General features: G+C 38.0%; 4 protein-coding genes and 1 pseudogene across 7 annotated transcripts in view; 1 reads left to right on the top strand and 4 right to left on the bottom strand.

Moving 5' to 3' along the window:
* The window catches only part of LOC144716340 (cysteine proteinase inhibitor 4-like), a 288-nt gene extending 258 nt beyond the window's left edge, over positions 1-30 (bottom strand). The window contains exon 1 of the mRNA XM_078591463.1: positions 1-30. This exon is cut by the window's left edge and continues 258 nt beyond it. Coding sequence (XP_078447589.1) covers positions 1-30 — 30 coding nt within the window.
* Positions 31-3,690: 3,660 nt separating this feature from the next.
* Positions 3,691-14,452, bottom strand: SEC (Tetratricopeptide repeat (TPR)-like superfamily protein). 2 transcript variants are annotated; one of them, XM_078591428.1, is made up of 28 exons: positions 14,039-14,452; positions 13,453-13,598; positions 13,278-13,376; positions 13,156-13,206; positions 12,484-12,600; positions 12,351-12,407; positions 11,271-11,390; positions 11,047-11,109; positions 10,874-10,952; positions 10,274-10,383; positions 10,138-10,191; positions 9,987-10,054; positions 9,813-9,915; positions 9,525-9,727; positions 9,336-9,432; positions 8,766-8,837; positions 8,588-8,664; positions 8,399-8,512; positions 8,242-8,314; positions 8,000-8,167; positions 7,807-7,917; positions 7,644-7,730; positions 7,452-7,579; positions 7,278-7,360; positions 6,728-6,833; positions 6,005-6,151; positions 5,277-5,397; positions 3,691-4,025 (listed from the first exon to the last, which is right to left on the bottom strand). In XM_078591428.1, exons 1-28 carry the CDS (start codon positions 14,229-14,231, stop codon positions 3,912-3,914), a joined length of 2,961 nt encoding a protein of 986 aa, XP_078447554.1. In that variant the 5' UTR covers positions 14,232-14,452; the 3' UTR covers positions 3,691-3,911. The 2 variants fall into 2 exon arrangements, with proteins under 2 accessions (XP_078447554.1, XP_078447553.1); XM_078591427.1 differs by having other exon boundaries at positions 8,242-8,326; positions 14,039-14,451.
* Positions 14,453-37,037: 22,585 nt separating this feature from the next.
* Positions 37,038-42,015, bottom strand: LOC144716341 (uncharacterized; annotated as a pseudogene).
* A 10,362-nt stretch (positions 42,016-52,377) lies between these two features.
* Positions 52,378-55,927, bottom strand: LOC144716114 (uncharacterized). Of its 3 annotated transcripts, XM_078591164.1 has the most exons (5): positions 55,814-55,927; positions 54,802-55,054; positions 53,811-54,056; positions 52,615-52,812; positions 52,378-52,541 (listed from the first exon to the last, which is right to left on the bottom strand). In XM_078591164.1, the coding sequence occupies exons 2-5, from the start codon at positions 54,805-54,807 to the stop codon at positions 52,482-52,484; spliced, it is 510 nt and encodes a 169-aa protein (XP_078447290.1). In that variant the 5' UTR covers positions 54,808-55,054; positions 55,814-55,927; the 3' UTR covers positions 52,378-52,481. The 3 variants fall into 3 exon arrangements, with proteins under 3 accessions (XP_078447290.1, XP_078447289.1, XP_078447291.1); XM_078591163.1 differs by lacking the exons at positions 54,802-55,054; positions 55,814-55,927 and adding an exon at positions 54,558-54,779; XM_078591165.1 differs by lacking the exons at positions 54,802-55,054; positions 55,814-55,927 and adding an exon at positions 54,399-54,515.
* A 13,212-nt stretch (positions 55,928-69,139) lies between these two features.
* LOC144716076 (phenylalanyl-tRNA synthetase class IIc family protein) overlaps positions 69,140-72,089 on the top strand; it is a 7,727-nt gene continuing 4,777 nt past the window's right edge. The window contains exons 1-6 of the mRNA XM_078591106.1: positions 69,140-69,475; positions 69,548-69,741; positions 69,862-70,068; positions 70,443-70,560; positions 70,674-70,750; positions 72,012-72,089. The exon at positions 72,012-72,089 is cut by the window's right edge and continues 102 nt beyond it. Coding sequence (XP_078447232.1) covers positions 69,250-69,475; positions 69,548-69,741; positions 69,862-70,068; positions 70,443-70,560; positions 70,674-70,750; positions 72,012-72,089 — 900 coding nt within the window. The 5' untranslated portion in view covers positions 69,140-69,249. The remainder of the gene's footprint in view (positions 69,476-69,547; positions 69,742-69,861; positions 70,069-70,442; positions 70,561-70,673; positions 70,751-72,011) is intronic.

Consider the following 72,089-nt stretch of genomic DNA (forward strand, 5'->3'; position numbering starts at 1 on the left):
CACCTCCTCCTTCTCCTCCACGTCCTTCATCTCCGTTCTTCCTCCCACCTTCCTCCCTGCCCATGGCTGCCCCACCACCGAAGAGAGAGAAAGCCATGCCAGGCAGAAAATTATCATCCCCTGCCCTCCTCCCATTCTAGAGAGAGAAAGATAGGAGATGGGTTCCCCTCTAGAGAGAGAAAAAGAGGGATATGGGGTTGCTGCTCTAGAAAGAGAAAGAGAGGAGATGTGTTGCAGCTCAAGAGAGAGGAAGAGAGGAGATGGCTTGCAGCTCAAAAGAGAAAAAGAGAGGAGATGTGGTTGCAGCTCATGAGAGAAAAAGAGAGGAGATGTGGTTGAAGCTCAAGAGAGAGAAAAAGAGGGGATAGGGTTGCAGATCAAGAGAGAGAAAGAGAGGATATGGGTTACACTTCTGGAGAGAGAAAAGAGGGAGAGAGGGAGTGAGAGGAGATAGGTTGCAGCTCTACAGAGAGGAAATGAGGAAGATGGGGTTGCTGTTCTAGAGAGGGAAGCGAAAGAGATGGCGTTGCTGCTCAAGAGAGAGAAAGATAAGAGATGGATTGCTGCTCTGGAGAAAGGAGAGGAGACTGTATTTGAAAGCTCACAGCCGCATGGGCTGGGGAGGCACGCGGCTTCTTCTCGGAAGCTGTGGCTGCATGAGATGTCTCCAACTTCCCACAACTTTCTCTCTCTAAATCTCTAAAAAAATTTTCTAAATAATTTTTTTCTATCCAACTTTTTTATAAGCATGGCAACACTTGCCTACATGCTTCTCTCTCTAAAAACGTGGCATCGACCCGTGTCAGATTCATGACTTAATTCTAGAGAGGGAGGGCGACGACGGGTTGCCGCAAGCGGGATATGATTTTAAGGCAGCTGGCAGACTTTTTGTCGAGCGCTGCAGGCTCTCTCTCTTTCTATCTATCTCTCTCCTTCTTTCTATCTCTCTCTCTCTCTTTCGATTTATCAGTCTCTTTCTTTCTATCTATCAGTCTCTCTTTCTATCTATCTCTCTCCTTCTTTCTATCTATCAGTCTCTCTTTCTATCTATCTCTCTCCTTCTTTCTATCTATCAGTCTCTCTTTCTATCTATCTCTCTCCTTCTTTCTATCTATCAGTCTCTCTTTCTATCTATCTCTCTCCTTCTTTCTATCTATCTCTCTCTTTCGATCTATCAGTCTCTCTCTTTCTATCTATCTATCTCCTTTTCTCTATCTCTGTCTCTCTCTTTGGATCTATCAGTCTCTCTTTCCTTCTATCTCTCTCTCTTTCTTTCTATCTCTATCTTTCTTTCTATCTCTCTCTCTTTCGATCTATCAGTCTCTCTCTTTCTATCTATCTCCCTCTTTCTATCAGTCTCTTTCTTTCTATGCGCCTCTCTCTTTCGTTCTATCAGTCTCTCTCTTTCTTCAGTCTCTATCTTTCTAGCTCTCTCTTTCTTGTTATCTTTATCTTTCTTTCTATCCCTTTCTCTCTTTCCATCCATCTCTTTCTTTCTTTCTATCTCTCTCTCTTTCAATCTATCAGTCTCTCTCTTTCTATCTATCAGTCCCTCTTTTTCTCTCTATCTCTCTCTTTCTTCAGCCTCTCTCTTTCTATCTCTCTTTCTTTCGATCTATCAGTCTCTCTTTCTCTCTCTTTTTCTTTCTATCTCTCTCTCTTTCTTTCTATCTCTATCTTTCTTTCTATCTCTCTCTTTCTTTCTATCTCTCTCTTTCTTTCTATCTCTCTCTTTCTTTCTATCTCTATCTTTCTTTCTATCTCTCTCTTTCTTTCTATCTCTCTCTTTCTTTCTATCTCTCTCTTTCTTTCTATCTCTATCTTTCTTTCTATCTCTCTCTTTCTTTCTATCTCTCTCTTTCTTTCTATGTCTATCTTTCTTTCTATCTCTCTCTTTCTTTCTATCTCTCTCTTTCTTTCTATCTCTCTCTTTCTTTCTATCTCTCTCTTTCTTTCTATCTCTATCTTTCTTTCTATCTCTCTCTTTCTTTCTATCTCTATCTTTCTTTCTATCTCTCTCTTTCTTTCTATCTCTATCTTTCTTTCTATCTCTATCTTTCTTTCTATCTCTCTCTCTTTCTTTCTATCTCTTTCTCTCTTTCGGCCAATCTCTCTCCATCTATCCCTCTCGCTTTCTCTCTTTCTGTCTACCTCGCTCACTTTCAATCAATTCTCTTTCTATCTATCTCTCTGGCTTTCAATCTCTATCTCGTTCGATCTATCTGTTTCTCTTTCTATCTATCTCCCTTGCTCTCTATTTCTCTTTCGATCTATCACGTGCTTTCTCTCTCACTCTTTCGATCTATCGATCTCTCTCTCTTTCGATCTACCATCTCTCTCTCTCTCGATCTATCAGTCTCTCTTTTTCTATCTATCTCTCTGGCTTTCAATCTCTATCTCGTTCGATCTATCTGGTTCTCTTTCTATCTATCTCCCTTGCTCTCTATTTCTCTTTCGATCTATCACGTGCTTTCTCTCTCACTCTTTCGATCTACCATCTCTCTCTCTCTCTCTCTCTCGATCTATCAGTCTCTCTTACTTTAGTCTCTTTTCCATCTATCTCCCGCTTTCTGTCTCTCTTTTTCGATCTACCAACCTCTCTCTCCCTCTTTCTATCTCTCCATCTTTCTATCTATTAATTATTCCCGTTTACTCTATCCATCTTCCTTTCTATTTATCTCTCTCGTTTTCTCTCTCCACCTTTCTTTCTATCTATCTCTCTCGTTTTCTATCATTCCAACTTTCTATCTATCTCTCTCGTTTTCTATCATTCCAACTTTCTATCCATCTCTCTCGTTTTCTATCATTCCAACTTCTATCTATCTATCTCTCGTTTTCTACCTCTCCAACTTTCTATATATATATATACATATATATATATATATATATCTTTTAGATATATCACTCTCTCCAAATATTTCTATCGATATATCTCTCTATTTATATCTTTCTATCTCTCTATCTATAAACCGATCTAATATTTTAGGCACATTCCTCTGTAATCTCTGATGTTTCTCACTCTCTGCCAAGTCATGCAGAAACTTATATCTTCATCTATATATCAGTCTAAGTTTATATAGTATTTACCTAAAATTTCAGCCTCTATATCTCCTTCTCTCTACCCTTGCATCATTTCCACCACCTACTACTCAAATATCTTTCACTCTCACATTTCCATCTCTAAAAATCTGCATGAGTTAATATCTCTTAATCTATCTTCCTATGGAATCCTTCTCTCTACACCTTTTCCATCTCTCTCTAGAATTCCACAGGAACCTATGCAACTAAAACTCTCAAAAAATACATATATATATTCACATACCTGAGATATCAACCTGCATCTCTTACTGCCAGCCACTACTATTTTATAAACCATCCCACATATGCCTTGATATCTCTCTGGAAACCTATCCATCTCTCCCCAGATTTGTATAACTCTAATACCCCAACACAGCAACACACCATGCCCTTCTCTCTACTTCCATTCGCATAATCATCTCACATCTGTTACATATCTCTCTCTAAAACCCCACAAGAACCTATAACTTTACATTCTCTTTAGATTGTACATATAAATCATATACCTCAGACTGCATCTCTCTTCCTACCGAATCCGCCTCTATACCCTAAGCTCAGTGCCAACACTACCATTTTACAAACCCATCCTGCATCTGCTTCTATCTCTCTCTCTAAAATTCTCTCACTAGATGTATCCATAAATTAAACTCAGCCTACACGTCTATCAACTGGATCCTCCTCCCAGCTCTCTAATCAGAGCTTCCCCCCTTCCATTCACATACTCATCCCAGATCTATTTTCATCTCTCTCTCTAAAACTCCACAGGATCCCATATCCCTATGGACAACCCCGGACCATCAGTAAGCATAAACCAAACCTGGCCTCAGTCGTCGTCATCGGTCCCAGGGGAACTCGGCGTCGTCTTCCGCCACCTTGAATGCTTGCGGCGAAGCCCCTCTGCAGTGGACCCTCCACATTCTCATATAAGCTCTCTCCAAGTTCCGCACCTGGCCATCGCCATTTTCATGATAGATATATATATATATAGACGTGTATGATGATGATGACGACAGATGGATGATCATGTAGTAGATAGATATGATGGTAGATGGATGGACATGAGTGGTCCATATGATGATGATGTTAATGATAGGTAAATATAGTTCCGGATCGTCCCGGATGTGGATGATGGACGGGACAGGACGAATTTTGTCCCGTCCGACGTCCAAAGTTCAGGGACGGACGGGACGGTTTTTCGTCCAACGATAAAAAAACCGTCCCATCCAGTCATGCCAGGCGTCCCGTCCTGTCCTCCCGGGACAAATTTTTATTCCGAAATTTGTCCCGGACGAAAAAAACTCATTTTATATTTTTAATATATTAATATGGATTTTTTCAAGTTTTTTAGGGATTTACTGAGGAGATAGAACACAAAGGGATATAGGTACAATTATTTCTGAGTGGCGTCTATTTTTACACACATAAAATACAGGGACTTCGATGCAAATTGTCATTGCGAGGCCACGTGGCAACATCTCAACCGTTGGATGTGAATCCGGCGGTTTTCCGTCCAGATTCGTCTGTCTATCGTTCAAGACCTCGGCACGGACGGTTTTTTCGTCCCACGGGACAAAACCGTCCCGTCCGGTGGTCCCCGGGACGAATTTCCGTCCCAAGATTCGTCCGCATCCTTGGACGAGACGATTTTTTCGTCCTGGGACGAAAAAATCGTCCCATCCGCGTCCATGCACTATATAGGAAAAAGGGCTTGTCGATGGAGTACATTATATGATGGTAGATGGACGAATAGATAAAATGTTGGAGATGGGTAGAAAGATATGATGATCCAAAGGATATGTTGCAATAAAGATGGGTACGATAATTGAGTTAGATGTCATGGCCGGTGGTGGACAGATAGATGGATATGATGAGTAGAAGGATGGGTTTCATATTATAAAGAAAATGATGGCAGACAAATGACACGGATATGAAAATGCAGATGCACAGATATAAGGCCGTAGAAAGAGAATGAAAATAGAGGGACAAATATGATCATCTAGATGGATGAAGGAATACAGCTGTACATAGATAGCTGGATGGATGGAAAGACAAGAAACATAGATACCTAGGTCTGATGGTAGAGCAGATAAATACATGATTGTTATCATGATTGTAGAGATTGATATGAATGGTTATCATGATGTAGTGAAATAGATAGATAAGTAGATATAGATTGAAGGAGAAAAAGTAAATCGTACCCATCGAGCAGTATCAAAAAGCGGGCAGCTCAGGCGGGCGGCCTCGAGCCGTCGCCGCAGTGACCGCAGCCTGCTGGGGTTCTCTGCCAGCACCACCGCTCTTTCCTCGTACTCTTTCATGCTTCAACCCCCACCAAGCAAATAAAATTAGTAGAGAGAGAAAGAGACAAAGATAGAGAGAGAGAGAGAGAAATAAAGAAAGAAAGAAGGATAAGAACAAAAACGATAATCGTCCAGCATCACCACCACTCTTTCCTCTTTCATCTTCAACTCTCACCAAGTTCAGAAAACCAGAAGAGAGAGAAAGAGAGACAGAGAGAGAGAGAGAGAAGAAGAAGAAGAAGAAGAAGAAGAAGAAGAATTCCCTGGCAGCGGCACCCATTCTTCATACATTCTTCACCCCCTTTCCCAAAACTAAGTTCAGAAAACCAGAAGCAAATGAAAAGAAGGAGAGCGAGAGGGAGAAAGAGAGAGAACGGAAAGAAGAAAAAGAACAACATAACTTTTCCAAAAATAAAAAAAACCACTCTTTTATGCTTAAGCTCCCACCAAACTCAGAAATCTAGAAGATAGAAAGAGAAAAAAAGAGAGGAGAAGAAATCCCCACTGGCACTACTGCTCTCTCAAACTCCAACCCCAACCAAGCTCAGAAAACCAGAAGAGAGATAAAAAAACGTAGAAAAAAGAGAGGGGAGGAGGGGAAAGGGAGAGAGAGGGAAGAATTGTACCTATGGACTATCATTTCATCGCCAAGACCGGTGGCAAGGCAGAGGGAACCGGCGACGCGGGTGGCCATTTTCTCGAGGGGAAGCGTCACCATTGGCAGCCCCGCCCAGAGCACATCTGTGCCTGTAGTGTGGCCGTTGCACAGCGGCCTGGACGTAGAGAAGATGATCACAAATACAAGGTTTGAGACGTCGAGGAGGAAAACTGAGAAGAAAATTGGGAGAATATCAAAAGAGGATGGAGGGGAAATGAGGTTTTAAAGAGAAGATTTCGGTGAGAGGAACAAACTGAGATTTGAGAAGAAGATTTGCGCAACAAATGGAGAAAAGATGATGAGGAAGTAGAGTTCAGCGTCAAGAATGACGAGCGGAAGATCATCAAGAAAATTCTTAATAGGAATTGTTATCCATCGTTTTATGACATTGTTATCATTCATCCAAACATAGGGATAAAGATAGAGTGTAAAATAGGGATAAGAACATTATTAAAAAATAGATGGAGAGGAGAACGAATAAAGCAAGGTTTGAGAATAAATTTGAAGAGAATGATAAGATAGATGACTAAGACAAAGAAGTTTGTGGATAAGATTCAACAAAAGGTAGATAGAAGATGATGAAGCCAGAAAGGTTTGAGAAGAGATTGAGAGGAAGATGGTGAAAAAGAACAGGATGACAGAGATACTCAGAGATGGAGATCAGGTGGAAGATGGAGAGGGAAGTACTGACGTGTCCAGAAAGAGATCTGCGAGGGCACTGCGCCGAATGTGTTCGTTCTTCATGGCGACATCAGTGAAGATAATTCGATCAGGCCTCAATCCCTGTGCTGCTGCGTCTGAGGCAAAAGATGATCAATCAATGGTTAGTATCAGATCAAGTTGCTCGTAGGGCTAGATCTAATTCATCACTCTGTTCTCCATCCAAGGATCAGTAAATTATTCTGAAACCTAAAACAGATAACGCATTTGATCATCCCCAATTTAACAAAAGAGTATCGATCAATCCAGTGTTCTACACTGGATCAAGTTTTTTTTTTGAAGGATCTATGCTGGATCAAGTTTTGTTTGAAGGATCTATGCTGGATCAAGTTGCTTGTCAACTGAAGACTTGATCAAGCTCACTCGTCAGTCCATCTGACGAACAATAAATACACCCTAACCCACGTTACCATCTCTGATCATCCTGAATCTATTTAAATTCAAAGGCTCAACATCTGATCTCTCAACCCCCCCCCCCCAAAAATTCAATCTGAGGACTGAATCTCAAAAGCTTTACTTACAGGCACGCAATCGCATCTCCCCAGCAGCTGGAAACCTAAGAAGCCAAAGAGCACTGTTCGGAATGCGCTTGAGGATGTTACACCTGTAAGATCCAAAGAAGACCCAGTAAAAACAAGAAAAATGTCAGCATACAAAAAAGTTTAATATCTGACAGAAAGAAGGAAGACACCAACCAAGTGTCGAAGATCTCTGGATCCATCTTGTAGAGCTGGTTGAAACATGCAAATATGAACTTATTCTCCGGCAAACCATAGTCTGATCGCTTATGAGGGCACGCAGAATCCAGAACCTCTAAGCTTTTCTGAGATTGAAAGAAGAAAAAGTTATTTCTTTCCTAGATTTGAGGGTCAGACATAAACCAATACCTGTCTATAATCATTGACAAAGTAGCAGTGCGGGAGATGCACCAATTTCTCTGAGTACATGTGGGCATATTGCAGAGGAGATACAAACTGCAGATCATTTAACCCATTGTTTGCTGTCTTTTTTTGAAAAAGGAGTTGACTCGGAAAGGGAAAAAGAGCCTACCTCGTCAGTCACCACATAGTCAATATACAGCGCGCCAGTGGTCCCTGGGAAGCCCATGTAAGAGACCTGGATAGGCGCTGGCTGCATGGCGAAGATCTCGTTCCTGGCGCCCTTTAATACCCAAAGAATGAAAAAGAGGTTATCTTACTTTGGTCCAACTTGGAAGTCAGATAGAGCTGCCATCACTCGTCACCTTTGTGTAGCCATTGAGATTGATGAGGATCTGTATCTTGTCCTCGTTGATGATCTTTGCAATGGCATCGGATGTCATCGGGCTCACGTCAATGAAGTGTTCAGCCTCAGACTGTATCCGCAGCCTCCATTCAGTGCCATCATTAGGACTCAAAGCATAGCAGAACACCTGCAAGAGAAAGAGATAAAAGATAGACATTCAAAAGAGAGATAAAGATAAATTTATAAATCGATCTGCAACACCTCAATGTTCTCTCTATTGTGCATGCCGAACACAGAGCCCATGAGATGTGAAAGAGGGTGGTTTCCAAAGTCGCTGCTAACATACCTGCAAGCGTTTAAAAATCAGGGACATCGAAGAGAGAGAGAGAGTGAGAGAGAGAGAGAGATTAGGGCTAACCCCACTCTGAGACGACTGCTTCCTCCACTCTTCACAGGAATGCGAGGAGGGTGAGCGAATGGAGGAAGGGCAAAGCGAGAGGCAATTAAACACGCATGTGCAGCGTATTTTCGGCTACAATGCCAAAGAAGGTGACTTTAGACGGGAGAAAACAGTCAAGGAGAGCCAGATGGAAAAAGAAACACCCACCTGATATCCAAAGCCAGCACTGGATCAATAGGATAGGCGATGGCGTGGAATGGTTGCACACTTGGAAGCATTGACATCTGCATCAAATTCCACGAACAATAAAAGAATGGAGAGAGAAAGAGAGAGGTTGTGGGTGAGATAAGTGACGTTCAAAGAGTCTTTTGACTCCTTCAGGCACCTTTATCTGCCTTTTGATGATCCCCTCGACTTCACGGAACATTGCATCTCGGTTATCCCAGTCACAAACACACTGCATGATTTGATACAAATTATATTTTTCTTTATGATGCATTCAATCTCAATTTAAAACATTTTGAAATCCACTGCAACCAACATTTTTCAGCCCATGTGAGATCTACAATCATCTGCAACTAGTGGTGCGCATCCTCAATGACGATGAGGAGAAGATGACAACAAATTGGCATTGATCCATGCCATGATGACAATTATATAGATCATTTGCGGATACGACGCTGGCACAACGATGACAATGATGATGGAGGGATAAAATCCACTCCACCCTGTCACTGTGAGCTTTTCGTCTTTCGTTCGAGATGACAAGTTGATGAGATGACAATGTCCAATCGTCATCATCTTTGTCAACTTCAATAATAGAACAGTCATCATCATCATTAGTTTGTGACGAGGATGACGATGAAAAAAATCACAAGTCTTTGTCACATGCAGTAGTGACGATGATGATTTCTGGACAACAATGAAGAGTATGTCCTGTGATGGCAAACAATACCTGCAATGTGTGGAGAAGATTGCAGGTGGCTTCAGGAAAGTCAGAGCGTAATAGCAGTGCCTGCTTGTAGCTCTTAATTGCAGCCTCCACATGTCCGCTGCAAAAAGTAAGAAAAAATATCCTCAATAAGTACGAAAAACCGAGAAAAAAATCAATATTTAGGACATCAAGGTACAGAGAGCACGGTACCTATCCTTGTACGCTGAAGCCAGATTGGCATGGGCCTCAGCCATATTGGGTCGAAGGGCTACTGCTCTGATGTAATCGTGAATAGCCTCACTGACTCTTCCCATTTCTTTCAAAGTATTGCCTCTATTTACCAGCCCATCAGCAGAAAGAGGATCTACACGAAGGACCTCATTGTAGCAACCTATAGCTTCAGCATAATTCCCCTGTCCCGTGATACTTCAACTGATTAAGAAGATTGACAAGGATTTAAAACGAATCAGAATGAAGAAGATCAATGGCAACTATAACCTGTTGCTTATAAATAGTAGCTAGGTTATTAAAGGGAGCAGATAATCCTGTTGTCACACTTAAAGTCGCCTTGTAGCAAGAAAATGCAGAGCTCATCATGTTCCTGTAGACCTTAATAAGTCAATATAGATGACACGTTAATGAGCCCAAACTTTTCATGTGATGAGAGGATACCATTCCATGTAAACATTTCCGAGGTTAGTGAGCGCTTGTGGATGGGTTGGTTGTAGAGCCAGACATGACTTCATGAAACAAATGAACTAATCAAGAACAAGAAAGAACACAAATGAAAGTATTACAACCATGGTCATAAATTTGGACCTACCCTGTAACAGCTGAGCGCTTCTTCAACTCGGCCTGAATCCTTCAGTGCATTTCCCTGGGTATTTTCAGGAGAATAGCTTTTTCAATACATACACGTGAGCTATACATTACAACAGTGATCAGGAAACCGCACCAACCAGGTTATTATAAGCCTCAACAAAGCCTGAATCGCAAGCTATGGCTTCCTTGTAGTGATGGATGGCCAGATCTATTTGACCTTGTTCATAGAATATACTGGCTAGGTTTCCTGAAAAAGCACTTACTTTTAAAATGATTGGCAAATATCTAGAATTGAAAACTATATTATTCCTCTCCTATCCTGATACCAGGGTTTGGCGTCCCAGGATGATATTGGCATCATCATGATCATCCAGAAAAGTCGTCATCGTCACAAGCATGTGCGACAATGATGATTTTCAAATGAAAACAACATGAAAAGTTTGGATGAAGAGTGGACAAAAAATTGATAGAAAGAGAGATAGAAAGATGGGAGAGAACCGAGACTCATAGAAGAGGGAGGTATAGAGAGAGACAGAGATGCCACTCTTGCAAAAGAGCCTAGACAGAAATGAGGAAGATAGAGAGAGATATAAAGTGGAGTCTACAGTACGATGATAGTATGACAACTAGTCATCATCATCCTGGCAGGGATAAATGGCGAGGGTGATGAAAACCCATAATCACCATCTCATTATTGAGTTACAGTGAACCTCAAAACCATCACCAGAAAGACTCACCATAGGCAATCGAGTAGTCAGGGCGACCCTGGAGAGAACGCTGATAGCACATAATAGCCTCTGGAACCATCCCCATTGCCTGGAAATGGCAAAAGAAAGATCTGTATCGCAAACCCCAGAAACCGGTTCTGGCAGTTGATGTCACCTCATTGCCCCAGATCATGAAGGCTTACCTTGTAAACATTTCCGAGATTAAGGTACGCGTCAGGAAAATTTGGTTTGTATTTCAAAGCTTCCTGTAAATTAAGAAATATAATTATAAATCTATAAAAGGTCAAACTAAATTGAGTATGTAAGAAAGAATATTTACACCATTTTAAGTTCAAACTCAAGGTAGATTAATACAGCATAAGAAAAAACAAAAAACTTTGGCAAATTAAAGAATTTATCGCTTTACCCTGTAATACAAAACTGCTCTGCTGAGATCTCCGGCCTCCATAAATAGCCCAGCAAGATTGGACCAAGCAATCGCAAAAGTAGGCTGCAGGCGCAGTGCCTCAACATAGCAATTGTAAGCCTGTATTAATTCAAAGACATCACTAAATTAAACGTAGAAACCACGAAACTTAATCCCCTCTGTCAGATAATACAGCAGTGAGCACCGCGCAAATATTATCAAACAGAAATAAATAGAGGACGGGGACCGATGCGATGCTGAAGGATTCTTGCCCAATGACATAACACAACCTATATAGCAAAATGTATAAATTCCTATGATGAATTTCTTCAAAAAATATAGATTCCTATTGAGGAAAGAAGAGCCACCGATAGTTACTTTCCAGAGACAAAGCAACTACTAATGTATAAACTTGAAGCCTGGGAAAAAGCTATCTGATGTAACAAATTCAGAGGGACCATGAGGATAGTATAATACTGTCAGCGTCTCACAGAGGAAAATAAAGGAAAGGCCAATAAGGCATCTAGCAGGTCCACTCAGCTCTCAGAATGCGAAATATCTATTTTCCTTTCATGCATTTCTTGATTTCGAATGAAACGGTTCTGTACTTCAGCCTAAGCATCCATGCATGTACAAAGTCTCACAATAGACTCAGAAGGGAAAGCCCAATAGGGCATCTAGAAGGTCCATTTATCTCTCACAGTGGGAAATATTTATTTCCCTTTCTCGATTTCATATGAAACAGTTCATTACCTCTGACTAACCCTTCATGCATGTACAAATGTTGTTTTTGGATCCGAGGGCTGTATCTAGCATGACAGGAAGTCAGACTTTCTGTCTTCTGCAAATTCTTGATCATCTTCTTCCTCCTCTTCTTCACTCTATACCCTACCTTCCTCTACAATACCTTGACCCTGTATAGATTCTCTCTCCAGATTCTATCAAAAACTTTTGGCCCGAATGACTCAGAGGGATAATTTTATTCGGACTCATGAAATCCCAGTTTCCAACTTCTTGGGAGGGATTCTGAATAAAAATTTAAAAAACGCCATTGAATCAGGAAACCACGGATGAACTTACTTCATGCGGTAAACCCCGAGCCTTCATCAGATTCCCAAGGTTGCTATGAGCATCGACCTGGAGTAAAAAAGCAAAATAATTATTAGTCCCACATATTATTTTTTGAACAGAAGAAGGAGACAGATGTGCTCACCAGTCTGGGATTCAATGCAAGAGCTTGACGGCAACATTCAGCTGCCTCATTCAGCCTTCCCTTACGCATGTATGCACTTCCCAAATTAGACCATGCATCACAAAAACTAGGTCTAATCTGCAATATGAGAGAGAAATAGAAAAATTCAGTGGATTTTCGTAGACAACAGGTTCAGAATGGTCATTAAGTGTTCTAGAAGGGTGTTCATAGCAAAATTGCAAGATCCTATCAGCTTATTCGAGGGAGGTAGAGTGGAACGGAAGAGTGTGATTATGAGTCCACAAGACAGATATCGAATTGTACTACAGAAATTGTCAGAGGGGGGTAGGAGAATAGTCATTCAGTGTTTCAGATGACATTGTACTGTCTTAACTGCCTATTAAATGTTAGAGTGGAATAATAGTAAGGAAAAACGAGTCCAGAAGAGGTAGAAGAATTATACAAAAAATATTGTCAGACAACCGGGGAGAATAGTCATTCATGTTATAGTAGGGTTTTTCGCGCAACATTATAGAACAAAAGTGTTCCATTGCGAGTCCAAAATTGTGTTCTAGCGCTGCCTCCCCCCTTCCTTCTCTTCTATATTCCCCTTCTCTCTCAGAGTTGAGATATATATTAAAAAGAAAATAAGTTCTTGGAACAGTCGAAGAAAATAACAAGAAAAATACGCACCTGAACGGCGATCAGGTAGAAGTGGATTGCCAGATCAACATCGCCCTTCTCCTGAAAAATAAAAAATAAAAATAACGCTAAGAATCACATTGGTGGCCGAGGAAGAAATTTCATGAAGTTACCTTCCATGCATTGGCCATATTTCCATAGCACTCGGCAAATTTTGGGTCGACGGCAATTGCTTCTTTGTTTTTCGCAATGCACATATCGAAATCATGCAACTTTCAAAAAAGCATAAAATTTCTCAGAATACATGATAATTTGACTAATAAACGTTTAAATGGCAATCGAAAGCACCTGAAAGTACACGGCGCCAAGAAGGAGAAGATTATCAGTACGACGCGGATTTTTCTCATAAATAGCATTGCAGTGTTGCAAAGCTGTCTGATAATCTCCAGCCTTGTAACTACGATGTGCAAGCGCCAAATGGGTGTCATCATCAACTGTAATACGACGAGAAAGATTAATGCATGAAGAATTATTCAAGGCAATGCGTAAAAAATCCCTAAAACCTCGCAACAAAAACCTAAACGAAAAAGATTAACACATGGAGCTTAATTCAAGCCGATTCCTCAAAAAAAAACCCAAAAACGTAAAGAAATATGACTCAAATGGTTAGCAAAAACATGCTAGAATAAGATTACAGAACACCATTAGACCTTCTGGTGATTTGGCCGAGTCTTAAAAGAAAAAATCCCCAAAACGTAGAAAAAAAATGATTCAAACGGTTGGAAAATCATGCCAGAATAAGATTACAGAACACCATTAGACCTTCTGGTTGTTTGGCCAATTCATAAAAGAAAAAATCCCCAAAACGTAAAAACAAAATGATTCAAATCGTTAGAAAAACATGCTAGAATAAGATTAAAGAACACCATTAGACCTTCAGGTGGTTTGGCCGCGGGAACGGGCTTGAAATCCAAGTGCACAAAATCGATCGGCGACTGCACAAGTTGCGGAGGCTTCAGCTGCTGGACGAGGAACAAAGCCGGATCCTCGACTTCGAATCCCCCCCGCGCAAACACCGGCGCAACTCCCAAAGGCTCCTTGCCCTCATTCTTCACAGCCAGCAACATCCCGACCGTCTTCTTCCCCTACTCACCGCCGGAGAAAATCTGTAATTGGCGCCACGAATCGAACATCCCCGCGATCATCGTTCTGCCGTTGGCTTGCCGATCGATCAATTGACTGATTGATTCACGGATTGATGGAGATTAGCGAGCGAATCGGACCAAACCCTAGAGGATGAAGAAGAAGATGAACTGATGATATGATGATGAACTGATGATTGAACTGTTTCACGGCGGGGTATTTAATGTGACAGTTGGACTAAGCGTTATTTCTTTTTCGATGTAAGATCTGGGCCCGTATTTATTTTTTTCTTCCTCGATTTTTTTAGTTTTTAGTTTTAAATGCTATTTTTATTCCTATTCTTCTTTCTCATTCTTTTCTTTATTTTTATGCTATTTATATTTTACCTTTTATTATTAATACTCTTACTTTATTCTTATTTTTAGTGTTGCATTCTCTCTCCCTCTCCGAAATGATCTGGACCGTCCCTCATGTGGGATCTGCGGTCACATGAGACTCTCCTTGCTGGGTTTTAACTAAGATCTCGCCCAAGAACCATTATTATTTTTTTGCCTTTTTTTAGCTTTCAATTTAGTTCTATTTTCATGTTTATTTCTAATCTTCTTTCTCATTTTTTCTCTTTACTTCTTTGCTATTTATATTTTACCTTTTATTATTAATACTCTTACTTTCATTCTTTTTTTTATTGTTGCATTCTCTCTCCGTCTCCGAAATGATCTGGACCGTCCCTGTTGTGGGATCTGCGGTCAGATGAGACTCTCCTTGCTGGGTTATAACCAAAGATCTCATCCGAGAACCATTGTTATTTTGTTGATTTTTTTAGCTTTTAATTTAGTTTTATTTTGAAGTTTATTCCTAATCTTGTTTCTCATTTTTTTCTTTACTTTTATGCTATTTATATTTTACCTTTTATTATTAATAGTTTTACTTTCATTCTTATTTTTATTCCTGCTTTCTCTTTCCATTTCAGAAATGATCTGGACCATCCCTCTTGTGGGATCTGCAGTTAGACGAGACTCTACTTGCTGGGTTTTAACTAAGATCTCGTCCCAGAATTATTATTATTATTATTTTGACTTTTTTAGCTTTTAGTTTTATGTTTTATTTTTATTTTTAGACTCAGTCTTATTTTTTCTGGTTTTCGTACTTAACTTTTATGCTATTTTTTTTTATTTTATTCTTATTTTATTTTACCTTTCCTCTTATTTATATGTTTACTTTATTCTTACTTTCATCCTTATTTGTATTCTTACTTTCTCTCTTATTTTTAGTCTCACTTTATCTTCATTCTAATTACTTCATTCATATTGTAAATCATACTTTAATTCTTATTTCTTATTTTACTTTTATTACATTTATTCTCAGTTTTGTTTGAATTTTTTACTTTATTCTTTATCGTATTCTTAATTTTATTTTTATTCTTAATTTGATAGTTATTTTTATTCCACACTTACTTTTATTCTTATTCTTACTCTTATTCTTCATCCTTTGCTTTTATTTTTATATATGTATATTTATTTGAATTTTTTACTCTTTAATTTTTTTCCTCTTCAGTTATATTTTTATTTATTATATAATGTTATTTATTATCTAATATTTTTATAATTTTATTTATCTTTTAAAATTATTATTTTTATTTTTATTATTTAATTTTACTTTGTTTAAATTTTATTCTATGATATTTATTTTATTTTTATTTTATTTCTTATATTTATTTTATATTAAGTATATTATTTATTTTTATTATATTTATTGTATTTGTTTCATTTATTTTATTGTTTTTATTTATTATATTTATAATAATTTTATTTATTAATTTCTATTGTATTTAGTACCTTTTCTCTTTACTTTTTCTTTCTATCTTTTATCTTAATTTTTAGTTTTGTCTCATATAAGATTAGATAAAAATGGAAATGAATTAGATAAAGTTTCAAATGAAGTTTATGAGAATTCTAGTATATGAAAATCCAAAATTAACATTTTCCATGATAACAAAATGAGAATATTTTTTTGTTAAAAATCAGAAACTTTTGCTTTTTAACTCGACTTCAAGTGTTTATTGGAAAATTATTATCTAGATGAGATGGGGCTTTTATTTTATCTCATGTGTTTTTTAATATGGTGATGTTTTATTACTAACCCAATAATTTAAAGATTCAAAGTAAATTTACGAAGTATGAAACATGTGAAAGCTTAACCCCTTCATCGACCCATCCTGATCCATAGAATAATAATTTAATGAACAAAATGCTTCTGATTTTATTGTGTTCGCTTATGTCTTAATCTTTCTCAGAATTCAACTTTTTAGTTAAAGAAAATCACTAGGAGGCTAAGGAATAATAAAAACATGAGAAGGTACATGAAAAGAAGAACTACGTCTTTGCTTTGTTATTACTATTTTATTTTTGAGCTTAATCATTTTTTATACATTAAGGTCCATATTAGGGTGAAGTTAGTCTACGGATTTTCATAATTTTTATAACTTCATGCACCAATTTATGTTGGGAGCTAAAAAAAGTTCATGAACCTCAATAATACTATAACTCCAAGTTTGGAAAGTTCATTAAAATTTTAACATAAGAGCATATGTTTAGTAGTTTGTCTCCTAGAGAAGATCACAAGCATGTTTTAAATGGTAAAAATTGTGATTTTAGACAATGTGTTGATGATTTCCAAGTAGCGAGGGGTATCTAGTATTCTAATGGAACAAACATGAAAATCAAATGGTTGAAGTACTATATAGTCAAAGATGTATTGATAATGAATTGTGTGAACCCCACTTCTGATGGAAATATATGTGGTCGGCAAGCCAATCACACATTCCATATCTTGTTCGATGTTCATTAATAGAACATATTTATTATACTTCATCTTTGATTCTTATAATGAAGTCCACGAATATATGATTGAACCTGGTGAATTATGATGAGATTGTAATATAGAGATCACTAGTCTTTACGATTGTGTTCGAAATATTCCGATTTGACGGATACTCAAGAAGGACATCGAAGTATCTAGATAGAATAACACTATTTAGCGTCACTCATATGATGAGCATGGCCGGTCCCATAACCATAAGTGTGGGGACACTAAGGATAGATTGGGGGTATTATTTAGTGGAAATAGTTAACTAGATTGTTCTGCACAAATTTATGAATGGTACTATACCAAATTGTCAGTCAAGTTGATTTACGTCACGGTTGTGTAAGTGGTCTTTAGACCTGAATATGAGATAGATTGAGTGGTCTAAAGTTGTACTTTGAATATGAGATATGAGTCCCTAATCATAGGATTCTGAATGGTATTAGTTCAAGTGCATGAAGAAGTTCACGAAGATGATTGAGTGTTCAAGATGGGCTTGTCCTGCCTTCGTATGAGAGGAGATATGTACATACTTTTTTATTTATACAGACATAAAGTAACTCGCATCTTCTATTTTGTTGTACACTTATTTTTATACTTATTAAATTTATAGAGAATTAAATGCATAATTCACTATGATAACTAAAATATGCATGCACTGGCGAGAACCATTATGGGATCGATTCCTATCTATCTAAGAGGTCGGCAAAGTGTAATCAATACGAAAAAACACATCGAAATATCTTATGTGCCATACCTAATTATAACAATAAATCATATACTTTTGAGTGAATAAGACAATAACTATGGGTGCCCATATGAATATCTGGATTCATAATTTACATCATCTGGTACCATCTAATTTTGATCTTATTATGCATTTACAAGTAAACAAGATATACGCCATGTTACTAAATATCTCAAAATTGACCGTCCATATCAGACCACAACAAGTACTCCTCCTAATTTAAGATAAAGAGAGTTATGAGGGATGGAACAGTCGATGCTTAAAATTTCTATTCTCCTCTCTCTCTCTTGATGGAAATATATATAGCCGACAAGCCAATCACACATTTCATATCTCATTTCACGTTCATTAATAAAAAATATTCATTATAGTGCACGTGTGTTGCTTATAATGAATATATATATATTACTAGTATTGAAGTATGTGTTATAAATATTATTATTTGAAGGATACTTGAGAAGGACATTAAAGTATCCGGATATAATAACACAATCTAGCCTCACTCATATGTTGAGTATGGATGGTCAAGTAACCATTAGTATGGAGACTCTAAGGATAGGTAATGGGTGCTCTTTAGTGAAAAGAGTACACTAAGTTCTAAATATTCTTATTTGATGGATACTCAAGAAGGACATCGAAGTATCCAGATATGATGACATGGTTTCCCATTACCAGTAGTGTAGGGATACCAAGGATAGATTGTGGGTGATGTTTAGTGGAAATATCTCACTAATTGATCTATACCACTCTTTGAATATTCAATAACATCAAGAAGTTCACGAAGATAATTGAGTGGTCAATATGGGATCATCCACCATCAGTATATGAAGAGAAAGCTCAAGGATGATGATGCAATGAAGTTCTTGGCCAAGGCAGTGAAATACAGAGAAGAGTTCTCCGATTATTTCTGAATGCATTTGTACTAACTCGGATGACCAATTAGAGTTTGACAATTGACCATACCCTAAGTTGTCGTATGAGTGTCAAGTGGATGATGGACTTAACAAACACGACAACTGATGGCAAACATGTTCCATAAGTTAGTCGATTGATAAATCCAAAATTAGGGCTGAAAGTACGTCTTTGATAAATAGAGTTTAATCAACTAAATTTATAAGCATATACTCGTAAATAATTTAGTTAGCTACTAAAGAGTAAGTGTCATATGCTCAGGGAATGGATCTTAGGGAAAGCACACTCTTAATTGGGTGAAGTATCAAATATGAGAAGGGTTATGTATAGCATATATGGTAATGAAATGTTGAGTAAGACAAGAGGATGAAGGTCGATGTAGGTGATAGTGTGAAATGAGGTTGTGAGACGAGATGGGAGTGAGTGGTAAGATGAGAAATTACTAATTAAGGTTTTATTAATTAGGTTTTAAGATAAAGAAAGATGAAGAAACAAGACAAGGTGGTGATGGAGACATGACAGCGGTGTGGTAAGTAGTGAATACGATGATGAAGGTGGTGGTAGTGAGATAGGATGGTGAGTAAAGTAAAGAGGTAGTAATGTATGTTGACTTAAATGGGAAAGATAGAGGTAGGGGACGAGATCTTCATGGTGTTAGAGAAGACGTGAAACCGATGAGAATGGATGATAATGGATGACGACAGAGGTGGATGAATGATGGTGATGGATGAAGATGATGGGTGAAGGTTATGGATGGAGAAGATAATTAAACTGACTAAATGTTTTGGAGAAAACTCAATGTATGGCAAGAGGCTAACCTTAGATCCCTTCTCTATTGAACCTAACCCTTCTCATTTTGAAGTAACACTAGAGGCATGGGTGTCATGCGAGAGAAACAGGCAGGCGTTGTGCGGCGCGTGCACCGGTGAGATGTGGGGATGGCGCGTGCACGATGTGCACACTACGTGTGCGGGGCGCGGGGCCTTGGCCGGGAGACTTCCCATCAGGAGACTAAGGCAGTGGTGCACAAAGAACACCGAGGTGGCTGCGGGCGCTCAATGGCCCCATGGATAGTGTTGGGCATGCAACATCCAGTTTGCGGCGTCGAGCACGGGGACGCCTATATAAACCGTGTGCGATGGTATCAGCGCGGGTGTTGGAGGTGTTAGGAAAAGGATTTTGATGATTTAATATAATAGATATTAAATGAAATTAATGAAGTAGTCGAATATAATAGTAATATATAGAAATTTATATATTAAATAGATAAATATGTGATGGAGTATATTAATGGTAACAATTTTATAATTAAGGTAGAAACCCAAAAAGACAAGGGAAATTGGGCCCAACAAGGGTTGAAGGCTATAAGTAGCCATTTGTATTGTTTTTTTAAGGACTTTTTGAGCGCCTACTCTCTCTCTCTTTGAAAAATCTGTGATCTCTCTCCTCAACTGATTAGTTCTTGAAAGTTGTGGCTGGTTGTGAAGAAATTCAAGGCTGGTGAATCTCATCATCTGCATGTTTGGAAATTCTGATTCTTCAAGAAATTCCTGGTTAGATTGTTCCATATTTTATTGATTCAACAAATCATTGATAAATTTTCGGGCACCTATTTCTTGAATTTTTGAAATTGATTTGAAGGTTCTTGAAATTCATTGATTTTCAGAAGTTAGAATCTCATATCAAAATTTAATCATTCATAATTTGAAAAATCGATTTTGATCTTGGATTTTTTGGAAATCTTGATAACAAATTAATTTCGGTTTCTTGATTGTGTGAAATCAAATCTAAAATCTAATTAAAATCTTGATTGATATAGATTAAAGATTAAATCACTTTTACTACCAATTTAATTGATATAAAATTCAATTTGATTTTGAAGTTTGCTATTATTTAAAATCATATAACAAACTTTCTTTGACTTCTTGATTTTTGAAATTGATTTGAAGGTTCTTGAAATTCATTGATTTTCCGAAGTTAGAATCTCAAATCGAAATTTGATCATTCTTAATTTGAACAATCGATTTTGATCTTGGATTTCTTGAAATCTAAATAACAAATTAATTTCGGTTTCTTGATTGTGTGAAATCAAATCTAAAATATGATTGAAATCTTGATTGACATAGATTAAAGATTAAATCACTTTTACTACCAAATTATTTCATATAAAATTCAGTTCGATTTTGAAGTTTGCTATTATTTGAAATCATATAACAAACTTTTTTTGACTTCTTGATTTTTGAATCTATTGACAGCTTTAAATCGATTTGAATTCATTGATTAATTCAAATCAGTTTTGAATTGGATTTCAAAATATTGGAATAATTTCAGGCGCCCTAATTCTGATTGGTTTTAAATAAATTTCTTGAAAATCAGTGTTCTTCAGATATAACAAATTCAATTCTAAATTTATCCATTCATCTTTTACATTTGAATTTGAATTTGAATTTTGTATTGTATGAAATCTCAATAACTATCCAAATCGATCTCTTGAATATATTAATTTAGATCTTCAAATACAATTGATATATCTTTATTACATTTGATCAGATTTGATACAAGTGTTTGATTTAAATTGATATCATCTAATTACATTGGATCAGAATTGATATAACTGTTTGATTTGAATTGATATCTCTTAAATCACATTCGATCAGATTACTTTAATTGCTTTATTTGAATTGATGTTTGTTAATCACATTTGATTTGAGTTAAGACAATTGATCTTTTAATTTTGATTGATCTAATTGTCTACTTTGAATATTTCTGATATTAGTAAACATCGATTGATCTCATCCGACTATCTTATCACAATTGAGCAGATTTATAACCAGTTGATATTATTTTATATTTTGACTGCATTTGATTATATCTATTGGTAGTTGACATTGATTGACATTTGATACACTGTTTGTGACTTGAAAGTGGGAAAATAGAATTCAGAAGAAAACTAGGGTTAGGAGAAAAGTTGACCTAAGGTCAACAAAGATATTGTCATTATATTACCTTTCAGGGAAGTGCACTAAAGGGAGGAAGATCACATCCACTTGAACACAGGAAGGAGGCCAGAGATGTGAGGACTTCGTCAGCATAGAGTGGACTGAGGGGGAGGCTCAGAACACATCTTGAAGCTGAGAAGGCATTCGATTGAGGTCGAGGGAGACGTCGGCACCGAGCAAGTGTTTTAGTGTGTGATTACTTGAGATCAGTGCGAGCGATTGTACATCGTGAACAATTTTTCTCACTTTGCATTTTCCAAAGTGATTAGTGGAGTCAGGGCGACTCCTCGGGCGAGGCACGGCTGCAATAAGGGCACATTAATGCCCCGAAGCCGGGTAAAAAAATTACTGTCCTCTAAGTGAAGTACGAGAGAGTTAAACAAGGAATTCATATAAATAAAAAGGAAGTGGAACTAATTCACCCCCTCTTAGTTCTATAGGAGGCACAAGGAGGGTCAAGGCTGGGGTTGGACTAGCAGGTGTGTCGAGTGCCAAGGCCCACGACCGCACAGCGCCCAGCCCGAGGGCACGCTGTAGTTGGGGTACCGGTTGATGCGCACGTGGAGCTGCAGCCCTCAAGGTGCAGGAAGGACACTACCCATACGCACAATGCCTCGTCTCATTAGTTCGGTATCATCCCTAGTCTTTCCCCATGTAATGGCTACGATTACTATGTAATATGTTCTGAGATATAATGCAATGACCCAATTCATGTACGAGGTTGTTTCCCCACCCTCTCTGCTTAACCTCCAAGCATTCTAAAACTATTGACTTAAATTGTCAGAATCAAGGTGTCTTCTTGATTTAGACCAACCTCCCCACTTTTCTGTTGAACCTCTCAAAGCACTAGAGACAACAAGAACAATTGATGGACCTTCAAAACTTATCTTACTTTCAATATGCCTCTTTAGGAGGAAGTTGTTTTTAAAAAGATAAGAGGCTTAATTTATAGGTCCAACTATATGGATGGATAGCAGATAAAAAGACAAAGCTGTCCTTAAAATTTCAGCTCAATCCAAGTTTTGGATTGTTGGATAACAAGCCTAAAAGTTGGATGATTCCTAGCCATTGATTTATTTCAAATATTTCTATCTCCTTGTTGAAGATTTTAGATTATGTGTTTTTATGAATTTCAAAATAAACTGAGAAGAGATAACAAAATGTATGTTTTTATTTTGTTATGATGAAAGTTACAAGGACATTTTGGTAAAATGAAAAATGCCTTTGAACGTGAGCATAGAAAAGAGGTAAAATAAAAAGGGAGAAGAGGGGATGAAAGAGGCATCGGGTTGGAAAGAAAATTGAAGGCTGAACGCAAGAAAGAAGAGTCCAGAAATAGAGAAAGTCTGTTGGTGAAGAAAAAGGTTTACAAGAAATCGACAAAGAAGATAGATCAATCTCCAGTACAGCTCCAAAGATCAGATTTCTCAAGCTGATAATCAGGCTCATTTTTCTTTTCTTTCTTCTGTTATCCAATTGAACTATCCATCTCAAAATTAATGAAATATCCAAAAGACACTAGTGAGGATGTTTGTTTTCTAGGTTTGGTAGAAGATGACAATTTTTATTTTGATCCGTGCTCTTATGATTTGTTTTCTTGTGAATCTAATGAGTATTTGAATGAAAAATCATCTATGCCAGCAAATATTTCATTGCATTCTAAAATTGAGCTTAAACCTTTACCTTCGTCATTGAAGTATGCTTATTTAGGACCATGTTATCCTTTTCCCGTAATTATATCATCATTGTTATCCTCTGAAAAATAATTAGAGCTATTAGATACTTCATCTACTTACAAATTTGCTATAGGATGGACAATAGATGATATTAAGGGCATTAGTTCAAACATTTGTGAGCATAGAATTTTCTTAGAAGATAATTCTAAAGCAACAAGACAACCTCAACGGCGACTCAACCCACACATGTTAGAGGTTGTTAAGAAAGAAATCATGAAATGGCTAAAAGCTGATTTCATATATGCCATTTCAGATAGCCCATGGGTAAGTCCTATACATGTAGTACCTAAGAAAACATGAATAACAGTGACGAAGGATGAAAATGGAAATGATGTTCAAACCAGAGTGGCTTCTAGTTTGAGATTATGCATAGATTACAGGAAGCTTAACTCGATAACAAAGAAAGATCATTATCCATTACCATTCATTGATCAGATTCTTGAAAGACTTTCAAGCCAAAACTATTATTGTTTTCTAGATTGATATTCAGGGTATAATCAAATTGAAATTAACAAAAGTGATCAGGAAAAAACAATGTTTACATGTCCAGTAGGTACTTTTGCATTTAAAAGGATGTCTTTTGGGTTATGCAATGCACCAGCTACGTTTCAAAGATGTATGACTGCTATGTTTTCTGATTTAGTAGGGGATTGCCTAGAAATTTTTATGGATGATTTTTCAGTCTTTGGTTCATCATTTGATAGTTGTTTATCTAATTTAACCAAGGTGTTGCAGATATGTGTACAAAACAATTTGGTGTAAGTTGGGAGAAGTCCAATTTCATGGTGGAGGAGGGAATTGTCCTAGGGCATCATATCAGCAAGGATGGACTAAGGGTGGACAAGGCTAAGGTCGAGGTCATCAAGAACCTCCCCCTGCCCACAACCCTAAAAAAACTTGGGGATTTCTAGGGCATGCTGGCTTCTAAACCTTTAACTAATTTACTTTCTAAAGATACATTGTTTGTTTTTAATGAAAATGCTAAAGCATCATTCTTACAGATTAAAGAGGCTTTAATTCAAGCACCAATCTTACAAGCTCTAGATTGGAGTAAACCTTTTGAAATCATGTGTGATTCCTCTGACATTGCAGTGGGAACTATTTTAGGACAAAGAATTGACAAGAAGCCAGTTGTCATCTACTACGCAAGCAAAACTTTAGGAGGCGCACAGGTAAACTACTCAACAACTGAAAAAGAATTGTTTGCTTTAGAAAAATTTTGTTCTTATCTGTTAGGTAATAAAATAATTATTTTCTAAGCTTTAAAGTTTTTATTAAATAAAAAAGAAACCAAGCCTAGATTAATACGTTGGATTTTACTTTTATAAGCATTTGATTTAGAAATCAAGGATAAACGGGGAATAGACAATACAATAGCATATCATCTTTCTAGATTACCTACAGAGTTATCCATGCCTATCCATGATGAATTTCCTGATGAATATATTTTAGAAATTCAAGGTAAAAAGCTTCCATGGTATGCTCATATTGTAAATTTTCTTGTAACGGGGTTATTACCTAATGATAGAAAAAAAAATTATAAAGATATTAATTACTATTAGTATGATGAACCTGAACTATTTAAATTAGGTGTTGACCATGTGTTTAGAAGATGTGTACCCAAGGAAGAACAATGTAGTATACTAGATGCTTGTCATTCTTCTTTATGTGGCGGACATTATGCCCCAAAAATAACTGCATTTAAAGTTCTAAATTGTGAATTTTTTTGGCCAAGCTTATTCTCTGGTGCTTTTATGTTCTGCTCTAGTTGTTTAAAGTGTCAAGCAGTGGTAAATATCAAAAAGAAAGATAGAATGCCACTACATACCATAATTAAAGTGGAAATCTTTGACCTATGGGGGATTGACTTTATTGGACCATTCCCAAATTCAGATGGACATGAGTACATCTTGATGGGAGTAGATTATCTCTCCAGATGGGTTGAAGCAATCCCCACTAGGTCAAATGATCATAAAGTAGTCCTTAAATTCATTCAACAACATAAATTTTGAAGGTTTGGTTGTCCTAGAGCAATTATTAGTGATGGAGAAAGTCATTTCAATAATTCCCAATTCAGGACCATGTTAAAGAAATATGGGGTTCAACATAAAATCACTACCCCATATCATCCACAAGCCAATGGTCAAATTGAGAATTCAAATAGACAGATTAAGAAAATTATTAAAAAGATTATTCGGCCTGATGGGAAAGATTGGTCAAGTAGGTTATATGATGCTCTTTGGGCATATAGAACTGCTTATAAAACACCCTTAGGGATGTCTCCTTATAGGGTTATTTTCGGTTAGGCGTGTCATCTTCCGGTGGAAATAGAACATAGAGCTTATTGGGCATTAAAAAACTTAATCTCTCTTTAGATATAGTAGGAAAACAATGTTTATTGCAGATGCACGAACTCCAGGAGTTGAGGAATGAATCTTATGAAAACTCAAGAATTTATAAAGCCAGGATGAAGCATTTTCATGACAAGAACATTAACCGCAAGCATTTTCAGAAACATCACAAGGTATGGCTTTATAATTCCAAGTTGAAGCTTTTTCCAGGGAAGTTAAAATGAAGATGGGATGGACTGTTTATAATTACTGACATATATGATAATGGAGCCGTCTTGATTTTTGATCCTAAGACATGGAAGGAGTTCACAGTAAATGGCATGCAATTAAAATCGTATTTGGAAGCAGAAAAGATACCACCACCTACAACAACAATGTTGGAAAACCTGATTGCACCCACTTAGGATTTGGATTCTAGATTTTTCTTTGTTTGTACCAACATGTAATTCAAATTAATGGATGAAGAAGATCTCCTAAAGGTGGATTGAAATTTATAAATGGAATTTATGACATGATGATCAAATAAAGGTTTTGATGGAGGACCATCGAGTCGATCACGCCCCGATCCATCGCCAACCAAGTCGTGAAGCCCGCGCCAACATGAAGAATCTACAGTTCCACTACCAAGGTTGAGAAGCAACATCGTCTTATCGGTTCGCGTCATGTATCTTTACGTTCTTTCTTTCTTTTGTCATCTTTGGATTATGGGGAGGCCCTTCCTGCGTGAGTACCGTCTTCCCTCATACGTGTTTTATTTTAATTATATTTAAGTGTCATATTTAGGGGGAGGAAATCCATGTTGGGCTTCTTCTCCCCCTAAAGATCATTTTTAAGGGGAAAACCCAATAGGCATTCTCCTTAAAAGGGGGCCCAATTGGGCCTCCATAACTGCCACGTCCCCTCTATAAAGAAGTGGGAGGAGTGGAGGTGGAGGCCAGGTCGTTGTGAACAATTCCAGATCATGTTTTTTGGTTGTTAATACAATTTAAAAAAGTAAATTATTTAAAGACAAAATAAATTGATGAAAGTGATGTGGAAAAACCAAAACTTAGATGGACGAAATGTGGGTTCCCTTAAGTTAGTAGACCAATGAGATTGAAGAATGGAGTTGAATGTATGAGATAGTCAACTTACATTCTCACACTCACAGATTCATACAGCATACATTTATCCTTGGTATTTGATTTGTTCAATAAAATTATATTTAATTGTACTTACTTACTATCTCCACAGGGGAATGATGATTGTGATTTAATTATCTCACTATAGGATCACGATGATTGATGTGCCAAGCTAGCTCTCTCTCTCTCGTTCTCTTCTTCACACCCAAGACACCAGGAGGTTGAAGTTAGACCAATCCTAGACCTTGATTTTTCTTCATCATTCTACCTTGTTGCTGAAGAAGTCAAGTGCTTGAGATGCTGTATGGTATTCTGGACGGCACTTTTTTCCAGCATAAAATAAATGATTTTGACTTAATTTTTGATTTTATTATTAAAGATGGAATGACTCATTTTTCACATGATTATTATTATTTCTAATTTTATCATTTTCACATGGAATTTTACTCATTAATTATTTTAAATATTTTTTCCAATTTTTTTTTCTTTTTTACATTATTTTGGTAAGTGTTTTCTGCTAATTTCTATTTTTTTCATATGCAAAAACTAATAATAAAAATCAAAATGTTGCCAACCGCTACATTAATGCACGCTGCAACCTTATTGCTTGCTTTTAGACGTGGTCGTTAAGCGCGTGCATTTAATGCACGCGCTAACCGAGACACGTGGTTCAATTCGCATGCAGCATCGATTCGCCGTGTGCATTCAATGTACGTGGCAATTGACGCACACGTGGGTTGAAAGAGTCCAAAATTACGTCTATTTTTTTCTTCTTCTGCGTGCTTTAAAAAAATATATATATATAAAATAAAAGAGGGCGATGTGGCTTCTTTTTTACCATTTAAAAAAAGTTTCAAATACCCAATGATTGTACACTCTACAGGCGTGGGTATCGACGAGGAAAAAGTCAAAAATTGCGGTTGCTGTTGTTTGTTTTGTTTTTTTTATTTTACAAGACGATGTGGCTTCTTTATAGCCATTCAAAGAGGCCAATCATTTTCTAATGATTATGGCCGTTTGAAGTGCGCAACCACGTATCGACAGGCGATCCAAGGGCGGCGAAAACAACAAAGAAGAGGCTCAGCCAAACAGAAAAATCAGTTTTTTTAGATAATAAAACAATCCAACGGCCTAGAATTATCCTCACTAAAACCTTGATATCTTGAGATCTAGACGTCCAATTCGGCTGAAATTTTGAGGGTAGGTTCGTCTTTTCCCCCTCTATAATCCAGAAGTTGGATCTTTAAATGAAGGTCTGGAAATGGGCAAAAATCACTTTTGGAGGCTCTCCCCAAGCATTTGGCCAGGAAGGACACAGGAGGGATTCTTGAAGTCAACAGATCTTCCTTTTGCACTCAAATTTGTAAGTTTCTGATTTGTATTTCAATCATCTTCTTGAACGATTCTAAAACGCCAAGGCATGGGCGAAATATACATGCCCTATAACTTTGTTTTGAATGAAATTAGCACTTCATTTTGATTCTGATTCAAGATCTGATTTTTTATCCTCAATTCTACATCAATTTAGAACATTTCTGCTTCATTAGATTTTTAATTTAGGGTTGGATTTCATCATTTCCCCAAATTCTTTACTTTCTCTCTAGGTTAATTTGTCTAGTTTCTCTCTCTAGATTTTGATTTTTATTGTTTAGGAATTTAATTTAATATATAAAAAACCTAAAAATAAAATTTGATTCGAAAGTTCATCCATCTTGAAGTTCAATTTAAAAATCCCTTTCTTGATTAATTAATTCCCAATTTTAATTAATAAAAATTGTCTTAAAATTTCATAAAAATTGGGAAATTAATAATCCGAATTAATATGATCTTAAAATTGAAATATTCCTATCTTGAGATTTCTGAATGAAATATTTAAAATCAAAATTAAGTTTTACTTGATTTTTGATTAGTTATACATTATTAAGTATAACTAAAATCTATTAATTGATAAATTAATTCATCTTTGAATTAATTCATTGAAATTAGATAAAAATTCTTATTTGTTGCCTCCTTGTGGTTCGACCCCTTGCTTGCTCTATATTCTATATTTAGTGATTAAGGGAAATTATAAATTTTATTGTATAAGTCGAAACGTCAAATCAATGACAAAATTACGTGCGTTTTTAGGCTTATCACACGTCTACCTAAAAAAGGGCAAATAAAAACAAAAGAAAAAGCTTTAAAAAACTCTTTCTCAAGGCTAACGTGGTGGCACTTCAGCATGCCATGTCACCCTGTTTCTTATTTCTTCTCTTTTTTTCTTTTGTTTTAAATCAATGGACATGAGTGTGCCACATCACCCTGCGCCAAAAAAATATAAAAAAACATGTTAGTCATTAGTGCAATCATTGCTTCGTGAATTACAAAGCGATGATTGTCTGGTTAATGATTGGTTGACGCCAATCATTAACTTAGCTAATGATTGGATGGCACCAATCATCATCTGGCACGTGGCGGTGAATCAAACGACGACACTTGGCGGTGCGAATAAAAAAGCCAAAAATAGATAAAAAATTTTATTAAATAAAACAAAATCCCAAAAAATACATATAAATATATATTTCGACATAGAAAAATCATATCTCGCCAAATTTAGTGTCAAAAAATTCCAAAAATTTATATTCTTTTAGAAAAACTGTCTCAAAAGTTATATACTTTTAGAATCTATTGTCAGAAAATTCCTAAAAAATACACAAAAATGTACAAAATTCAGAAATTCATTCTAAAAATAGATTTAATCATTGTAAGCATAATAACATGCAAATATGAGTGATCTAGTACAAATAGACATCTAAATATGATCATATTAACATACTCAATAGGCATGTTATCACATATCAAATCCCTCTCTTTAAAATATGAGCCATAACGCAAAAGTGACAAACTTAAGCGTAGTCCTCCTTTTTAGTCTTAGGATTTAAGTCCCTTTTAAGCTGGGTTGGTGGAGTCAACTCTAGACCTACTTCTTCGGGAGGAGGAACTAGGAGCTAGCGTGTAACACAAGGTTGAGACTAGGGTTCGCCCATTCCGATGTCCGGAAAAAAATGGGACAGTTCTGATAACATGCAAATTAATATACTTAATTACTGAATTATACATTCTATTTATGTGTTTTAATGGTCATATTTGCATGTTATCATAATAAAATACATTGAAATCAGTTAACATTACGTTTTTCTATTATTTCATATTTTTTATCATTTTTTACATAGAATTTGACATTGTTTCAGTGAAGAAATATTTTTACATTATTTATTTGCTTGGTTTAAGGTCAGTAAATCATCTCCTGATTTTTATGAATTTTTCCCATATTTTTATGAATTTTTCTGAATTTTTCTGACCATTATTTAGGCAAGAAATGATTTTCATTTAATTAAATAATATATTGATTATTTATTTTGCATTTTAAATGCATTTAAAATGAATATCCACGTCATTCGCCCAAAATTCGGGCGAATGAAGGGATATATTAATTAAATAAGAAAGGAGAGAAGAGAGGAGAGAGATAGGAAAAGTCAAATAGAGTGATTAAAAGAGAGAGAGAGAAAAGCGGAAATCGACGCCGATCATTGGCGTTTATTTAAAACAATGATTTTTTTTCTTTTTCTCTCTCTCTCTCTCTTCTAACCAAGCGAAAAAAAGCACTATTTTGTCCTTTTCTGTTTTCTTAAAAAGCAGCGAAAAAGTGCGGCCGACACGGACAACGAGGGTGCACGTGTCCCGAAACACTGAGCGAGAAAATCAAGCCCAGCTAATAGGAAATTCCGATTTTTTAGAGAAAATAAAAGAGATCCAACGGCCCACATTTGATCTCACTAAAACTGCGATATCTTGAGATCTACAACTCCGATTGGGCTGAAATTTTGAGGGCAGGTTCGTCTTTTCCTCCTCTACAAACTGGACGGTTGGATCTTTAAATAGAGGTCACAAAAAGCGAAATTCACTTTGAGGCTCTCCCCAAGCAATTGGCCAGGAAGGATACAGGAGGCATTCTGGAAGTCGTCAGATCTGGATCTCTTTATCAAATTTGTAAGTTTCTGAATTGTATTTGATCATCTTCTAGAGCGATTCAAACGCTTGTAGCATGGGCGAAATGTACATGCCCTAGATTCATGTTTTGAATGCATCAGCACTTCTTTTGATTTGGATTCAGATCTGACTTTTGATAATTAATTCTTAATCATTTTAGGACATTTCTGCTTCATTACATTTTTAATTTAGGGTGAAATTGGGGCTTTCCCCAATTTCTTCACTTTCTCTCTAGGTTAATTTGATTTGTTTCTCTCTCTAGATTTCGGTTTTTATTTTTAGGAATTTAATTTAATATATAAATAACTCAAAATAAAATTTGAACGAAAATTCATCCATTTGAACTCCAATTCAAAAATCACTTTCTTGATTATTAATTTCCCAATTTTAATTCTGAAAATTATTATAAATTTTATTAAATTGGAAATTAATAATTATATTTTATGAGCTTAAAATAATAATAATATTCTTATCTGGAATTATCTGACAGAAATCAAAATTAAGTTTTACTTAATTTTGATTATTTAAATATTATTTAATATTAATTGAATTAAATATTGCAAAATTCAAAATTACTTGACTTGATTCATAAAAATTGTTTGAAAATTCTGAATTGTTGCCTCCTTGCGGATCGACCCCTTGCTTGCTCTATATTCTTATTTAGTAATTAAGGGAATTATAAATTTATTGCATAAGTCTAAAAAGCTCAACGACCACGTAATTTTATGTGATTTTTCGGCTTATCAAGTTCCGGATATCGGATATCGGATATCGGGCGATATCTGTCTATCAGTGGTTAGACGGATATCGGTACCGGATATCGGAGGGGGAGGGACGAGGCAGATATCGGATGCCGGATATCGGTTTTCGATATCCAGTTATCGAAAACCGATATCCGGCAATTTTTTTTCAGTCGTCTGCAATCCCATATGGACAAATTCTAATTTCCTTGGGACTTTATATTCTCCCCAGCCATCTTACAGTTAATTCTCATCTACGCCAGGTCGCCGCCCACAGAGGATACCTAATGTAATTTTAAAAGTTTTAAAAATCATGATAACGAGGGCAGAATTGCATATTGTAGAGTGTAGAATTGTTTTTTTTTAACTAACAACTAATGTTATTAAGAAATTAATATATTTTTATTTTTAGAAAATAAAATTGCGAAATATAGTTAATAAATTGAATAATAAATTTAATATTACCTAGCAACTAATGTTATTAAGAAATTAATATATTGTTATTTTAAGAAAATAAAATTGCGTAATATTGTGAATAAATTGAATAATAAATTTAATATTACCTAAAAAATAATGCTATTAAGAAATTAATATATTTTTATTTTTAATAAAATAAAATTGCGTAATATAGTTAATAAATTGAATAATAAATTTAATATTACCTAACAACTAATATATTGTTATTTTAAGAAAAAAGAATTGCGTACTATAGTTAATAAATTGAATAATAAATTTAATATTACATAACAACTAATGTTATTAAGAAATTAATATATTGTTATTTTAAGAAAATAGAATTGCGTAATATAGTTAATAACTTGAATAATAAATTTAATATTACCTAACAACTAATATATTGTTATTTTAAGAAAATAGAATTGCGTAATATAGTTAATAACTTGAATAATAAATTTAATATTACCTAACAACTAATATATTGTTATTTTAAGAAAATAGAATTGCGTAATATAGTTAATAAATTTAATATTACCTAACAACTAATATATTGTTATTTTAAGAAAATAAAATTGCGTAATATAGTTTATAAATGGAATAACAAATTTAATATTACCTAAAACTAGTGTTATTAAGAAATTAATATATTGTTATTTTAAGAAAATAAAATTGCGTAATATTGTTAATAAATTGAATAATAATATTACCTAGCAACTAATGTTATTAAGAAATTAATATATTGTTATTTTAAGAAAATAAAAGTGTGTTATATAGTTAATAAATGGAATAATAAATTTAATATTACCTAACAACTAATGTTATTAAGATATTAATATATTGTTATTTTAAACAAATAAAATTGCGTAATATAGTTAGTAAATTGAATAATAAATTTAATATTACCTAACAACTAATGTTATTAAGAAATTAATATATTTTTATTTTTAGTAAAATAAAATTGCGTAATATAGTTAATAAATTTAATATTACCTAACAACTAATATATTGTTATTTTAAGAACATAAAATTGCGTAATATAGGAAATAAATTGAATAATAAATTTAATATTACCTAAGAACTAATGTTATTAAGAAATTAATATATTTTTATTTTAAGCAAATAAAATTGCATAATATAGTTAATAAATTGAATAATGAATTTAATATTACATAGCAACTAATGTTATTAAGAAATTAATATATTGTTATTTTAAGAAAATAAAATTGCGTTATATGGTTAATAAATGGAATATTAAATTTAATATTACCTAACAACTAATGTTGTTAAGAAATTAATATATTGTTATTTTAAGAAAATAAAATTGCATAATAGAGTTAATAAATTGAATAATAAATTTAATATTAACTAACTACTAATGTTATTAAGAAATTAATATATTGTTATTTTTGGTAAAATAAAATTGCGTAATATAGTTAATAAGGGTACTAGGGTAGATTGTAATTTATTAGTGGAATGGTTATGAGAATGACTGACAAGTGACAACTAATGTTTTAATGAAATTAGTACACTATATTTTTGCGTGAGTAAAATTGCAGAAAATATGTAATACCTTTACTAGATAGTAGTAGCAGTTAGTAAGAGGAATAATGAATATGTTTGGTATATATACTCAAAATAGTTAGTAATAGGAGTAGAGTAATAGACGAGTAAGTATATTTCTTGGCAGTATATTTAATTACAGGGATTAATTTTTTTGATTGATACTAAGATTATTTATTGGATAGTTGGAGGAATATGGTAATGCAATGGAAAATGTATCAAAATTTAGGGATATTCAAAAGAATCCATACACGCCATTAATTTGACATTTGTAGCAAAATTCATATGTATGCTATGACTGTGGCTCTATCAAAAAAACGTAGTCCCAACGGCTTTGTCAGAGATTTGTGCTTACTTTATCATCACCTTCGTTGCAGAAGATAAGAGATAAGTAACGATAATTACGTAGAAATAAGAAAATCTAGTTCAGTTATGCGATGTGTACCTCGAGCACATGGGAAATTGATGGGGTGAGATAGAAGGTGAATGAGTTAAAAAGGAGAGAAGGATTTAGAGAAACAATCAGTGAGTAAGAGAGACTGGGAGAGGCTCAGAATTAGAGATAAAAAGAAAAAAGGAACCGGAGAGTGGGATAATTGCTAGAGAGAAAGAATTCCATTGGAAAGGAATGAGAGAAAGTGAGAGTGACAGAGTGAGAGAGAGAGGGTGAACGAGTAAAAAATTGAGAGACAGAATTAGGGACTAAGAGAGAATGAAAGAAGAGAGGGAAACTTAGAGATAAAAACATGGGAAGAATCAGAGAGTGAGATAGAATCAGGGGAGAGAGGAAGAAATAGAGAAAGAATTCAACTTGAATAGAATGAGAGAAAAGGTGAGTGACAGAGTGAGAGAGAGGGTGGAAGAGTGAAAATTGAGAGAAATAATTAGGGAGTAAGAGAGAATGAGAGAAGGTAGGGAGACTTATTGAAATAGAAATATAAAGAGGAACAGAGAATGCGATAGAATTTGACAAGGAAGGGAGAATTAGATAAAGAATTACACTGGAATTGAATGAGAGAAAGGGAGAGTCACAGAGTGAGAGAAAGGGCGACAGAAAGAAAAATGAGAGGAAGAATTAAAGAATTAATCAGAGAGTAGGAGAGAATGAGAGAAGAAAGAAAGAGATAGAGATTAGAAGATAGAAAGAAACAGAGATTGAGATGGAATGAGAGAAGAGGATGAGAATTAGAGAAAGAATTACAGTGAAATGGAATTTGAGAAGAGAGGGTGACAGAGTGAGTGCGAGGGTGAACGAGAGAAAAAGGAGAGTAAGAATGAGAGAGTAATAGAGAATAAGGAAAGAAAAGGAAGAGTTTGTAGTAAAAACATAAAAATAATCGGAGAGTGAGTTAGAATTAAAGGATAAAGGAAGAACTTAAAAAAGAAATCCATTGAAATGGAATGAGAGAAAGGGAGACTGGGAAATTGAATATGCATTTGCCATGGTATAAATTCAATATCAATAGCGAAGAAAGAAAAATCAAAATCAATACAAAGAGACATCTGAGAGACAAGAAAAGCAAGAAAATCAAAAGAACACTATAAAAATGAGAAGAGATAAGAAGACATACCTGTGTAGCCGCAGCCATCAGTCCCCACCGTCCGCCTCCGCCGTCCTCCGTCGTCCTCCGCCGTCCTCCACCGTCTAAGCTCTGAGCTTTTGACCGAATGACCGTGTATTTTTTATTAAAAAATTTTGAATCGAAAGTACACGATCAACCTAACGAAACTTAGGAAATAGCTTACATCCGATGTGGATATCGATTTTCGATATCCACATCAGATATCCAATACCGGCATCTGCCCCCTTGAGACAGAGACGAATGCTGAATCGGGACGGATATCAGTACTGGATATCGACACTGTAGCAACCGATATCCGGTACCGATATCCGGTATCCGGATATCGGAAATTGCCTTTCCGGTATCCGGTACAGCATCCGTCCCGATACCGGCATCCGGTACTGGTATCGGGATGGGCAAACACTATTCGAGACAGAGGAACCATGTAGTTTGGTGGGAGTATACTCCAGGATTACATGCAAATATATTTTCATCAAGTAACGATGGTATTGCTCAGATTAAACTCAATGGTTGAGGACCAAAATATGATTGGATATTGCAAAGAGTTGCAAGTCCCATGAGATGGGTGTTCAATAATATGTATGATTTGGTGGAGGTGTACTCTAGGTTGTATTACACATGTTCAAATTCTGATCCCCACTAGGAAATAGTTTGTTTCTTTACTTCCGTACGCTTGAGGGTTGTATGGAATGATGAATTTTAGTGGAAGTATATATTCGATGAACTTAGAATCTACTTGAACTATTAATTCATTAGACATATCTTGTGCAGGCGAAGATGTCGTTGAGCAACCAATTCATGGCATAATAGATGACAACCAATTCATTGGACCAAAGTATACTGATTGGCTTAGAAACTTAAATATCCTCCTTAAGTCTGATCACATAGCCTACATCTTTGAGAGTGATGGCATGGGGGAGCTTGCATTGGATGCAACTAAAGGGGAGATAATGGAGTATCAAAAATGGAAAGATGATTCCACTACCGTCCAATGCTACGTGCTAGCTTCTATGTGCAATTAGTTGCAGGAGCAACATGAAGATACGTAGCCAGGGCCAAAGTTGCTTTATTTGATGGAGTTCTTTTCCAAAGAGAGTAGGACTCAAAGATATGAGATATCAAAGAGCCTATTCAAGGCTCGCATGACCGAATCGTCTATGGTTCAAACTCATGTACTAAAGATGATTGAGTGGATAGAAAGGTTGGCAGTGCAGGGAGTTGAACTCCCTATTGAGATGAGCACAGACCTCATTCTTCAATCCTTACTTGATTCATTCTCCCAGTTCATTGTTAACTTTAACATGAAAAAAATTCATACCACTCTACCGGAGCTGCTTATCATGCTTACCACTGATAAGGGCAACCTTTAGAAGTACAAGCCCGAAGTTCTCTTCTTTTTGGTAGGACCAACAAGAAGAGAAAGGCGACGTCTTTTTAAAGGTGACACAAAGGGAAGAAGCAGGTGAAAGTACCAATGACAAATAGACATGGGCGTGCGGTGCGGTGCGGAAATTCGCACCAGGTGTGCGAATTTCCGCACGCACAAATGGGCTTGGGCGGTGGGCGGTGCGGTTTTGTGCGCATAAACGCACCACATACCGCACCTAATTGCACATTTCGTTGTTTTTTAAAGTAATTTTATTAAACATTATTAATTATTTAATTCATAATATATGTGGTAAACATACTATGTTTAAATCATAGTCAACTGTGTTGAATTAAGCACGTTCATGGCCTTGACATCGCCATGAACGATCGGCGGCACGCAGTCATGGTGAAGATGAGCGACGGCGTGGGCAAGCCCGAGCACGATATCCATTCTCGTCTCCCACTCCCCCGCCCCCTTCCCCCCGCCATGGATGAACGATCCCAAGCTCCCGTTCGGGTGGTAGCTGTAGAACAGCAGCCTATTCGGTCTGTTCGCCGCCCAGCCGAGCAGCCGCGTGATATTCCTATGTCGGATTGAACCCAGCGTAGAAATCTCGTTCAAGAAAGCAGCCATCATCTTCATCTGCCTTCTCCGACGCCGGCGGCGACCACATCTTCTTCACGGCGACGGTCTCCCCGCCGGGAACCGCAACTCTGTACACCACGACGGAGTTTCCCGCGCCGATGATATTCCCCGAAGTTAACTCCCTCGCCACCGAGCTCACCGTCAAGTCGAGCTTCTGGAAGAAGGTGACCTCCCAAGACCCGCCGTCGTCGCCGGCGAGGCAGCGGCTGCGCCGCCGCCTCCGGATTACGTAGACGGCAGCAACTGTCAAGAGACACCTTGAAACAAGCAGCGCAACGATGGAGGCCTTCACGGCGGCGCTGCGCGCGGCGCCGCTGGTGAGCCCGCGGGAGAAGCCATTGTTGGAGATGTTGAGAACGAGCAGGTTCTTTAACCCGGCTATGGCGGCGAGCCCGCCGGTTAGCTGGTGTTGGGACAGGTCAAGAGAGCTCAGCCTCGTTAGTATGGAGAACTGGGGGGGATGTCTCCGGAGAGGCAATTGCAGCTGAGATTTAACGAGATTTCGAGCTCCGGGAGGTCGCCGAGCTCCGGCGGGATCGGCCCGGAGAAGCTGTTCTTCCTCAGATCGATGACTTGTAGCTTTTTGCAGGAGCCCAGCTCGGAAGGGATGAAGCCGGAGAAGTTGTTCTCGTCGAGGACGAGCTTCGTTAGCAGACTGAGCGCGCCGATCTTCGTGCTAAGCGGGCCGCTGAGATGGTTATCTCCCACATCGAGGATTTGTAGGCTAGAAGGGAGATGCTCGAGAAGAGGCCCGGAGAGAGCATTGGAGTGTAAGTCGAGGAATTTGAGCTTACTACAGCCGGAGATGGCCGGAGGGATCTCCCCGGAGAGGAGATTACCGTGGAGGTCGAGGAAGTTGAGCTTTGCTAGCCAGCCCATCTCCGGCGGGGTAACCCCTGACAGCGCGTTACCTCCTGCTCGGAATCTGAACAGTCTGGAGCAGGCTCCGATCTCTCGCGGAAGCTTCCCTGAGAGATTATTCTCGAGGAGTAGCAGCTGAGTGAGCTTCTGTAGAGAGAAAATCTCGCGGGGAATCTCGCCGGAGAGGCCATTGAAGGAGAGATCGAGGAGTTGCAGCGAGCGAGACTGCGACAGGCTCGCCGGGACTCCCCCTGTTAGATTGTTTTGCCAGGCGATGAAGGAAGCGACAAGCGAGAGAGGACAACCGTGAGAAGTCCAGCCGGATCTCGCCGGAGAGATAGTTTCTGTCGAGCTCCAAGGCGACAAGGGAGGCGCAGGAGGAGAGCTCCGCGGGATGGGGCCGATGAGGCTGTTGGAGCACAGCTGAAGCTCTTCCATGGCGGAGAGATTGCCCAGGCTGGGGGGGATGAAGCCGGAGAGAGAGTTTGCGGAAAAGTCGAGAACTTTGAGCTCGGAGCAGTTGCCCTGTTCAGCGGGGATGGTGCCGAAGAGATTAGTGCCCCAGAGAAGAAGGTTCTGCAACACGGGCAGCTTCCCGAGCTGAGAGGGGATAAACCCAGAGAGGGAATTCTGGTGGAGGTAGAGGTCTCTGAGGCTGACGCAGTCGGCGAGCTCTGAAGGAATGGCGCCGGAGAGATTAGCGGTGTAGATGGCATGGTTTGGAGCTTCTTCAAGGATCCAACAGAGGGGGGGATCTTGCCGGAGATGGCGGTCTCGGCGAGGCCGAGCGTGGTTAGCTCGCCGCAGTTGCTTATCTCCGGCGGAAGCGGGCCGGAGAGCGAGGGATTGCCGCCGGCGCGGAGAAGTTGAAGGCAGCAGAGCTGGCTGATGGTCGGCGGGATGTCGCCGGAGAGGCGGTTGTCGAAGAGAGTGACGTTGACGAGGTGGGAGAGAAGGCCGATTTTGGGGGGGATTCTCCCGGAGAGGGAATTGGAGTGGAGATGGAGGGCTTGGAGACTGCGGAGACGGGAGATGGACGATGGGATTTCGCCGGAGAGGCAATTGCAGCTTAGGTCGAGAGGGCGGGAGCCGGGAGGTGGAGGGGGCAGACTGCGGCGGAGATGGGGGGCAACAGCGAAGAGAGGGTGGGAGGTGGAGGGCGGGCTTAAAATTTTCGCACAACGTCGGATTTTCGCACCGCACCGACCCCTGTGCGGTGGGCGGTGCGGTGTGCGAAAACTGTGCGCAAAAATTTGCACAACCGCCCCGTAGATGCGCCCAACCGCACGAGCGCGATCCTCTCGCACGATTTGGACCATGCCTAATGACAATGGGCCATTGGAAAAGGTAGGTGCTTCCATTTCAAAACAAAGGGCCATTGGAAGAGGAACTACAAGAAGCTCCTAAATGAGATAGCTCAAAAGAAGGATAGCGATGCTTCAAGTATCTATGTGATAGATATTTATGTTGTTGAGATACATCATCTTGGATATTGGATAGTGGATGTGCCTATCATATCTGCAAGTCATTGCAGGTATGACAAGTAGAATAAAGTTGAGCAAAGGCGAGGTGGGGTCGAGAGTGGGGAATGGCAGCAGAGTTGTTGCTATTAGTTTGAGGACAATGAACCTCAAGCTTCCATCCAGAGATTTCCTGTCTTTAGAAGACTGCTATTATGCTCCTAGCACAAATAAATAACATTGTATATGTTTCATGTTTGGATAGACGGGTACACCGTGACCATTATCAACAAATATTGTTATGTCTATTTTAATAAATAATTGGTTGCATCATCACCATTGGTCAATGGGTTGTACTTTATGGATGTTTCTTGTTATAATCTCCAAGTATATGTTTCTCTAAAAAAGAGGAGACAATCAGTAAGCACAGCCTATTTATGGCATTGCCAACTTGGGCATGTCTGAAATGGAAGATTACTTAAGTTACATAAGGATGCATACTTGGGTTCGTTTCATTTTGAATCAAATGCAACCTTTGAATCTTTCATTATGGGTAAACTGCCCAAATCACCGTTCTCAAGGAATGGGGAGCATGCCCTTGGCATTTTTGGAACTCTTACATTCTGATGTATGTGGTCCTATGCATGTTCATGCTAAAGGTGGTTGTTCTTACTTCATTACTTTAACCGATGATTTCTCTAGATATGTATGGGTATACTTAATGAAGTATAAATCTGAAGCTCTTGAGAAATTCCACGAATTTAACAATGAAGTAGAGAAACAATCTGGAAACAGAATTAAAACACTTCGATGAGATCGAGGAGGAGAATACTTCAGTACAGAGTTCACTCAATACATGAAGGATAATGGTATCTTAACTCAACTAACTCTTCGATACACACCACAAATGAATAGTGTTTCCGAAAGGAGAAATCAAACCTTGTTAGACCTAGTAAGATCAATGATGAGCTTCTCAAAACTACCAATGTTCCCCGGGGATATGCACTTGAAACAACATTGCATATACTAAACATGCTACCTACCAAATCAGTAACTCCCACACCATATGAGATATGGAGATGAAGAAGACCAAATTTTATGTATGCTTGAGTATGGGGATGTCTTGCCCATGTGAAGAGGCACGTCCCTAGAAAACTAGAACTAAGAACTGAGCTATGTCGATTTGTGGGATATCCAAAACAGACACACAGATACGACTTTTACTAGCTCGAGGAACAAACTGTTTTTGTTTCAAAAAGGGTCATCTTCTTGGAGGATGAATATATTATAAGATAAGATAGTGGGAGTAACTAAGTCTCGGAAGAAATTCTGAGTCAAGACACAAATACTATCTCATCAGATGAGCGCTCAGTTCATGAACAGGTTGAGGAATGTACACTAGAGCCACGTAAGTTCAGGAAGAGTAGTAAGACAACATGATAGCTATATTGGACATATTACATCAGGCAAAGTCAAGACACTACATCATAAGGATGATGATCCTCTGACATACGATGAGGTGGTTTGAGATTCTAACTCTCAAAGATGGCGAGAAGCGATGGATTCTGAAATCCAATCCATGCACCAAAATCAAGTATGGTACTTGGTTGACCCTCCCAAAGGTATAATACCTATCGGGTGTAAGCGGATCTTTAAGAAAAAGATTAGTGCAGATGGACAAGTTAACACAAACATGGTGGCGACCACGACTGCACATTGGAACCAGACGTGCCTCCACCTCCACACGAGACGTCCCGTGTCATGACATGTTATCAACACCAACTCCAGAATTGCCCTTTGATGTGACGCGTCGACACATCGTCTATTTTCATCTATTTTCTCTTACTTTGTCTTTCCTCCAAGGCCTATACATAGGCCAACGTTTCTTGAAACACTTGGCAAATTTCTTTTGGAATTGAAGTTTCTTCTTCTAAAAGGAAGCTTGTCGTAGTCGTCTTCCCTACCGAGCCGCCGCCGCTGCCTCTTGTCGCCGTCGTCGAGAAGACCACTTGCCCTCCTGTCCCCGCCGCACACACGAGCGCCCGTCCGCACCTACTATGAGCACGGCCACCACCTGCACCCGCCACGCGCTCGACCGTCCCCGCCCGCTGCACCCCCGGCCGTCGGCACCTGCTGCACCCTCCGCCGCCCACATCCGCCACGCGCTCAGCCGCCTGCGCCTGCCACGCCCTCGGCCGCCACGCTTGCCGCACCTTCGGCCACCCGCTTGCCCTCTCTAGCGCCAGTTGCCACCGCCAGTACCTTTGCCTGCCATTTGGTCTTCGCATCCAGCCATCAACTCCAAATCGCCCTTGCAGCCACTTGTCATCGCGCATACCATTTAGATTTCGGGGCGCTGCCTCGGACCCCGCAAGGGGGCGACTCCCCCCTTGACCCCCCCCCAATTGACCGCGCAGTTGGATCCGCGACACCCTATTGAAGCGCACGTCAATCGTCCCGCCAACGATGCGTCGAGAATTTCCGAGATCGCCATGATGCACTACTCTAGTGCCGAGGTACTTTCTGCACTCTTTGGTGATCGTGTTCTTCATCCAGTAGTCTTTGAGTGTTTATCCACTGTCGTGGAATTAGTTTTGGATTTTGAATCTTCAAGCGATTAGAATGAATAGGCCTTTGAATCTTCTAGCGATCATCCGTTCGAATTTATTGACATTGGTGCTTTGTTTCACCGCAGTGGTTGTAAGACAGTACTCCCGCCCTCGACGAGGAAAGGGGCTGCACCATCATTATTTTCACCGGATTTAAATCCTCAAATTCGATCGTGTGATCCGTGGTCTGTTTATCCTACCCCAACATTAGATCGTCCTAGTACCATGTTTCCCCTTGTCATCCTGCATCAGTACAAGTCAAGACTAGTTGTGAAAGGTTATCATCAAAGGTAAGTACTTGACTATGATGAAACATTTTTGCTTGTTGCCATGATAAAATCAATCAGAATTGTTCACGCCATAGCTGCATACCACAACTATGAAATCTGGCAAATGGATGTCAGGACTACATTCCTCAATAGAAACCTTAAGGAAGAGGTGTATATGATACAACCCAAGGGTTGTGCGTCCATGGAATTTCCAGATAAGGTGTAAAAGTTGCAGAGATCCATTTATGGATTAAAGCAACCTTCGAGGAGCTGGAATATCAGATTTGATGAGGCTCTCAGATCTTATGACTTCATTAAGAATGAAGATGAACCATGTGTATACAAGAAAATGAGTGGGAGCTCAATCACCTTCGTGTGGGTGATATTCTACTCATTGGAAATGATGTAGGACTGTTTTCATTAGTAAAAGTATGGTTATCCAAGAACTTCTCCATGAAAGATTTGGGAGAGGCACCCTACGTATTGGGAATATGTATCTATAGAAATAGATCAAGAAGGTTGCTCGGATTATCCCAATCTATGTACATAGATACCACTGTCAAAAGGTTTAGCATGTAGAACTCTAAGAGAGGTCTGATACCAATGAGGCATTGAGTTCAAATATCTAGGGAGCACTCACCTAAAACTCCTGTAGATAGAGTGATGATGTCTAAAGTTTCATATGCTTCAGCTATTGGATCCATCATGTACCCGATGCTATGTACTAGGCCTGATGTTGCATTTGCTCTAAGTGTTACGAGCAGATTTCAGGCAGACCCAAGGGAATAACACACGGTAGTAGTGAAATGCATCCTTAAGTACTTCAGAAGGACGAAGGATTTATTTCTAATTTATGGAGGAGAGGAACTGAAACTCCAGGGTTACACTGGCTCAAGTTTCTAGTCGGATCCAAACGATAGTAGATGTGCATCAGGATTCTTATTCACACTAAACAGAGGCAAGATATCTTGGAAGAGCTCCAAGCAGAGTACTACCGCAGACTCGACGATAGAAGCTGAATACACTACAACAGCGGAGGCCACCAAGAAAGCAGTTTGGTTGAAATTCATCGCGAAACTTGGGATTGTTCCTTCGCTCTCAGAACATGTTCCATTGTTGTGCGACAACAATGGTGCAATAGTGATGGAGGAAAATTGAGTAATTATTTTTTATTGTCATTGTAAATTTAAATAAATTTGATAAAATTTGAGAAACTTACTCAAATGTATAGAGTGAGTGAGGTTGTCTCATTAGGAACTGGCCTTTAGGGATGTTTAGATAAGTGAGTTTTTACTAATAAAGATATAATAACAATACTAAAGACAATGAATATAAGAAGAATAAAGTAATTAGTAAATAGAGAGAATATTAGTTTAATAAGATAACTAGAGAAGAGAGAATATCTGATATTATACGTATATATATTTTAGGGATACGAAGAATAATAAAGAATTAAGAGATTAGATATTATATTTAAGAATGATAGTAATGTAATTAGCAAAGAAGTGTAGATTACTTAATAAAAGTAATTAGTAGTAAGAGGGAAGAAGAAGAGTAAAAGTTGATACCTAGAGAGATAGAGAGAGTAAATGATTATTTAATTGTAATATACTAAGTGATTATATAGGTAAAGAGACATATTAAGGAGCAAAGAGGTAGTAATCGTAATTAAGAGATAATTATATGAATGTAAGATCACCTATATTTGTTGAATACTACTTCTATAAGTGAAATATTTATTATGCAATTACTATATGTATTTTAAGATGTTTTTATATGTTTTTTATATTTTTAAATGTAATTTATAAAATTTTAAGGGTCGATTTAAGGGAGTAAAAGGGTGATTTAGGCAAACACCTTGAGGGTGCTCGACCAAATTCCCAATCGAGGGTCAGGAATAGGGAGAAATTGATTACATATAATTTTTGTATGCTCGATGGTCTTATAGAGGAAATCAGGGATAAGGATGGTCTTCTGTCGAACGCCCCTCGGGTGTTCGACAAAGTTCCCGACAGAGGTGTGTATATATTTAATTTTTATCAGGTTGAGAAAGTAGAACTTAGGCAAATCAAAAAGTTAATCATCGAACACTCGAGGTGTTCTATGAAATGCTACACAGAAATCACGGCAACAATTCTTTGATCGAAATGGATTGAATCAATGATTAAACTAATTGGAGTCAAAATGATGATAAAATCCTACTGAATTTCAACAAAAGTGACTGAAAAAACCCATTGATCCACCCTGATTTGAAGATTATAGTGGCGGCGCCAATTGCCGCCTCCTACCTTCGGTTTAATGTTTCCTTCATTCCTCTCCTCCGTTCTGGCACAGATCCGAGCTTCCCCAGCCCCTCTTGTAGCCTCCCTGAGTTCTTCGGCAGCCGTATGCGCTGTCACGACACCGTAGTCTGCCTCCGAGTCCGAAATTGATCCCAACTGCTGGTATGACTTATGGTCGAAAGATGGTTCAAATGGGGGCATTCGGGCCCCTTTTTAATGGCTTGGGAGGGACCTCCCAGGCCGTTCGATAGAGGGGGAGGGCTGTGGGGTCCTCCCAGGCCGTTCTATAGCCTGGCGATCCCCCTCTTCGGCCAACATCTGCCGTCCGGCTGGCATCGTCAACAACCAGGGGCAAGATTGGACAGAACTGCCCTTGGCTGTTCGATTGCCCTCATTTGGGTCCAACAGATGCGATTAAATTGTAGCTGTTGACCCAGATTAAAGTGGTGTACTCACCGAGCCACATCACCCTGCCCTGTCAGCCTTGTCAGCCCTGCCCTCTCTCATGATTCGCCTGCAAGAGGGTCCCACGTATGCGTCATTTTTGCCAACCAATAGGAAAGCCTGAAAAACAAATACAAATAGATTAAAGAGGACGAGATAGATCTCACTGTCCAATCTTCTTTAAAAAGATTGGACTGCTGAGATCATATCCCACTACTTAGACTAAGCCCAAAAAGCACGGGCTTCGGGCTGGGTTGGCTTGAAGCCTGGTCTCAATTTACTTTATTTTTATATATATATTACAGCCCGTTCGGTTGCGATCAATAGGTTACTCTATGGCCTGGCCTGCTGCGATTCAAAACTGATAATTGGATTCAAATCCCATATCGGAAAACTTTAAAAATAAAGACACTATATAAATTTGGCTCATTCTTCTTTACTCAATTAAATCATCTTACCTCTCTTGTGTACGGCGCACTTGACACCTCTCTTTGGGCATGTATGGTCTGTGTTCCTTGTGGCCGGTTGGGCTTGCTTGTCGGGCGCTGCCCCTTCTCGACTACGAGCAGGCTTCGGCGCTCCCGCTTGGCTGCTTGTGGTTGGCTTGGGCGCTGATGCGCCTGGTCGGCTTCTTAGCCGGCCCAATAAACAATGTCACACACACACATATATATATATATAGATATATATCTTTCTTCTTCATTTCATTCCCACTATTTCTTTCTTTCTATTTTTTTTTCAACTTCGACTTCTTCCCAGAAAAAAATATAAACTGACATACTAGATAGAGCATTACAAATTACAATGTCTTAAACATAGTTTTACTAAGAAATTATTGAGTGTGTAAAACATGTATAAAAATGACATTAAAATGCAGTTTCTTAGCTCTTGCTCTATTTGGTGCATGAAATGCAAAATTCATATAAAAGTAACGACAATGCACATGAAATGATCCCAAAATGTATGATTACATGACACATTTTGGGGCTATCAAATGTGCCCCTACTTAAATATTTCTAGTCCCTTAGCAATGATGCATAATCAAGCCAAAAAAATTTCTTATGATCATGGTTGACGTTGGATTCTAGTTCTCTTTCAAAGGGGTTAGCTCCCTTTGAAGGTGACGGTTAGGCTAGGGAAGTTCTCACCACATATCAATCTCTTTTTTCACTAGGGCTCCTCAAGTGTCGAGTCCTCTATGAGAATTTGTGGATAAATAAGCTTGGTGCCTCTATTTTTTTTTTTTCTTTTGTATACTTTTCATATTTCCCATTTGTAGTTTTGATTTTGGCTCCTTTTTCCTTGCGGGGTTAAAAATATGAAGCATATAGATCACACATTTCTCTGGCCTTTGCTCCATATCCTGCTTATTGTTCTTCTTTCTCATAGCTTGCACCCTTTTTTTAGGTGTTTGAGCTTTTATCAATTGCAGGATGAAGATGTGCATTTAGGAGCTTAGGCTTGGGGCGAGAGATTTACAGCATGTCTCATGGCTATAAGTTGAGAAACAATGACTAAGAATAGGCTCAGAAGTTCATATTGGTCATGTTCATTCACTGGGTAGTACAGAGAATCGCACTCTGACTCACCATCTACTCTCAAGTGAGACACCAAGGATTGTCGATCATGATCGTGGTGATAGATTCCTAGTTTCACCTCTCTTCCTCAAGTGGTTCATCACACTATTCGAGAGATGTTGGATCCCTCGATCATTCTTCATCTAAGAAGTCATCGACTTGGATGTTTAAGTAGAGTATGTGTATTCGCTACCCCCATTGATCAATTATGCTTATCAATGATGTGCATGAAAGACACATAGTAGGGATAGAAAGAACCCGATAATTTAAGCTCCTTGGTTTCCAGGGGTTTGGCTTATTCATGGTTCGCTTGGTCAGCGGCTAACGATTTGTCCTTATGTGCTCATCCTACTTGGTATTTTATTGGAAACAAGTAAAATTTTAACTAGAAAATGAAACCTAACTAACATTGAAACTAAGATAGTGGACTGGGTTTCTCCCGACAAGCACTGGCTTTATAGCCTTCAGTCAGACTTAATAGAATTTCATAAAATAAATTATATTCCCATGTGTATATACTTGTACTTTAAGGTTGACTATAGTGATCCCCTGACTTTAAGGAGATGCGATTGCAATATCAGTGTAAATTCAAGGTACTTTTGATCCTCTGAATGATATTCAATGAACTCAAAAGTTTCCCTTCTAAAATGATTTTCAATGTCCTTAAAAAATTCAAGCCAATTTTTAGAATTTTGATCCTCAAGTGGTTCCTCTAAATATGGCTTCTCATTATCCTCAAAACACGGGGAGTCTAAACATGTGTTCTCTCCTCTGCATATCTGATCCTCAAATGTACCTTCCCCTTCATCGATAATGCAAGTTATATCAACATCGTCATAAAGTGGAGACTCAATCACCAAATCACATCCTATATCTTCCTTTGGTAGATTTTCTAATGTAACACAAGAGGAATCTAAATGTATGTCATCTCCTCTATTTGTATGATCATCTCACTCATATGTATATTCTTTATCATCAGTGATAATCATGGGCCATGCATTATTATCCTCAAGGAGTGGATGCTCCATCACCATATGTACACCTACATGCTCCCTTGGAAGATCTTCCAAAGTATGATTAGGGATATGTTCTGATTCATTTCCTAAAATTTTAACTTTAAGATCATCCTCAAAATCATCCCTAAAATCCTCTTCAGTATCCTCATAAGTGATGCCCTCAAGATTCTTGATCAATCATCTCAATTTAGACATATCATGGGCTTTGCATTCCCTACGTAGAAGAGCTAAGGTATTGTTCATGTCCCTACATAACTTAAGCATTCCCATCATTGGAACACGTAGTTCATTTATGTCACCTCTCTTGAGTATGGGCCACGACTCACTTAGATATGCATGCAACTCATCAAGTGACGTAAATAGTTGTTCCCTATGATTGGCGTTGCAACTCCACAAGTTCCCTGACCATTGTGTGTCCAGGCCATAGAAATCAGGTTCAGCCCTAACTGTCGAAGTCGTGTTTTGATCCCAATGATCATGTGTGTGATCTTGTGCGGGGATCCATCATACTCGTAAGGTATGCCATGAAAGTGTTGGGGGTAGGAGTAGTCATCCCCATATGAATAATCAAAGCTCATGTTATGGAATGAGTCCTCTCTAGAGGGTAAATCTGCATGATAATCAAGTGGACAGCCATGAGGTGCTAGGTATTGGCTATGATCATCCTCGTAATAATAAGGATGTGTCGAGTAGTTTGGGGCAGGGTTGTGTTGTTGGATATCTGAATGTGTGTATTGTGAGCACGATATCTGATAATCATTTGCTGAATCATACCTATCCCATGGTGAGGATGGGTATTCATGCTCTGAATGAGCATGGTTCCAACTATAGTTTCCCTCCATGATCAGTCATGAGAGGGAAGGCATGTGGGCCATAATGTGAACACAATAAAACAACTAACATATGGGCTTCGAGCTAAGTCGTCCCTAAGCCTATCTCAAAACATGTTTTTTTTCTAAATTGGAACATTTTAATCTTGACCATAGATCTTATCAAAGGAGATCTCAAGGTCGAGATCCATTATTTCCCCTTCTATATCTTCTTCCCACTTTCAGGTTGTGAACATGAAATAGTGGTCACTAACATAGATGAATTCAAATGTGTCAGATAGCATAAGTGGCTGATAGGGTGGTGCCACCATGGCTGATAGGGTGGATCCATGGCTGTGATTTAATTGCATTCGTTGACCTCACAAGGGTGTAAATTATATGGTGAAGGTCATAATTCTCTGTTTTCACCCCTGACCTTCATTATCTTCGCTGCAAATGCTCTCTAATGACGGAGATGCAGAAACGCATCTCGTAGATGCAGTAAATGCATAAGGAATGATCCATCAACCTAAGACGATATGAGATCATTCCTGCCCTATAAAAATGCACATCGTATATCAAAGCTGAAGATCCAGCGAGTGAAACTTAAATTGGAAACTAAAAGATTGCCAGCAGAAGCACTTGTTCTTGCATTATTTTCCTTCTCAATCTCTTCAGCTGAGAGGGTGAAACAAAATTCGGGTTGAAGGAGAGATGAAGAAGGAAGAGATAAATAAATGAAGAGTGATTAGCTTACTTTTAAAAGGACACCGGTGGCTGGAGGTCTAAAGCCAACAGTGACTGCCCAATGAGTTGACAAATTTTCTTAAGTCTTACTACTAAATATTTATATGTGATAAAAAAACTTGAAAGATAGTATTCACCTGAAAAGTGTTTCATTGAACTCCTTGTCTTCTCTTTATTTGTCAAAATATTTTTCCTTAACTGCAATAGAGTTAGATATCAATAGAATTAAGAGAAATCACTAAATTCCCAAATAACTTTCCCTTATCCTCGTGCCAAGGCTCAGTCTCGACGAAGTTTATAATCATATTTTTCATCTTAAAAATATATAATTTCTCATTTTGACATTTTCTCCTCTTTGACTTTCTTTTTCTTTCAAAGTTATTCCTATATACAACCCTGTTCCTATCTCCCTAACCAAATCAACATATATTTCTACACACTTCCTCAATATCCACATATAATTTCGAAGAATAATATCTTTCACTGTTACTGTTACATTGATTCTCTTCTCGCACACTTCTAACTCTTTGAATAATTCCATCCCTCAATGACAATCCTTGAGTAGTCAACCCAGATATATGCTATACATCATTGAGGGAGATTATAAATTTATGAGCTATTATTTTATAGAAGCAAAATGAATCATAACGAGAATAAATGCACATAATTTTGGTCTATCAAATTGACTCACCTGTATTCGTTACAAGAAATATGTCACCGCATTTATGGTAAAAAATAATTTATTTTTTTGATTTCTTTTTGTATTGGTTGAGGCAAAAATTATGAATTCAAAAAAGCACCATAATCATTTGTTGTTGCCAATGATTTTCTTAAGCCAATTTTTTGCCCCTTCCAATGGTCAATCAACCCAAATCATTGGCAACAATCCAAAAAAATCTGTTTATGACACCTGACAGAGAGAATTAAATCAAATTAATTTTATTTTCAACTATATAAAAATAACTAAATAAATGAATAAATCTATATTCTTACTTAAACAATAATTTGTTATAAATTCAGTGTTGGAAAATTCCGTGAAGTCATAGAATCATAAATCCTTAATAATATTTAAGTAAATAAAAAATATTTTAATTATAAAATTATTTTCTTTATCAAATTAATGTCATAAAACGCTGTTCAAATACAATAAGACTAAGAGAAATCCTAGCTTCATTCTAAATTTTGAATTTATCATTATTCGCTTTAATTACATGAAGTTACGGTGAGTGTACAGAATTATTGTGAGTCATCTCCATAGGGAAAATAATTAGGTTCAAAATACCGTTTTCACACACCAGAGAATGAGGAGATAAAAATATAATAATATAAAATAAGAAGGGACATACACTGATGATGATGATGGATCGATAAAGAAGAGAATCAAATAGGATGGCTGTGGAATGCAGAATATGATTGGATTAATATCTTGAGAAGATGATGATGCTGTAAGTACGAAGACACTCACCATAACAAACAAACTTTGAACAAATTTTAAATCCCCATCAGCATCAGATCAGAAACATATACGTATACATATATATATATATATGCATAGTCTGATCAGGGAGTATGTTTATTATCAGAATAGAAACTAGTGAGTAGCATACAATTCTGATTAGTGACCAGATTTTGTGAAACTAATTCTGAAAAGAATTTCTACTGCTCATGATGCAGATTATTAAAAGAATTTTAATTTCATAATTATTTGATCATAATTTTATTAGAATAAGAATCAGCAGACTAATCCAAATATGACCAAACCCAATCTGGTCATAATTGGATCACAGATCAGTGATCCCAATTCAAGTCAGAATTGAATTATAATCATTGAAAATAGTTTTGAAGTATAACATTTTCAGATTGACATATTGTTCAGCTTCAGATTATGATCGGAATATTGGTATGTTTAGAATTCAAAACAGACGATAATGAGATACTAAGTAAATACAAACTTTGATCAGTGATATATTTATTCCCAGCTCTCTCCTTTGATATATATTTATCGTGTAAAATCTGATATGAACGGTGTGTTATATATCATTATCTATCTTACGTGTAGTTTAATATTCTAGGACAGGTAAAATTTAAGGAAGAAATTTATCTTCCTTAAATTTTACCTCCCTTTCTCTCTATCAAGGATTATTTGAAGTAAATATTCTTTGCCATGCTATGTTGATTACATCTTGTTTGTCCACTCTCTCTAAAGTTTCTTTCTTCAGAGTATGAACAGATAGTATTTAGTAGTCAATGGGGAGACTAAACATATTTCATTTCAAGTTGTCAGACATAGAGTTATCAATCGAAGTTGACATGTTTTTGTGGCACAACAGGTTCTGTCAGTTAGAGTTTACTACCTATCAGTCAAAGTAGAAGAGCAGAAAATATACTTTGCTATCAGCTGTGGCTTTAACACAAATTTTAACATACCATCAGGTACAATATATGTCATTGTCTCTTAGCATTAGCAGAAGATGTTGAGGGTAGTTAACATTGCTAACCTAAGTTATGCTAACAACAGTTTTATAATTTCTCCTATTAATCAATTGCTAAGAGAGGAAATGAGAAGAAAGAATATTTTTATAATGTCCATTTTTTCCTTGGCCATCGCTGCATGTATTTTATTCAGTTTACAGCTATACAGACAGAAAGTAATAATTATACACTGTTCTTTTTTACTATCATTGGCTGCAGAGGGAATGAAAGAAACTGAAAGAAGTTATTAAGTACTGTAATTGCAGTAGACGGTGTGTCATGTGATAGTGCAGTCAGAAACTGTATCAGAGTAGTCAGAGTGTCTCGACTGCATCAATACGAAAAAGTACACATGATTGAACTGATCACGTTGCAGCATTCTTCTCGTTAAGGGTGATAAAGAGAATTGTTAAAATATTTTCATGTATAAGGCAGTATTTGCATGTGAAATTTGTCGCACGGAACAGCAAGCATTAAATTAAAAAGTTTATTTTACAGGGGTTACAATAAAGAGATGTTCGTACAACATTTGAGAAAAGAAATTAAATGCTCGATGACTTCCAACTTTCTCCATGCGTTAGGCATAGCAGTTTGTCCCCAGACATCTTGACCAGCAGTTCGGAAGAACAATTTTCCTCTGATTACAAGAAGATAAACACCTTAAAAGAAGAAATGGAATAAATATTAATGGGTCCTTTCAAAAATTTTACCTTGCTACGTTTACGACGTAGAACTTGAGGCACCTCGTAAAGATCTTCATCAACCGCTTTCAAACTGTAATGTGGGGTTGTAGGCAGCAGATCAGCATCCGAGGAATGGTGGACTCTATTTTGATATCTCCACTCCCTCGTCACTGATTCTCTCTCTAGAATCTGCTTCTCTGTGGCCATCTCCGCCCTCCGTTGTAACTGTTAAATAGTTATAATTACAGAGATTAAACATCTCCATCCTATGTTGTAACTGTTAAATAGTTATAATTATAGAGACTAAACACCACAAATGGTAAGAACAAATTCTTGACAAGGGGTCTTAGATAATAACTTAAGTGTACAACTAAAATTAAATACGCAAAGATTAAACAAACTTCGACACGTCAAAGTCATTTGGATTCAGTTCTTCCTCCGTAAACACTATATCACAGGTACTGTAATCAGTATTAATAAACTTAATACGATCAGGGATAATCATTTCACATACACTGCCCCCCAATTTTATTGAACAGAGATAGCATATGAGAAATACCTGAAGGCAAAAGATGGTATTTCCCACCAAGGGGTGAAAAGATTCAAATGGTTGGGAAATACTGACATTTAAAATGAAACATAATAACCTTGCATAGTTAAACAAAAAAATCAAATAGCTCTAATACCGATTGTTCACTCCAGATTTTATTGAACTAAATGAGTAATAAAACAGAGATTGAGGAAGGAACAAGATAAAACAATAAAAAATGAATAAATCATAAAAAGGTAGGGAATGTTCAATATATGTCTAGCGAGAAAGAAATAAACTTAAAGTAAAGATGAAAGTTTTGCTCTAGCATTGTCAGGTGATGCGATAAGAAATAACCCTCTACCTTACGAGTGCACAAACAAGACGGAATCGACGTAGAGTAACGTCGAATATTCACTTTAAATAATATTAGAAAAGGAGAATAAAGGAAAGGTGAGTAAGAGAACCAATTACTGTCCGAGAAAAGAAAAAAAAATTACTGTCTGAGAATGGACATTACGAGGAAGAGAGATAATAATACCAAACATAACAGGCAGATATATCATAAGATAGATAAGGAACAAGATCTAATCAACAATAAAAGAAAGGATATACATGTCACCTTATACGGGTGGAAAACAATATAAAGCTGACAGGTGGAAAACAATATTAAGATGAGATGGGAGATAATCACCTTCCAAGAACAGTCAGATATCACCATTGGAGCATGAACAGGGACCCTGTAGAGAGATCCATCTGGTTCAAAGCCATAATAAAAACATCGTGGAAACGGCGGCGGCTGGTAAACGTAGCTTCTTCCATAGTCGACATCTCGCCGTGGGCACCGCAGTTTAGTAGTAGACTCAAAGTACCTCGCCATTGCGAGATCGTCAAAGCTATCCCAATTGCCAAATGCTGGAAGGCTTGGCCTCGCAGTAATCTGCAAATAGTCATAGTTAAAACACCAAAAGAAAGAATAAACACAGAAGAACCAACGACGATTAGATTCTTTGCAACGAATACTAGCCGAATAAGAGAGAGATCTGAAGAAAGATTTAAGGGAGGATAACTAGGAAAAAACTAGCGGAGGAACTAATGACGATAGTTTCTTGGGACTGAATTCTTCTCGAATTAAAGAGAGATCTAAAGATAGCTTGAGGCGAGGAAAACTAAGAAAAAAAATAGCAGAGAAGAATTATTGACGATTGTTTCTTTGGACTGTATACTTCTCTAATTAGAGAGCGATCTGAAGATAGATTTATGGGAGAATTAAAAAAAGTACATCAGAGATGAACTAATGACGATAGTTTCTTTCGACCGAATACTTCTCGAATCAGAGAGAGATAAGAAGGTAGATTCAAGGGAGGATAACTAAATGGTAGATGATCGAATCACACTACTTTGGAGGTGAGATATGTCTCTTGTTCGACGTAAGACTTACAGGTGAAGAAAGAGTGAGGGTAGTTTCCAAGGAAAGAGAGCTTCTTTGAAGGAGAGAGTGGTCTGAGAAGGTACTCATGGCTGTCCCGGAAGAGATAATGGAAATCGCTTACGTTGGAGAGAAGGAAGACAGGCAGAGGAAGCTGTAAAAAGAGAGTAGTGAAAGGAGAATTCTACGACACTACGGGAGAAAGAGGACGAAACAAGAAAGCTTGCGTAAGGAGAAGTTAAGGATGGGCACGTACCTCCATTGGCTTGCGTGAGGATCAGTTTAGAGCAAACGACTGGTGTGAGACGTCACAACTGGTGGAGAATATATAACAGAACTGGCAATGCAGAGGAGGATATTAAGGCGGTAGACAGAAAGGGTTTAGTGAAGACGACATGGGCCTGCTTTCTGCCATGCTGACAAAGGACAGAGGTATACTAATCGACAGTGTTTTTCTCTAGTTGACCGATGCGATTTGTCGTTCATTTACCCTTCTGTCTTCTGTGTTCCTACAGGATTTAGTTAATATCAGGATCAACAGTAGTTAGAAATTAATACACTTTATGGAAGTGGATCCCCATTTTCTCCTTACCCACCCTTTTAAAAGTCATTCTAGTTTGATTCAACTTGATTAACAACAAAATAGAAAAACAAACCCATCAATGATTTAAGTAAAAATAACACATACCCATTAATAAGAAAATGAAAATGAATAATAAAATAATAAACCCATTAACCGTTAAGTAAAAAGGCAAAGCTCATTTACGATAAAATAAAATAACAAAACCCAATAATAAAATTTTAAAAAACACCAATAGTAAACATTCCGAAGAAGCAAAAACTCATTAGTAATAAAATCAAGAACACGTTAAAGTTAAAACTAAGAAACAAAAATAACTCATCAGTAAACATTTCAAAGAAGTAAAAACTCATTAACAAAAAATTCAAGAACCATTCTAATGTTAAACTAAGAAACAAAGAAAATTCGTCAACAACAAAATAAAGAACCAAACGAATGTTAAACGAAGAAACAAAGAAAACTCATTAACAAGAAAAATCAAGAACCATCTTAATGTTAAACTAAGAAACAAAGAAAACTCGTTAACAATAAAATCAAGAACCAAACTAATGTTAAACTAAGAAACAAAGAAAACTCGTCAACAACAAAATAAAGAGCCAAACGAATGTTAAACGAAGAAACAAAGAAAACTCATTAACAACAAAGTCAAAAAAGAAACCTCCCATTAATATGGGCATGGCCTCATTACCGGTGCTCGTGGGAATTCAATTTAAAACATCCGCGCCCGGCATTGACGCCGAGGAGCGCCGTACTCAGTCAGGTCTAACCCATCTCCCCATTATCTCCACTCTCATTTAATGCTACTGTGCGTGAGAGTCGCTTTGCCATGACGCTCTTTGCAGGCACCCATCGCATCTTATCACAATTCACAAGTTCACAACACCCCCTCCTCCTCTCTCCCCCATCTCTACGCGCTTGCGTGAACAACGAACACTTTCGTCGTCTGCACTCTGCAGAGCCCATTAATGGCGACTGGTCCCAACACCAGAACGCGCTAGATCGTCACCAAGTCTCTATCTATCACAGCAGTTTCTACTAAACTATCGTCCTCTTCCTATGAACAAAACCAACGATCTAACGATAACGATTACGCCGAATTACAGTTCTTGCATTGACGACGATGAGAAACACACTAACAAAGTTCCAAATTCCATCATTTTCCGTTCGTTCTTTTCCACGTCTGGTTTACTAGTGTTGACTGACTCGTGGTGTATCTTCTCTCCTTTTTTTCAGCTGAAAGAAATGATTTTGTAGAAGGTTTTTTAGCCCCATGAAAACCTAAAGCTCAAGGTCTTCTGGAGTGGGTAATTGATCATGGCCAGCCATTCTGTCCCTGACTTCCTTGGTTGATTTTTTGGAAGTGTGGACAGGTTGTTCTCGGACTTGGTAAATTTGAACATAGTGCGTATAAAGTCAATTATATTAGATATGGAGTAATGGGTTGCGTTTGTTGCAATTGAAACTTGTTGGAATCTCATAAAAAAATAAAGTAAATACTTTGGTCAACCGAGGCAATGTATGGTAATGAATTTTTTTTCAACTTACGGGGGGTAGTGTATGGTAAGGAAAACCCTGCCCTTCATTTGCTTTCTAACTCTTTCTGTTCCGTTCCTTTCAACTTCTATTCTAGGGTTGACCATCTACAGGTGCATCTTCTCTCCTTTTTTTCAGCTGGAAGAGAGATTTTGTAGAAGGTTTTTTAACCCCATGAAAACCTAAAGCTCAAGGTATTCTGGAGTGGGTAATTGATCATGGCCAGCCATTCTGTCCTTGATTTTGTTGGTTGATTTTTTGGATGTATGGGCAGGTTGTTCTCGAAGTTTGTATATTTGAAAATTCTGTACATAAAGTCAACTATATTAGATATGGAATAATGGGTTGCCCCTGTTGGAATTAAAACAGGTCGGAATCTCATGAAAAAATGAAGTAAACAATAAGGTCAACCGGGGGTATTTTCAACCTAGGGGGGTAATGTTTGGTAATGAATTTTTTTTCAACCTACGGGGGTAATGTATGGTAAGGAAAACCCTATCCTACATTTGCTTTTCAACCCTTTCCATCACGTTATTTTCAACGTTTATTTACTAGGGTTGACTATCTCCAGGTGTATCTTCTCTCCTTTTTTTCTGCTGGAAGAAATGATTTTACAGAAGATTTTTTATCCCCATGAAAACCTAAAGCTCAAGGTTTTCTGGAGTTGGTAATGGATCATGGCCAGCCATTCTGTCCTTGATTTTGTTATCGGACTTGGTAAATTTGAACATACTGTGCACATAAAGTCCACTAAATTAGATATGGAATAATGGGTTGTCTTTTTCTTCATTTACTATTTTGTTACTGGCGTGTTGCAATGCAAACATGTCGGAATCTCATGACAAAATGAAGGAAACACTTAGGTCAAGGGGGGGTAATATATGGTGATAATTTTTTAAAAAGCCTAGGGTATGGGTAAGATGAAAAGGTCAAATATTTATTTCCTTGTTTCTGAAAACTATTATTTATCTTATCCTTTTTTCATGTTATCTTATGTTTGACTAAAACTTGTGTTTGGCCAACTTGGACGATAATAAAGATATAAATGATAGTCTCCTGAGAAAAACTTCTTGATTTGAAACATAAACTATTAATCTGGTTGGAAATTTTTAGGTATAAAGAAAAGGAGTCAGTACACCCCACGCAAGGGAAGTCTGCCACACAAAAGAAGAGTCTCTCCTGGATATTTCTCATTTTGGATAGTAAATTATTCAACTGGTATCCAAATTTACCATGGATCATGTAATTCTGTATTTGACCAAAACTTATATTTGGCCACCTATTATGATTGTGAATATATGAGAAAAGACAAAGGAGAGTTCATGGATATTTCGCAATTCGGAAAGAAAACTATTAATCTCATGAATGATAATTTGGTGTAACTGAAGGGCGTCAATACCCCACCCAGGTTAATGACATGGATGACCCTTCTCTGAGTAGTAATTATGCAGTATATTTTTCGTGTTCCAAGCAAAACAAAAAGTAGAATAACATGAATATTTCTTAATTTGGAAAGTAAATTATTGATCTTACTGTAGATAATTTGGTGTAACTGAAGGGCGTCAATACCCCACCCAGGTTAATGACATGGATAACCCTTTTCTGTGTACTAAGTGTGCAATAATGTTTTTACTGTTCCAAGCAAAAAAAGAGACTCGTGATTATTTGTCATTCTGGAATTCAAATTATTGATATTCTTGAAGATAATTTGACATGGGAAACCCTTTTGTAGTTAAAGTGCAGTATTTTTTAGGCTTCCATGCAAAAACAAAGACTCTAATTAATACTTCTTAATTTGGAAAGTAGATTATTGGTCTTACTGAAGTCAATTATGAGTCTCTAAAGGGCTCAATAACCCACGTTGGTGGATAACTTGGATGATCTCTTTCCATGAATTAAATGTACAGTATCGTTAAAGCTTCGATCCCAACATCGCATTTAATAAAGCCATAATTAGATAGAGTATATTCTTTGCTTTTTCAAGGCCAAAGCTGTGATTTAGACGGCGCCGGCGCAGGCAGCAAAGTAACAACGGAAACGATCAAACAATGAGCAGAAAGATACTCAGTATCTGCTATGATATTCGAGCCAATAAACAATTTTAGTTAATAATTAATACCTACCCAAAGAGAGACTACATCGAGCCATGCCCATAAGAATAGTAAATTGATTGACATGATCATAAGCGTTTAATCAACACATCAAATCGTTCTGAACGTGGATAGGATGTTGTATTTTATTTAAGTTAAATTTTAAAGAAAGCGTAAAGTACTTTTTACTTTTGATTGCTTTGGAAAGTGGACTCTATCCGTGAATAATTAATGTGGATGAGGCAAATTAAGGAAAACTTAAATGATATTTTTGCCTTTTTCTTTCCTTCTGTAAATGCCTAACTTAACCCAGATAAATATATTGACTTAATAGCAGCTAATAGCGTCTCGAGATGGCTAATAAGCTTTTATTGCCTAACTTAACCCAGGTATTTGCATCCTATTTCATATGGTTGGAAGAAATAAAAAGAAAAGTACAACGTAAGATCAATAAGGTTTGTCGTAATTTAACTCTCAAAGAAAATTGAGATCTAGTAGTCATAATTTTTTTTGCCAGCGGAAGTCAGTTGATTGTATTGAGTTAGAGATATAGATATTATTGACTTGGATAGTATTATTCAAAACACATTTTTTTTCTAGTTTTAATAATCAATGTATTCAATAATCCATTCCTCCAGATATTGAAGATAACTATTGATTATATTTTTATTTCTCTTGATTTGTGTTTAATTTTCTCTCCTCATCTATTTTTAGTTTTTTTTTTATCTTTCTAACACAGGTGTCGGAGGGAGGCAACCTGAAGCCTTTCTCAATTTCCTAAAAAATATAGTCAAGTGTATACTAATGAATGATGGATTTATTTCATATTGTTCACGTATTGTTTTCCTCGTAATGTTTCTTTCTAGTTTTGCGGTTAGCAAATACAAATAAAATTCATTATCATATTTCTCTTCTTATATCATTTGCTGCTTCAGTAATATGTGAATTCCCTTTAGGTTAGTTAGTGAAAAAAACAGGGACAGATATGAGTTTCGATTTATTATATCTGCCAAAGACATAAGAATCCTAGTAAAAAAACAATTTGAATGTTCGAATTCAAATTTGAAAATTCATTTTGAAATTCAATTTGAACATTTGAATCATGGCCAACATTTTCTTAATTTTTACGCAAAGCATTAGTAAGGAAATAAGGTTTTACACACCCTAGTGACATAATCCATATTTTTGTGTGATTTAAAAATCACATAAATCATCGTGTTTTTTATGCATGAACATTATGTAGGTGTAGATGGCAGGTTTTTTCCAACGGGAGGGAGAGGGAGTGTTCGTTGAAAATATTGGAGATGATTAGGTAAAAGTGGGAAAGATTCTCGTCACCAAATACAGCAACTTATGTTGATGAAAACTAATGTTGGCTAAATAAAAAAAAGAGAGAGGGTGTATCATGAAAGAGATTGACGAGGGGGAATTGCTTTAATTTTTATTAATATGTTTTTACCTTTCCACTCTAAAAAAATTCATACTCAACTAAGTTTCACAGTTGTGTTTATCCAAAATATTTTAAAAATAGAACTAACTATTTCTTTTAAAATTTTGAAAAATTAAAATTAAGATACTTCTGTAAATTTTAATCCCAATAAATATTCAATTCTTTTTCTCAAAAGTGACGAAGCACATATTTTAGTTTTGACCTTGATCTTTCAACTATAGAATTATGTCCTACTGATGTAAAAATTTGAAGGATGATGGAAGACACGCTGACATCTATTTTTTTCTACTTTGGCACATTATCGATGTAGTACTATTGTGGGAAAGAAAGTATAGGAAGAGATGAAGAACAATAAAAGGAAGGAAACTAATAAAGGTTTGACAATCATACTTGAACTTGAATAAAACTATGGAAAAAACAACTCTCTTTAACTTTGAAAACTTTGGAGGAATTCATCATTTTTGGAAGGTTTGAAGGTTGAGAAATCATGAAGGTCAAACATGATTTTGGTTTTCGAGGTTAATATATATTATTTGATAGGATTGAGGCTTTTAGGGTGCAAAATGATGGATATTATGTGGCCGTTCGAGCCAATCACACTACCATATTTATTTTAAGTTCATTAAATAAAATATTTGCGGTCATTATTGTTATGTTCAATGTTTATGATGAAGTACATGAATACGTACAATGACTTAGTGAATTATGATGAGATCATTATACAATGATCACTAATTTTTAAACATGTATTCTAAATATTCTTATTCGATGGATAATCGAGAGAGCCATCAACTTATCCAAATAGAATAACATTAGTTGATCCTACTCATACGATAAGTATAGCTGATCATGTGGCTCTTAGTGCGGTGACACAAAGGACATATAGTGGGTGCTCTTTGGAGAAAGAGTTCATTGAAATAAACTGTACAAATCCGTGAATGTTATTATACCTAAAAGTCAATCAGGTTGATTCAAGTTATGATTGTATAAGTGATCCACTTACCTTAGACACCAAGGACATCTCGTGAGTGGTTGATTACGTTTGACTATGACTTACAAACGTCTAATTATGGGATTCAAATAATTTTTAGATTGGATGTAGTAAAAGCTTACAGAGATGATTGAGTGGTCAAGACGGGATCATTCACACTCGGTATAAGAGAAAATTGCCTCAAGGAAGATGATGCAAAAAAATTTCTAGCCAGGGTAGTTAGGATATTGGAGAAGGCGTTCTCCGATGATCCCCGTTACGCATCAGTACTAATCGAATGATGGATTAGGGTTTGACAATAAACCATACCCTAAGTCGTTCGAGTGTCTCGAGCGGATGATGGATTATACATATATGGTAATTGATGATGGTAAGGATTCCATGAGAGAGTTTGAGACTACTCTATATCTTTTAGAGCACGAGGTTTAGCTTGGCACCCCACAGTCTAGATACTTAACCTATTGAATGGGTTAAATCGATATTTATTTAATTAATCTATATGTTGATATAGTTAGTTAACAAGTTTAGTCAATAAATATTATTGGGCCACTAAAGTTATTAATTACAATGATACATGGGCCTAGAGAGCCACACGCACAAGGTCATAAGGGCATTGGTGGATATATTTTACTTTGTAGGGTTTTTTGAAAAAAACCTTAAGTGAAATATAAAAAAGGAAGGAGATCTCATTTTAAGCACCCATGCAAGCCTTATCGGAGAGTTCTCCCTTTCTCCACTCTCTTGTCCACTCTCTTCTCCACTCATCTAAGAAGAGTATCTTCATGGTAAAAAAATCTTCTAGGTTGTCAAGAAGGGCGGAAGAAGAAACTGTGGAGATCCAAGCCCCGAGTGATCTCGTGGATACTTCTAGAGGTCGGACGCGTGAACGACTTCAGAATGATCTCGGAGCGGCAAGGTCAAGGGTGGAACGAGTTCCCCACAAGGTAGAATGAACATTTCATTTTAAAGATCGATTGTGAATTGATCTACACGCTTTTGCATCCATGGAGATATGTTTTTCATGGACGAACCACGGCACCGAACCCAACACAAACTACCCATGTCATAAAATGAGTAAAAGATTTGTGGGAAGGAAGACCACTCTTGAATATGATTAGGAGAAACCCCGTCCATGTATCATAATTTATATTGTCGGGGTCGGGCTGACGAAGACAAGGGTATACCATATGAGATGGGTCCATGGATGCAATTTAATCATAGATGTTGTAACCATCAAAAATGGGATCATATGACTAAGGGGGTAAACCTGTCCGTTCCCTCCCCCCACCATTGTTTGCGTTGCTCGCCCAGCGAAGGAAAGAGGAAAGAAGCCATGGACTAATCCAACGGCCTCGCGAGAGCCGTTAGATCAAGGACCACTTGTTTGAGAGTCAAGAGAGTGTCTCTCTCTACCATTTAAGTCTAAATTTTTATGAATAATCAGGCATCTCTTGTCGCGTGAAGAAGGGCAACAATTTAAACTTTTCACCTGCTTCTCAACTCACCTTACGTCGTGACAGCCTCGGAGGAGCATCGTAGTTTTAAGAAGGCACCATAGAGGGTTCAGGGAGATACAGATATGCACCAGCATGGAGGAGAATAGAAGGGAAGTTCCACGCTGATATTAGGGGATGGTGATCGGCATCCCCTCTCCCCAAAATTCTTCAAATCAGGGCAGATCCGATAATTCTCTGAGTTGATGTTGATGAAACTAGTATAGGAACGTCTTAGTTAACAGATATGTGGGTTCAATTTGAAGTTAGTTTTGATTTCATCTTAGTTAGCATTGTAGCCTCTTTGAGACATTCTATTGACTGTTAGGTACCAGCAAATTTATTTAATTTTATCTCAATCTTGTAGTATTAAAAAATATAAAAAATATTTATTGAGTTTATAACTATATAAACCGCATTCTATCGTTAAATAACTATTCAACTTTTAATTCCTCCCATTATCTTCTACTAGATATAACTCAACTATTAGATATAACTTCTAAAGGCGAGTTCCTGTGGAGACAGTCCCACTCCCATTATACACACTTGTAAGAGTTTTCTATAATTACGCATTTTATGATATTTAGGCAAATTAATTTTAAAAAATATTAAAAATAACTCTTCAATTTTCTTTTATCACCGTCGACATAGACTATGGCGTTAAAGTTGACATTGACAATGGTAATGGTTACAATGAAGATGACATTAACGATGATGTTAGTGACGATGTTGATGATGATGGCATGACATTGGCACCAATGTTGACAATGTTGGCTATTGTGACGTCAAATATGACATATAAGATGATGTTGAAGATGACTTTGACTATGACTATGAAGTTGAAGATGACATTGACTAGGGTGATGAGAATAATGATGGCAATGTCGACAATGTTGGTGGTTTCAACGATGACAAAGATGACTGTGATGATGATGATGACAATGATGATGATGGCACCATTGACGATTATGTTGAACATGACATTAATAATGACATTGACAATGATGTTGACGATGACGTAGAAGGTGATATTGATGGTTATGTTGACAATGCCAATAACAATGAAGACGATGATGTTGAAGATGACATTGGTGATGATGTTAAAGATGATGTTGAAGGCTATGTTGATGATTTTATTGACGATGTTGATGATGACGTTGCAGGTGAGGTGAACAATAACATGGATTATGAAATTGACCATGATGTAAAAGATAATGTTTATGTTTACATTTATGGTGATAATGGCTACAAGGATGATAGCGACAAAGAAGATGATCATAACATTGACGATGACATTGAAGATATCATCAGTGATTACATGGATGATGACAACGATAATAACAATGAAAATTACACAAACTGTGACAATTAGGATGAAAATTGTAATGATATAGATTGTGATAATGATGATGATGACAGTGTTTGTGGCAATGATGCTGATGATGGTGGCGACAGTGACAATAGAATTGATGATGACGTTGACAACGATGTTGACGAAGATGATGATGTCGACGATGGTGATGACACTCACTATGACAATTGTTGGATTCTAGAGGCCTTGATTTGTACAAATAACCTTGGCATGGATCACATCCATGATTACTTAAATCCTCGAACGAGTTGCATAATATGCTCATGTGTGGAGCCTCTATGATGGCGCACGCCATCAAGGATCATCATCGACGTCATCCACGCCCTGCGCCCTGCGACGTTGAAGACCGGCATCTTGCTCCGGTTATCTTCCTCGCTTTTCGTTTATCTTTCTTTCATGTTTTGTTTTTATCCCGCCTCATTCGCCCGTTTTGTCGTGTTTCGTCGCACCCGCGACAGTCGTCTTTAGTTGCTTTTCCGTCAAGGGGATGGGTCTCTATCCACCCCTCTTCCCCTTGTTTCTTCTCCTTCTTCTTCTTCATTTCTCCCCTTATTTCCCTTTTTACTCTCATCTGTGTTTGTAAAGGGGAGCCCATTTATAAGGGCTCCCCAACTGGACCCGTTATGGCCCACTTAAGGCCCAACTCTCCTCCCCGTTATAAGGGAAGAGAGGGCGCCCTAGGGTTCCTCAGACCAGTTTTTTTATTGAGGCATTTTATCGAATAGAGGACTGGTCTCCTTCCTCGTTTGAGAAGAACTGAAAGAGAAGGAAGAAGAAGAAGGAGGGGAAGAAGGAGGGGGAAGAAGAAGAAGGGAGGAAGAAGGAAAAGGGGAAGAGAAGGATCGCCTGCCGCCGCCGCTGCTTGGACCACACCGCCGGCCAACCGACCGCTGCCGCAGCATTCTTGCGGCCGCCGTTTTGCCCGCGCGTCCAGACCCGCACCATCGCGTCCACATGGCCTCGTCGCCCTGCGCAGCCTGTCCGCGCGGCCGCCCTCGCAGCGCCGCATCACGCAGCCGCATAGCGCGCGCGAATGCCCGCGCGCCTGCCGTAGCCGCGCCGCCGCCGCTCGCGGCCGACATCCGACGTCCGGCTGCGCCCTCGTCATCACCGCCGCCCGCGCCGCCGCCGCAGACACCAGTCCCCCACAATCAGTCGTGCCGCTCCGCGCGCCAAATCACCCAAAGTCGCCACTGCGTGCGCTGCCAACCCCTCCACTCCCGCGACATCACTGCACCGCTCGGGCATCTGAGACGCCCGTCTTCGCTTGCAGTCGCCGTGCAAAGATGTTTTCGCCGCTCCCGCGTGTAACTCCGTCGGTTGCTCGAAACGTCCCCTACAACCGAGTCCTTCACCTCCTATCTTTACAAAGCGCTCAAGCATCTATGCTGCACGTCGAGCCGCCGTGACCTCTCCGGCACGCATCATCCAACCCGCTCTGACACCGGCCGTCGACAAATCACCGCACTACGAGCCTGTCGTCGAGGTATGCCATATTCTCCGACGCTCGTTTATTTACTCTTTGTAGTGGTTTTTTGTTCTGACTCCACCGCGCTCGGGCTAGGTAGGTGAGTGAGGTTAAACGAGAGAAAAACTACGTCTTTGAGTGTCTTACCAGTACGGACGAGTACGTCCGTTACGTGCGAGCCCTACGGACCGAGTCCTTTTGGTCGTAAACGCCTTCGTCGCTCCGACGAGGTTCGAGAGGCCTCCGTCGCCGTCACTCGGCGACCCTTCCAAGCTAGGAGCTCGGCGCCTCCCTCGAGTCGGAGCCTGCACGTACGACACGTAGGACTTCATCCCGCATTGTAGTTACATACCCGTTAGGATTACCCATTGAACGATGACACCGCCATCTCCCGATACGTCATCCTTTATCGTCGCCGAGCCATCATACTTGGTGACGACGGGACGACGTTCTAGACACATCCATGAGATCCTTGGCAGGTCAAATATCTTCCTTCACTTTGGCGAGCTCTATTTAACCTTAGTCGGCATTGTTACGCCGTCTTGATTGTGTCGAGAATGGAAAGGAGCCATGGGGACAAGGGAGAAGAAGTAGAAGACCCTTGAATATTCTGGCCTAGGTGAATTTTTTTCAAGGCCTTCCCCTATTTACATTAAGTGTGTATTTTTTATAAAATACATAATAAATAAATATATCTTCTAATATCTAAAGACCATTTGCGCATGACCCTCTAGGCCCATATATAAATATAGTTAACGACTCCAGCACCCAATAACTTTAGTAGTATTTTAAATTAATTAACTATATTATCATATAGATTAATTAATGTGAGATCGATTTAAACTAATTAATAGGTTGAGTCTCAACTCGTGGGGTGCAAGGCTACATCTCATGCACTAAAAGATACAAAAGAGTGTGTAACGACTCACTTCATGGACTATGTATATATAGTCCTTCGTCCAAACGCTACTTGGATGACTTAGGGTATGGTCAACTTTCAAACTCTAATTAATCATCCGAGTTAGTAGTGAAGCGTTTAGAAAATCATCGTAGAACTCTTCTCGGATATTTTACTACCTTGGCCAAGGAGTTCATCGCATCATCTTCATAGAGGTGTCATCTCTTATACTAAGGGTGGATGATCCCTTTTTAACCACTAAATCATCTCTATAAACTTTTTGATTCGCCAGAACTAAGATTGTTTAGAATCCCATGATCAGAGACTCCCATGATTGTGTATAATCCTTGAATGACATTATCGCAAACTATCACTCAAAGTACGATTCTCCATTCACGAGATATATTTGGTGTCTCAGGTCTAGGGACTAACACAACCGTGATGTGAATCAACCTGATTGACAGTACCATTCAACGATTCGTAGGGATCAGTTCAATGAACTCTTTCCTCTAAAGACCACATACTATTTATCTTTAGTGTGTCCACACTCGTCATACAAGTGAAGCTAGATAACATTATTCTATTCAGATACTTTGCTGTCCTTCTCGAGTTTTCTTTGAATAAAAATATTAGAACATATACTTAAAGACTAGTGATATATATATTACAATCTCATCATAATTTACTAAATCTGACTATGTGTTCATTTACACATTATAAGCATCACACATGCATTTCAATGAATATGTTCTATTAATGAACATAAAACGAATTATGGAATGTGTGATCGGCTTACCGTCTACATACATTTTCATACACAATAACAATGTCAAATGATAGTGGTAGTTATGGTGACAATACCATTAACGATGGCATTGATGATGATGTCGACGGTGATGCTGATAATGATGATGACGATGGCAATGACACTAATTGTGCCAATGATGCTGATGATGATAGTGATGGTGACAATAGCATTGGCAATAAAATTGACGACAATGATATTGAAGACCATGTTGACAACAACTGCGATTACACTCTCTATGAATATGACAATGACAACGATGATGACACGGTATGCCAATAATGCTGAGGATCACAGTGCTGGTGACAATAGCACTAACGATGACACTAACAGTGATGCCGATAATGAAGATGGCATCAATGAAGATGTTTATATCGTCCACAAAGACTATAGGCCATGAGACTCTCTATGAATATGACAACGATGACGTCTATGATACTGACAGTGCCAACGATGCTGAGGATCACAACGATGGTGACAATAGCAGTGACGATGACATTGATGGCGATGCGATGGCGACGGCATCGACGATGACATTAGGATGTTGAGTTTATATCGTCCACAAAGACTACAGGCCTTGAGACTCTCAACGACTATGACAACGACTATGCCGATGATACTGAGGATCACAGCGATGGTGACAATAGCACTGACGATGACACTGACGACGATGCCGATGATGATGACGACGACGTCTACGATGACATTAAGATGACGGATTTATGTCGTCCACAAAGACTATAGGCCATGAGACTCTCTATGAATATGACAACGATGACGTCTATGATACTGACAGTGCCAACGATGCTGAGGATCACAACGATGGTGACAATAGCAGTGACGATGACATTGATGGCGATGCCGATGACGATGACGGCATCGACGATGACATTAGGATGTTGAGTTTATATCGTCCACAAAGACTACAGGCCTTGAGACTCTCAACGACTATGACAACGACTATGCCGATGATACTGAGGATCACAGCGATGGTGACAATAGCACTGACGATGACACTGACGACGATGCCGATGATGATGACGACGACGTCTACGATGACATTAAGATGACGGATTTATGTCGTCCACAAAGACTACAGGCCATGAGACTCTCTGTGACTAGGACAACGACGACGTCGATGATACTGATTGTGCCAATGATGCTGAGGATCACAACGATGGTGACAATAGCACTGACGATGACATTAGGATGTCGAGTTTATATCGTCCACAAAGACCACAGGCCTTGAGACTCTCAACGACTATGGCAACGACCATGCTGATGATATTGAGGATCACAGCGATGGTGACAATAGCACTGACGATGACACTGACGACGATGCCGATGATGATGAGACGTCTACGATGACATTAAGATGATGGGTTTATGTTGTCCACAAAGACTACAGGCCATGAGACTCTCTATGACTATGACAACGACGACGTCGATGATACTGATTGTGCCAACGATGCTGAGGATCACAGCGATGGTGACAATGGCACTGACGATGACGCGGATGATGATGCCGACGACGATGAAGGCATCAACGATGACATTAAGATGACGGGTTTATGTCGTCCACAAAGACCACATGCCATGAGACTCTCTACGACTATGACAGCTACGACGTTGATAATACTGAGGATCACAACGATGGTGACAATAGCACTGACGACGACACTGATGACAATGACGATGATGATGACGGTGTCGATGATGACATTAGGATGACAACGACGACGTCGATGGTACTGAGGATCACAGCGATGGTGACAGTAGCACTGATGATGACACTGACGACGATGCCGATGACGATGACGGTGTCGACGATGACATCAGGATGACGGGTTTATATAGTCCACAAATACTATATATAGAAGCTTGTTGTAGATTATGAGGCTAAATAAAGCTGAAAACTTGGAGGGTGTTGTGGAATTTCCCAGAGCGCTGAGAGAGGATAGAAGCTTCTTCCTCGGCTCATCCCAAGCTCCAAGATCCAATCTTGAGCTTCTGGGTCGCCGGCAATGGCAGCGGCGTCCCTCGTCCACTCCTCAATCTGCCGACCCTCTTCCCTCCTTCGCCGCCCCAGCCGCTTCCAGACCTTCGCCCTCTCCGTCGTCCCCAAACCGTCTTCTTCAGGCCCGTCGTCGCTCTTCTCTTCCCTTTCCGCGGGATCTCAGAGGAAGAAATCCAGGCTCGGACCCGTCTCCGCCGTTTTGGAAGTCGGGGGCGTCAGGATTGAGAAGGAAGGTGATGCCCCGTGAACCGAATTTATGGCCAATTGTCGATTGTTTATCGGTTAATCCGAATTGGGGGCTGCAGATGTCGTCAAGGAGGATGATCCTACGAATAATGTGCCCGACACCATCTTCTCCAAACTTGGGATGCAGCTCCACCGCAGGGATAATCACCCTCTTGGAATTTTGAAGAATGCGATTAATGATTACTTTGATTCGAAGTACCCCGGCAAGTTCGTCAAGTTTGATGATCTGTGTCCTATTGTTTCCACCACTGCGGTATGGGAAATTCTTGTGTCTGTCATTTGAATTTCTCTAGGGCTCATCTCGGATGAATTTTTCTGATCAGTTGTTTAATTTTATCTCCAAAAATGATCTAGTGAGTGGTGATGGTTGCAGAATTTTGATGATGTCTTGGTTCCTGCTGATCATGTGAGTAGGAGCTACAATGATACATACTATGTCAATGAAAACACTGTCTTGAGATGCCACACGAGTGCTCATCAGGCAGAGTTATTGAGACAAGGACATAACCAATTTCTTGTTACTGGTGATGTCTACCGTAGAGATTCCATTGATGCCACGCACTACCCTGTATTCCATCAGGTAAGAGTAACGATTATGGTTGATTTATTTGAGCGAAACAATTGTAGTCAGTATAATGGTTTGTTGTCAGTAGCCTTTTAAACACCTATTCACACTGACGATGCATTTCTTATCATGTTTTATTATATTTTATTGCTTCCTGTGAAAATCTCACCATGGTTTCTAAAAGTTGTAGAAAGTGTGTTTCATTAAAATTAATAAAAGTATCGAGAAAAAATTATGGCGGATCGATGTTTTTTTTGTGAACTATGGCGGATCGATGTTGCAAGAAGTGATGGCTTGTTAGAAAAAAAATTCTTCTTGTTCTAAACACAGCTTTGAATTGCGTTTGATTTTATAACTGTATTTAGATATTTATATAAAAACACATGCAGATGGAAGGTGTTCGTGTTTTCTCTCCTGATGAATGGCTATCATCAGGGTTAGATGGCACATCGTATGCAGCTAAGGACCTTAAAAACTGTCTCGAGGGTCTAGCATGCCATTTATTTGGTAATATCTTAATTTAATCTTTTTTGGGGTTTTTTAATGTAATAAATGAGTAAAAAATGCCTCCATACTAGACATTACACAATATGCTTAACGTCATAATTTTCTCTCTGTAGGTGATGTTGAGATGCGCTGGGTTGATACTTATTTCCCGTTTACTGATCCCTCCTTTGAATTGGAGATATATTTTCAGGTTTTTCACAACCTCTTTAATTCTTCTTTATCTCTTTTTTCATTTATTTCCTCGCCATTTCTGCAATATTGTGCCAGTATCTTCCTTCTGAATATATTGCTCTAATCAGAAAGAATTCAATAGAATCAATTTGGAGATTGTCAGTGGGTTTTCGAATCTCTTCTCTCTGTTTCTTGGTTGAATGCATGATGATGGCTGTATTAAAAAAGGGAGACGCTTGATAGGTGCTTAATATTGCACATAATTGCTTTTTTATGGGTAAAACATTGTGATAGGCAAAACGTGTCTGTAAACCCAGATTTTTCCTATTACATCATATCTATATGTTTGAACATGACTGTTCTTGGCATTTGGAGGCGTGGATCCATAGTTCTAATCTATAAATTTATAGGGGGGATTTAGTCTCAAGGTTTTCATGCCCTTCAACCTTTTCTAAAATTCCTGTTGATTTCAAGTTGCCTCGTGAAAGTTTAAAATATACAGTAATTGTTAGACTTTTATTTGGGTGTCAACAGGAAAAAGCTAATAGATTAATTGGTCTCCCGTTCTCTTGTTTAAATACGGGCCACTTCAAGTCCTCTTGGGGATATATTTTTAAATATGACTCTTTCAAAATTTTTTTTTTTTTTAAATATGACAATAGAACAAACTAAAGAAGAATAACGAAGTGAGAGAGGGACTTATATGAAAAAAAAAGTCCCTCTGTCTAACACCAAGATAGCCAATACACAATGGAGAAAAACAAAGAGCACTTTGCATGGCAACTAAGATCGTAAAATGCTTATTGGAGGATGAACGTGTGTCATTTTTTGTGGTATATTGGTTCATGAACTTAGCATGTTGACCTCGCTTAGCATGTTGCGCTGGTAGGTCTCTGTTGGGAAATGTCCTTGGAAGGATAGCGGGAAAGCAAGATAGAGAGGTGAGAGAGAATGATACCAAAGACTTAAGGTCTGGATTCGGCACCTTTGCCCCAATTGGGGGATTTCCGGCCCAAATTCACTACTGTCAACTTGTGTGCTTTCTTTTTGTGTGGGGGCTATAATATTTGACGGGAACTGTTCTAAGAATAATGACAGAAATTCCCCCGGCAGGCTTTGGAGATTCTAGCATTAGATCATTCATAGAGCTTGTACATCACTTGCAACACTTAAGTTCAATCAAAGCCGATTTTTGTGAGAGATCTCTGTGTTTATTTTTACTTCAACTTGTTTGCCGCTTTCTCTATTGGATGTCTTACATTGATTTAACTCTGTATCAGGAAAAGTGGATGGAAGTCTTGGGATGTGGTGTGACTGAGCAAGAGATTTTAAAGAGGAGTGAAAGGACAGATAATGTA

The sequence above is a fragment of the Wolffia australiana genome, chromosome 20 (genome assembly GCF_029677425.1).
Source record: "Wolffia australiana isolate 7733 chromosome 20, ASM2967742v1".
In the NCBI taxonomy this organism is placed as follows: Eukaryota; Viridiplantae; Streptophyta; class Magnoliopsida; order Alismatales; family Araceae; genus Wolffia; species Wolffia australiana.

Bases quoted from the DNA above. Each gene is read 5' to 3' on its own strand.
- SEC (XM_078591427.1), bottom strand. From the start codon at position 14,231: ATGTTGCTGGCTGTGAAGAATGAGGGCAAGGAGCCTTTGGGAGTTGCG. The intron at 11,110-11,270 runs GTAAAGCGATAA...CTTAATTTACAG, and splicing joins GAGCAGTTTTGTATTACAGG to GAAGCTTTGAAATACAAACC. The intron at 8,838-9,335 runs GTATTGTTTGCC...CAAATCATGCAG, and splicing joins ATCTTCTCCACACATTGCAG to TGTGTTTGTGACTGGGATAA.
- LOC144716114 (XM_078591163.1), bottom strand. From the start codon at position 54,635: ATGAGTACCTTCTCAGACCACTCTCTCCTTCAAAGAAGCTCTCTTTCC. The intron at 54,057-54,557 runs GTAAGTCTTACG...GACTATTTGCAG, and splicing joins CCCTCACTCTTTCTTCACCT to ATTACTGCGAGGCCAAGCCT. The intron at 52,813-53,810 runs GTGATTATCTCC...ACTATTTAACAG, and splicing joins TATCTGACTGTTCTTGGAAG to TTACAACGGAGGGCGGAGAT.